The sequence below is a fragment of the Zeus faber genome, assembly GCF_960531495.2.
Source record: "Zeus faber genome assembly, chromosome: 12".
NCBI lineage: Eukaryota > Metazoa > Chordata > Actinopteri > Zeiformes > Zeidae > Zeus > Zeus faber.
The window spans coordinates 32,788,334-32,852,142 of NC_137196.1; the positions used below are offsets into that span (position 1 = coordinate 32,788,334).

At 45.8% G+C, this 63,809-nt stretch overlaps 2 protein-coding genes across 4 annotated transcripts; both read left to right on the top strand.

The window, feature by feature from the left end:
- Positions 1 to 18,276: 18,276 nt before the first annotated feature.
- On the top strand, positions 18,277 to 35,696 carry ttc19 (tetratricopeptide repeat domain 19). Of its 3 annotated transcripts, none has more exons than XM_080010803.1 (11): positions 18,277 to 18,338; positions 18,510 to 18,637; positions 18,765 to 18,853; positions 19,221 to 19,331; positions 19,409 to 19,447; positions 19,981 to 20,037; positions 21,572 to 21,633; positions 21,985 to 22,079; positions 31,633 to 31,787; positions 33,934 to 34,096; positions 34,328 to 35,696. In XM_080010803.1, the coding sequence occupies exons 1-11, from the start codon at positions 18,298 to 18,300 to the stop codon at positions 34,465 to 34,467; spliced, it is 1,080 nt and encodes a 359-aa protein (XP_079866929.1). In that variant the 5' UTR covers positions 18,277 to 18,297; the 3' UTR covers positions 34,468 to 35,696. The 3 variants fall into 3 exon arrangements, with proteins under 3 accessions (XP_079866929.1, XP_079866928.1, XP_079866930.1); XM_080010802.1 differs by having other exon boundaries at positions 34,333 to 35,696; XM_080010804.1 differs by lacking the exon at positions 21,572 to 21,633 and having other exon boundaries at positions 19,981 to 20,047; positions 21,990 to 22,079; positions 34,333 to 35,696.
- A 3,185-nt stretch (positions 35,697 to 38,881) lies between these two features.
- Positions 38,882 to 52,782, top strand: riok1 (RIO kinase 1 (yeast)). Its single transcript, XM_080010670.1, has 17 exons — positions 38,882 to 39,029; positions 39,183 to 39,375; positions 39,586 to 39,667; positions 40,027 to 40,096; positions 43,319 to 43,361; positions 44,031 to 44,123; positions 45,091 to 45,203; positions 45,427 to 45,507; positions 46,319 to 46,405; positions 46,478 to 46,615; positions 46,949 to 47,052; positions 47,296 to 47,402; positions 48,963 to 49,028; positions 49,462 to 49,569; positions 49,663 to 49,716; positions 49,801 to 49,929; positions 52,472 to 52,782. The coding sequence occupies exons 1-17, from the start codon at positions 38,977 to 38,979 to the stop codon at positions 52,574 to 52,576; spliced, it is 1,626 nt and encodes a 541-aa protein (XP_079866796.1). The 5' UTR covers positions 38,882 to 38,976; the 3' UTR covers positions 52,577 to 52,782.
- Positions 52,783 to 63,809: the final 11,027 nt, after the last annotated feature.

The following is a 63,809-nucleotide window of genomic DNA, read 5'->3' on the forward strand; positions in this document are numbered from 1 at the left end:
CCCTCCTTTGGGCCTGCCGGACCTGCGTCTCGATTCCCCAGCGGACCGGAGCCAAGATGCAGGAGCTCTGGAGAATGGGCTCGGGGAGTTCAACCAGCTCAGGAGGGTCAAACTGTCTGGAGAGAGCATCGGGCTTGAGGTTCTTGGACCCGGGACGATACGACAGGATGAAGTTGAACCGATTGAAGAGCAAGGCCCATCGGGCTTGACGGGAGTTGAGGCGTTTGGCCTCCTGAATGTATGTCAGGTTCTTGTGGTCGGTCCAGACGACAAATGGGTGTTGGGCCCCCTCCAGCCAGTGCCGCCACTCCTCCAACGCCAGTTTGACTGCCAGTAGCTCCCGGTTCCCTATGTCATAGTTCCGTTCCGCTGGGGTGAGGCGACGGGAGAAGAAAGCACATGGATGGAGCTTCCTGTCGTGAGTCCTTTGGGACAAAACGGCCCCCACTCCCACATCGGAAGCATCCACCTCCACCACGAAGGGTAGGGTAGGCTCTGGGGTGGCCAGGACAGGGGCAGCGGTGAACCGCATCTTGAGAGCCCTGAACGCCCCCTCAGCCTCCGCAGTCCAGGCGAAGCGGGCTGTGGATGTCCTAGTGAGGGCGGTGAGGGGAGCTGCCACCGTGCTAAAACCCCGAATGAATCGCCTGTAAAAATTGGCAAACCCGAGGAAGCGCTGCACCTGTTTGACCGAGGTGGGTGGTGGCCAGTCCCGGACGGCCTCGGTCTTGGCAGGATCCATCTGGACGTGACCCTCGGTGATGACGAACCCCAGGAACTGAACGGTGGTGGCGTGGAACTCACTCTTCTCCAGCTTCACATAGAGGCCATTGGCGAGCAGGCGGTGAAGGACCTGTCTCACATGCTGTATGTGTTCGGGAAGGGTCCTGGAGAAGATGAGGATGTCATCGATGTAGACGAACACGGAGCGATTGAGAAACTCACGGAGGACGTCGTTTACAAAGGCCTGGAAGACAGCGGGAGCATTGGCCAATCCAAAAGGCATGACCAGGTATTCATAATGGCCGGTAGGTGTGTTGAAGGCGGTCTTCCACTCATCCCCCTCGCGGACGCGGACGAGATTGTATGCGTTTCGAAGATCGAGTTTGGTGAAGATGGTGGCGCCTTGAAGTTGCTCGAAAGATGTGGACATGAGAGGAAGGGGGTAGCGATTCTTGACCGTGATCTTGTTCAGACCACGGTAATCAATGCAGGGACGCAGGCCGCCATCCTTCTTACCCACGAAGAAAAACCCTGCGCCCGCCGGGGAGGTAGAAGGGCGGATGAACCCTGAGGTGAGCGCCCCCCGGATGTACTCCTCCATGGCTGTAGTCTCAGGGGCAGAGAGAGAGAAGAGACGTCCTCGAGGAGGGCAGGTGCCAGGCAGAAGGTCGATGGCGCAGTCATAGGACCGATGGGGAGGAAGCGTGGTGGCCCGTCTCTTGCTGAAGACCTCCCTCAGATCGGCATACTCGTGGGGCACTCGTGAAAACTCGGGATGGATGGGACCTTGAATACGGACTGGAGCCAGGACACGGACAGGAACTCCGGAGTGGGCAGGGGCTTGGGAAGGGGCCCGAGCTTGGACACGGACTGGAGACTCGAGAGGGTGAGAAGACGGACTAGAACGAAGACAGGTGGTGTGGCAGGCAGGGCCCCATTCGGTGAGACACCCGGAGGCCCAGTCCAGATGTGGGTTGTGACGGGCTAGCCATGGGTAGCCCAGGACCAGTGGAAACTCAGGGGAGTGGATGAGGTGGAGCTGGATTACCTCTGAATGTTTTCCCTCCAGTGACAGCCAAAGGGGGGCGGTCCGATGGCACACGCTACCGGACCCCAGTGGTCTTCCATCCAGGGCTGTCACCGTGAGAGGATGCTCTAGAGGTGCCAGAGGGAGCTTTAGGGCCTTTGCTAGCCCTACACCCAGGAAGCTTCCTGCAGCGCCGGAATCCACCATAGCTTGGAGGGAGTGATGTTGATCTCCCCAGGCGAGGGAGGCAGCCAGCAGGACCCTGGTTGCCTCGAGCTCGGGAGAGAAGGTTGGCCTCGTCGCAGTTCTCCCTACCCTGGACGAGAGTTGGCTTTTCCCGAGAGCTCAGGGCAGGAAGAACGGAAATGCCCCGGGATCCCACAGTACAGGCAGCAGCGCTCTCTCCTACTTGCATCGGCTCCTCCCTTGATGCTGGAGGCGAGCTCGGGATAGCCAGGAGATGCTCGGGAGGTCTCGTCCCCAGAGCCGCTCTGCGCGCTGGTGTTGGTGAAGCGGGGAAATCGCGTTCCCTTTGTCTCTCCCGGAGGCGGTTGTCCACCCGAATCGCTGCATCGATGAGCGTGTCCAGGTCCTCCTGCGCCTCCAGGGATGCCAGCTCGTCCTTGACCCCCTCATTGAGGCCCCCCTGGAAGGCCGCGATGAGTGCCTCGCTGTTCCATCCAGACGCCACGGCGAGGGTGCGGAATGCGATGGCGTAGTCCGCCACGCTCTGTCCCCCCTGGCGGAGCCGGAGTAGCCGTGTCGACGCCTCCCTCCCACTGACTGAGTGGTCGAACACTCGGCGCATCTCCCCGGCAAAAGCCTGGTAGCTGGAGCAGGCCGGGGTTTGCCGATTCCAGATGGCTGTGGCCCAGGAGAGTGCTTTGCCGGTGAGTAGCGTGACCACGTATGCCACCTGTGAGCGCTGGGTGGGGAACTGTGACGGCTGGAGCTCGAAAGCCAGGGAGCATTGTGTCAGAAAGCCACGACAGCCCCCGGGGTTACCGTCGTACCTCTCTGGCGCCGGCAGTCGTGGTTCGCGGTGCTCTGGAGGACGCGGGTCCATGGGAGATAGCGCTGGCGCAGGGCCCATAGGTGGAGCCGGTGCCTGGCTCTGTTGGACGGCCTGGGCGAGCGACTGCAGGTTTTCCAGGACCTGTTGGAGAACCCGCTCGTGTCGGCCAATCGCAGCCCCCTGGTGCGTCAAGGCCACCCGCAGGCTTTCCACCTCTGGAGGCTGGCTCTCTGCTGGGTCCATGTTCTGGCTCAGTCTTGCTGTTAGGAGGTATGCTGAGTGAACCCAGGTGCAGAGAACAAGGCAGAGGCGAGGTGGCAAAAATAGAGGTTTTACTCAAAACAAGTACAAAACTGGGCAAAAACAAATAAGAAGTCTCGGGAGCTTGGGACAAGAGCGTTGTCATGAGGTTAGACAAACTCAAGACTGAGCGCCCGAGGACACAAACGACAGGGTCTAAATAGGGACGACCAAAAGAGACACAGGTGAAACATATCATCTAATGAGGCAGGGTAATCAGGAACAGAAATAGGTGAAGCAGAGCAACCTTGAAAAGGCAGTACTGGCGGCATCTAGTGGCTGATGCTGGTAGGACCCGGGCGAACCCTGACAGAGGGAGGGAGGAGGGAGGAGGAGGGAGGAGGAGGGAGGGAGGAGGGAGTGTGAGCGATAGCAGCGATAAATTGCAGAAGCAGAACAACTTGAGCATAAAATTAGATTTTACAAATGTGTTGTTACCTGACAGTGATCTGACGCTGGAGATAACACAACATTCCGGCTCCTGCTAATCGCATCAAATAAATAAGAACGCCTCGCGCCTCCTCACGCTGCCTTGCGCCTCCTCGCGCCGCCTCGCGCCTTCTCAAGCCTCCTCCCGCCTCCTCGCGCCTCCTCACGCCTCCTCGCGCCTCCTCGGGCTGCCTCGCCCCGCCTCGTGCCGCTTCACGCCTCCTCACGCCTCCTTAAGCCGCCTGGCCCAACTCGTGCCGCCCCGCCTAGTGCCTCGCGCCAGCCACCTGCCAACCGAGAAAACCCCAGTGTTCAATATGTGCTGTTGGCAATAAAGTCAAAAAGTTAAAATTGTTGGGTGTTGGGGTACGAGTCCTTCAGGCAAGTCGAATTGATTTCTACTCTTGTCTAACGACCTTGATCGACCTCTCCAAGACCTCTACTGACCTCTAATGACCTCTCCCAACCTTTACCAACCTCTACCGTGGTCAACCGACCTCTTCCCCACTTCTCTTGACCTCTATTGATCTCTACTATGTTCTACCGACGACTGTGGTCTACCGACCTCTACAGACCTCTACCGAACTCTCACAACTTCTACCAAACTGTACTGACCTCTCCCGACCTCATCTGACCTCTACTGTGGTCTACGGACCTCTCCCGACCACTACTGACCTCTACTGTGGTCTTCTGACCTCTCCCGACTTCTACTGACCTCTACTGTGGTCTACTGAGCTCTACCAACCTCTTCTGACCTCTATCCAACTCTTCCGAACTCTACTGACCTCTACTGTGGTCTACTGACCTCTACCAACCTCAACCGACCAATCAACCGATCAACCTCCATGGACTTTTATTCTGGGCTAACGACCTCTACAACCTCTATCAAGCTCTGCCAACCTCTAACTGACCTCTCCTGACCTCAACGACCTATAATGACCTCTATTAACCTCTACCGACTTCTACTGTTGTCCTACAACCTCTACAACATCTAACGACCTTAAACGACCCCTACCAACGTTTACCATTGTCTACAGACCTCTCCCAACCTCTACCAACCTCTACTGATTTCTACTCTGGTCTGACGACCTCGACAACCTCTCCCAGACCTCTACCGACCTCTACTGACCTCTTCCAACCTCTACTGACCTCTACTGTGGTCTACCGACCTCTTCCCCACTTCTCATGACCTCAACTGACCTCTACTGTGTTCTACTGTCAACTGTAGTCTACTGACCTCTACCGACCTCTCACAACTTCTACCAAACTGTACTGACCTCTCTCGACCTCATCTGACCTCTACTGTGGTCTACTGACCTCCCCGACCTTTACTGACCTCTGCTGTGGTCTACTGACCTCTCCCGACCTCTACTGACCTTTACTGTGGTCTACTGAGCTCTACCAGCCTCTTCTGACCTCTATCCAACTCTCCCGACCGCTACTGACCTCTTCTGTGGTCTACTGACCTCTATCGACCTCAATCGACCAATCAACCGATTAACCTCCATGGACATTTATTGTGGGCTAATGACCTCTACCAACCTCTATCGAGCTCTGCCAACATCTAACTGATCTCTCCTGACCTCAACCAACCTCTACTGACCTCTATCAACCTCTACCGACTTCTACTGTTGTCTACCCACCTCTACAACATCTACCAACCTTAAACGACCCCTACTGATCTCTATCATTGTCTACCGACCTCTCCCAACCTCTACCAACCTCTACTGATTCATACTCTCGTCTAACAACCTATACCGACCTCTCCACATCTACCGACCTCCACCGACCTCTACAGACCTCTTCGTAATCCTACTGTGATCTACAGACCTCTACGACATCTCCCGACCTCTAACCTCTATCGTGGTCTACCCACCTCTGCCGAAATATACCAACCTCTCCAACCTCTATTACAATCTACCAACATCCACTGACATAGTACCGACATCCACTGACATAGTAGACTATGTTCTACTGACCGACTGTAGTCTACCAACTTCTCAGGACTTCTACCAAACTGTACTGATCCCTCCTCACCTCTACTGACCTCTACTGTGGTCCACCGATCTCTACTCACCTCATTCGACCACTACTGACCTCTACCAACCTCTATCAACCTCTAGTGACTTATCTAGTGCTAGTGACCTAATGTGGTTTACTGATGTCTATCAGCCTCTCCTGCCCTTTACGGAACTCTAATGCCTCCGACCAACCTCTACTATGTTCTTCTGACCTTTACCCACCTTTCCCGACCTCTACTGTGGACTACCCACCCTTCCTATCCACCAACCTTTTCTGACCTCTACCCATCTCTCGACCTCTACTGACCTCTACTGTGGTCTACTGAACTCCTCCGACCTCTCCAAACCTCTACCGAACTCTACGACCTCTTCCAAATTCTACTGTGATCTTCCGACCTCTACGACATCTCCCGACCTCTAACCTCTACTGTGGTCTACCGAATTCTCCTGACCTCTACAGACCTTTACCCACTTCTCCACACCTGTACCTGAATAGAAGTCGGTACATGTCTGAAGAGGCAGGTAGAGGTAGGTAGACCACAGTAGAGGTGGGTAGATGTCAGGAGAGTTAGGTAGTGGTCGGTAGATCACAGTAGAGGTCGGTAGAGATTAGTACAACATAGTAGAGGTCGGTAGAGGTCAGTAGAGGATGGGAGAATGGGGTTGAGCTCGGTAGCCCACACTTGAGGTTTGTAGAGAAGTTGGTAGAGTTCAGGAGAGCAAAATAGAGTTTGGTAGAGGTGAGTAGACGTCAGAAGATGTCCAGAGAGGTCGGTAGAACACAGTAGAGGTCGAAAGAGGTCGTAGAAGGGTGTAGGATGGGAGGAGGAAATTAGAGGAGGTCCAGAGAGGTCAGTAGACCCCAGTATGTCTGTAGAACATAGTAGAGGTGGGGATAGGTAGGTAGAGTTCAGGAGATGGTGTAGACCACATTAGAGGTCTGGAGAGGCCAGTAGAGCTTGATAGATGTTGCTAGAGGTCGTTAGACCTGAGTAGAAGTCAGTAGATGTTGGTAGAGGTCAGGAGAGGTAGGTAGAGGTCGGTATACCACAGTAGAGGTTGATAGAGGTCGGGAGAGGTGGGTAGAGGTCAAAAGGGGTTTGTAGAGGTCATTAGACCACAGGAGAGGTTGGTAGAGGTTAGTAGGGATCTGGAGAATGGGGTCGAGGTAGGTAGCCCACACTAGAGGTTTATCTGAGGTCGCGAGAGGTCAGTAGACCACAGTAGAGGTCTCAGTAGAGGTAGACGTCAGTCGAGCTCAATAGAGGTTGGTAGAGGTTGTGAAAGGTCTGTACAGGTTGGTGACCACAGTCGATGCCAGAAGAGGTTGGTAGATATCAGTAGAGGTTGGTAGACCCCAGTAGAGGTCAAGAGAGGTCGGTAGGCGTTGGTAGATGTCAGTAGACTTGGAAGACCACAGTAGAGTTCAGTAGGGGTCATTAGAGGTCGGGAGAGGTTGGTAGACCACAGTAGATGTCGAGAGAGGTCGGTAGGTGTTAGTAGCGGTTGGTAGAGGTCGGTAGACAACAGTAGAGGCTGGTAGAGACCTCACACTATTCACATTCACATGCCACTTTAATTCACATGCCACTTTAAATGCACATATCTGTATATACATAGGCATATTACTTCAACCTATTCCATTTTATTTCAATTTATTTTTATTGTATTTTATTCTATATATTTTTTATCTTATTCTATAAGTATTCCACTTACTGTATTACGTTTTAGGAGTCAGTTAGTCGGTCTATTAGAAAGGAATTTTCTACTTTTTATTTTATTTTATTTTTTTATTTTTTCCTAGGACATATTGTGTGTTATCACCGGGTGCGTTGCATTACATTTCCCTGCATATATGTATGGAAGTATGTATATGTATGTGACAAATAAAAATCTTGAATCTTGAATCTAGACCATCGGTAGAAGGAGAGGTTAGTCGATGTTGAGAGAGGTCAGGTCAATAGAGGTCAGTGAGGTCATTTGAGGCCGGTAGACCACAGTAGAGGCCAGTAGACCACAGGTAGAGGTAGAGTTGGAGAGGTCGGTAGGGGTCATGTATGTATATATGTGTACGTGTATGTATATACAGTATGTGTATGGGTATATGCATGTGTATATATGTAAATGTATGTACAGTATATGTATGTTTATGTATGCATGTGTATTTATATGTACAGTATGTATATATATGTATGTATATGTATGTATGTGTGTATATACACAATATGAATGTGTATATATTTATATGTGTGTGTGAGAGGTTAATACATGCCAGGCTTGGTGATTTAATATTTTCACTAAAAACATATTTTGAATGGATCCAAAAATGGATCCAGGTACCAGTGTGATGTCAGCCACACGTCAGCGTCACAAAATCTGCACAGCAACGTTTTAAATACGCTGCCATTTGAATCAATGTGGAACGTCCCACCAAGCAGACGCAAGACTCACCATGCGTGCAAGGGAATGGGCTTTATTGTGATAATGAAGTTTATATTGAAATGTTTTTCTGTGATCATGAAGTTGTATTCAAATGTTTTATTGTGAAAATTAAGTTATATTCAAATGTTTTACTGGGATGATGAAGTTATATTCAACTGTTTTATTGTGATAATGAAGTTATATTCAAATGTTTTACTGTAATAATGAAGTTTATATTCAAATGTTTTACTGTGATCATGAAGTTGTATTCAACATCTTTATTGTGATCTCTAGGTCGTCCTCAGACGAGCCTTCCATCGTTGTTTCCAGTCATCCTGGTTCTCCATACATCTGGCCAGCTCGTTGGTGCTTTGTGCTCCCGCATCATTCTTGAGTACAGCCACATATGTTAAAGTGGGACGTCCTCGTGACCGGTGCCCATGTGTTGGCTCCCACAGTACCAGTTTGCTGGCTGGCAGCTCCTGGTGTCTTTGGCAGTGTCCTGCTAGTCTCATTCTCCTTACGGCAATCTTCTCGCCCACCCTTGGTATTCCCTCGTACAGAATTCTGATGGTTACATGTGTACTCTTGCTGATGTTAAGCACTACACGCAACATCCTGGTGTAGCGCCCGTCCAGGGACTTCTCTAGGGTTGGCTTCAGGGACCAGCATTCACTGCCATAGAGGAGAACGGAGTCTACTGTCGCATAGAAGAAGCTGAGTTTGATTTGGCGGGGGAGGTATTGTGATAATGAAGTTATATTAAGTTGTTTTTCTGTAAAATTGAAGTTATATTAAAGGGTTTGATTGTGATAATGAATAAATATTTAAATGGTTTACTGTGATAATGAAGTTAAACTAAAATGTTTTACAGTGATAATGAAGATTATATTCAAATGTTTTATTTGATAATGAAGTTTATATCAAATGGTTTTATTGTGATAATGAAGTTTATATTCAACATGTGCTCTTACAAGAGCATTTAAGTAGGCGGGAGCATTCCCAGCAATCACTCTGTAGGCCAGCGTAAGAGACTTGAACTTGATGCGGGCGGCTACAGGTAACCAGTGGAGCTCGATGAGCAGCGGAGTGACATGTGCCCTCTTTGGCTGGTTGAACACCAGTCGCGCCGCCGCATATATATTCAAGTGGTTTTATTGTGATAATGAAGTTTTATTAAAAGGTTTTTGTGATACTGAAGTTTATATTTAAAGGTTTTATTATGCTAATGGCGTTGTATTCATAGGTTTTTATTTTGATATTGAAGTTATTTTCAAATTATTTTATTTTGATAATAAAGTTAAATTAACTTTTTTTCTTTGTGAAAATGGAGTTTATATTTAAAGGTTTTATTGTGATAAGGAAGTTTATATTCAAATGTTGTATTGTGATAAGGAAGTTTATATTCAAATGTTTTTATTCTCATAATGAAGTTATATTAAAAAATTTGTACTGTGATAATAAAGTTTATATTCAAATGTTTTATTGTGATAATGAAATTTATATTCAAATGGTTTATTGTGATAATGGAGTTATATTCACGTGTTTTTATTGTGATAGTGAAGTTATATTCAAATATTTTTATTGTGATAATGAAGTTCATATTCAAATGGTTTATTGTGATCATGAGTGTGGTGGAGCAAGGGGGCGGGGCCAAGCGGCCTCTGCAGAAAGGCAGTGCAGGCTCCCATCCCGAGGACGCTCAGCTGCTGGGGGTGATCCCAAACACAGGAAGTGATAATTGTGTGTGTCCCGGCAGTGGGGACCGGTGTGCAGGCGAGTCAGCCTGACAGGCAAAGATCGTACACAGACAGCGGGTGATCAGGGAAGCTGGGATCCACGGATCCACCGGGATTATTTATATATATTGGCCTGTGAGCCTTGAATTTCCATTTCGGCCCACGAGCAACAGTGATTTAAAGGACTTGTTAATAAACACTGTTTCACCTCCGCCTGCCTCCTCTTCCTCATTTCCTGGCACTGAGCCAGAACATACCTTCACAATGAGGTTATATTCAATTGTTTTATTGTGATAAGGGAGTTTATATTCAAATAAAACAATTGTTTCCAGTTGTTACCTTGTTCTGTCTTTTCTGTTTTTTCAGTTGACATGTAAATAAAGCAGCTGCGGCTTTCTGCTGCAGAATAAGTTGTGTTTATTTGCACAAACACTACAATAGAATATATACAGGATATTATAGTTGTGCTGCAGGGCAGAAACCCCTCATCGCAAAGACTGATGCACATAAGGAGTTCAGTGGTACTGGTCTACAGGAATTGGAACTCAGTGATCTGGTCAGATGAGTCATCCTTCACCGTGTTCTCCACCAGGAGGCGAGTGCATGTGTGGCGTACACCCAGAAAACAGTCCTGGCGTGAGGGGGTTCACTAGTCCCTTGCGAGGTAAGAGTGACTGCAGAGCAATACAAAGTTGTTCTGAGTGATGACGCATGTCTGTCTTGAGGGGCGTGGCCTCTGCCCCATCCACAGGCCACCAGGTATCACTGGATGGTTTGATGAGGATGACATGTCAACCATATACTTTGGCCTTGGCCGTCACCACATCTTCACCTAGTCGAACCTTTGGGAGGTATAGGGACCATCGTTCTCCATCACCATCATCAAAACACCAAATAAAGGAGTATTCTTTGGAAGAACGTGTTTATCACCAGGTCCAGACACAATGAGCAACACCTCACTAAGACACATTTTGTTGGTGTCACCCGTCTGTATTCATGCTACAGCTGTAAGCATATTTACTATACCATTACCAGCATATTACAAGTACCACCATTGTTATTATTACTACACACTGTTAATATGTGATATCTGTACTTGACTTTATTTTTTATTTATTTTTTTATTTGCACTGCTCTGTCAACTTCTGCTGTTGTAACACCTGAATTACCCCTACGGGCATTAATTTATTCTTATCTAATCTTATTTTATGGTAAAATGGCAGCCAGTTTGATATTGTGACATGTGTGCAGGAGACTGTTTGAGGTGGTGCTCCTCCCCGTGGGGCCGACTGCAGTCCACGCTGGGAATGAGGATGACCTACTGCAGCAAGTGTGGGAAGGGGTTCTACAAAGCCTTACACATGGAGGTCCACCAGCAGGTCCACCAAGGGTTAAAGCCCAACCAGTGCTGGAAGTGTGGGAAGATCTACCTAACACTCCCCAGCATGGTGGTCCACCTGCAGATCCACAGCAGGAAGGAGCCGTACCGCTGCTTCTACTGAGACAAGACCTTTGTCCTGAAGAGGAACTGGAAGATACACCACTGCATCCAACCCTTTAAGTGCTGGTTCTGCAGCAGGGGGACCTCACTGAGTACCTCCGCTCCCACAAGGATGAGAAGCGGTACCACTACAAAGTGTGTGACAAGATGTTTGTCTCCTACCAAGGCTTAAATTTCCATCAGAAGTCTGACCAAAAAATGGCATGTGGCATTGTGGTGAAGTGCATTGCACTGCTGACTCACAACAAGAAGGTCCTGAGTTCGATTCCCACCTAGGGCACTGTTGGCACCGCGCTCCGGCGGGTTGTCTATCAAATAGGAGCGTAGCGCTCCAGTCAACTTCTGCACATTTTAGTGATTTTATCATAATGAGGATTAAATTCCAACGAGACACGAGGAACTGTTGCGTCCTCTGCCTGACAGAAACATGGTTGAACCCACTGGTGCCGGATGAAGCCATCCGTCCAGCCGAGTCCTTCTCCATGTTCCGCCGCGACAGATCGGGGAAATCTAAAGCTGGAGGCGTCTGCCTAATGGTAAACAACCACTGCTGTAACCCCAACAACACCACGTCTCTCTCCCGCTCCTGCTCGCCGAACCTGGAACAGCTGACCATCTTATGCCGTCCATTTTATCTCCCCCGGGAATTCAGCACGGTCATAATTACAGCCGTTTATATTCCAATGCAAGCGGACACCGACACAGCACTGTCGGACCTGTATGATGTGTTGTGCGGATTTCAAAACATACATCCTGACGCGGCTGTGGTGGGCTGCCTTCGGGAAATCAGATCACGCCACAGTTTTGCTGGTTCCCGTTTACAGGCCTCTGATCACGCGAGAATGGGTGGTGACAAGGGAAGTGTTGCGGTGGACGGACCAATCAGAGGCTGCGCTTCAGGACGCTCTGACTGACGTAGACTGGGACATGTTCCAATCAAGTTCAAGTGACGTCAGCGAGTTTATGGACGTGGCGGTGAGCTTTGTCACTATGGTAGCAGATAGCATCGTTCCCACGGTGAAACCGTGGGTTGATAAATCCATCCGCTGTGCTCTGAATGCTCGCAGAGCCGCTTACAACGACGGTCTTGTATCGGGAAATATGGACAATTACAAAGAAGTGAAGGACACTAAACATGCATACAGGGAGACTGTGGAGCTACAGATGGAGCAACGGCACACCAGACGCTTGTGGCAGGGGCTGCGGACAATAACAAACTACAAGAGCAGCTCCTCCCTAGCCACGAGTGTGGACCCCTCCCTAGCCAACGAACTGAACTCCTTTTATGCGCGGTTTGATTCTGGCAACAGCACCACTAGCTTGCCGGCTAAATGGAGTTACACCGCTGGGGATGAGCGCGCACTCTCAGTGTCCGTGCAGGAGGTCAGGAAGGCTCTGAGGCAGGTGAACACCAGGAAAGCTGCGGGCCCAGATGGCATATCTGGGCGAGTACTGAAAACCTGTGCTAACCAGCTAGCTCTGGTGTTCACTACAATATTCAACATTTCCCTTGCTGAATCAGTGGTCCCGTCCTGCTTCAAGAGGTCCACCATCGTTCCTGTCCCGAAGATGGCCTCTCCTGACTGCCTGAATGACTACCGTCCGGTGGCCCTCACCTCGGTGGTCATGAAGTGTTTCGAGAGGCTGATTCAGTATTATATCTGCGCCTCCCTCCCCCGCACCTTGGACCCATTGCAGTTCGCGTACCGGCAGAACAGATCCACGGATGAAGCGATCTCCCAGGTACTGCACACCACGCTCACACACCTAGATGGCTGGAAGGGGGCCTATGTGAGATTGCTGTTCATCGATTACAGTTCAGCTTTCAACACCATAGTCCCCACCAGACTGGCTGTCAAGCTGAAGAAGCTCGGACTAATTACTCCGCTGTGTGCCTGGATCCTGGACTTCCTCACAGCCCAGCCCCAGCTGGTTAGGGTGGGGAAGCACATGTCCAGCTTCCTCACCCTGAATACAGGATCCCTCCAGGGTTGCGTCCTCAGACCCCTACTGTACTCCCTGTACACACATGACTGTGTGGCCAGGTCAAGCTCCAACACCCTCATCAAGTTTGCTGACGACAACATTGTCGTGGGCCTGATCACTGACTGCGATGAGAAGGCCTACCGCGAGGAGGTGGCTGACCTGTCACTCTGGTGCCAGGACAACAGCCTCCAACTGAACGTCAGCAAAACTAAGGAGCTGATTGTGGACTTTAGGCGAGAATTACAACCGCAGGATGCACACGCCCTTGGTGATTAATGGGACTTCTGTTGACAGGGTGAGCAGCTTGAAGTACCTGGGAGTCCACATCACAAAGGACTTAACATGGTCTATACAAACAGACACTCTGGTGAGAAGCGTCTTTACCACCTCAGGCAGATGAGGAAATTCCGGGTCTCGGTGAGGATCCTCAAGTCCTTCTACTGTGGAGCGGTGGAGAGCATCCTGATGGGCAACATCACTGCCTGGTTTGGGAACTGTACTGCTCAGGACAGGTGGGCCCTGCAGAGGGTGGTGTGTTCAGCTGAACGTACCACTGGAACTACCCTCCCCTCCCTGCAGGACTTATACACCAGGAGTTGTAGTAGCAGAGCCCACGGGATCATGAAGGATCCTCACCACCCCAACAACGGACTGTTCCAGCTGCTGCAGTCAGGCAAGCGCCTCCGCAGTCACACAGCGAGAACAGAGAGACTGAGACTGAGTTTTTTTCCGCAAGCCATAAGAACTGTCAATGCTGACCTCCCCAGGGGTCCTCACTGAGCCACACACAGAAGCTCCACTACCTCACTGTACTGTATGTAGAATACTGTACCGCAAACTGTGTCACTGTTCTGGGTTGTTCGGTGTTACCGTATTGCTGCCGTACTGTTGTATACTGTGCTGTATTATCCCACAAACACTACCTCACTTTATTCACATGCCACTTTCAAAGTTTAAAGTTCAAAGTTCAAAGTTCAAAGTGTACTTTATTGTCAATCGTACAATGCAACGCGTAATTACACAGAGGATCAACATTGCGTTTCCACATACTCCAAATGTGCAAGTAATATTTGTAACACACAACATCTAACATGAAAGTGCAAAAAGACAACAACAATAGACACAACAACACAACAAGACTAAGGTTAGTCTTAATATACTCAAGAAGTCAAATGAGGTATGTAATTAAGGTAATAAGGTGCAGTACAAAGCTAGCAGCAAGAGGATACATATGTATACCAAGGGGATACATATGTCTTGTAAAAATGTGAATATTGTGCAGTCAGTTGGTCTTTGTGGGTGTCATGTTCATGTCGTGTTTGGTGAGTTTAGTAGTCTGATGGCCTTTGGAAAAAAGCTGTTCCTGAATCTGGTGGTATTGCACCGCATGCTGCGGTACCGCTTGCCAGAAGGTAGGAGGGTGAACAGTTTGTGTGCTGGGTGGGTGTGGTCCTTGATGATATTAGTGGCTCTCTTGCGGCAGTGAGACGGGTACAGCTCCTGGATGGATGGTTGTGCTGTTTTGGTGATCTTCTCTGTCCTCACCACTCTTTGTAGGGCTTTGTGGTCAGCAGCAGAGCAGCTGCCATACCAGACTGAGAGGCTGCTGGTAAGAATGCTCTCAATAGCACCCCTGTAGAAGGTGGTGAGGGCAGAAGGGGGGAGGTCAGCTCTCCTCATCCGGCGAAGGAAGTAGAGGCGTTGCTGTGCCTTCTTTACTAGGGAGGTGGTGTTGATTGACCATGTCAGGTCGTCTCTGATGTGCACCCCCAGGAACTTGGTGCTCTTCACAGACTCCACTGCACTGCCATTGATGGTGAGTGGGATGTGTGGTGTGTGTTTCTTTCTGAAGTCCACAGTTATTTCTTTTGTCTTGTTTGCATTGAGATGTAGATTATTGTTGTCACACCAGTTGATGAGTTGATGTACCTCCTCTCTGTAGGCTGAGTCGTTGTCATCACTGATGAGGCCCACAACTGTTGTGTCATCTGCAAACTTAATGAAGTGGTTCGAGTTGTATCTGGCACAACAGTCATGCGTCGCCAGTGTGAACAGCAGAGGGGACAACACACATCCTTGGGGGACTCCAGTGTTCACAGTGATGGTCTCTGAGGAGTTTTTGCCAACTCTTACCATCTGTGGTCTGTCAGTAAGGAAGTCCAGTAGCCAGTTGCAGAGTGGGGTGCTGATGTGTTGGGGGATGACTGTGGTGAAGGCGGAACTGAAGTCAATGAACAGTATCCGCACGTAACTGTTTTTGTTTTCCAGACGAGCCAGGCATAGGTGGAGTGCTGTTGCTATGGCATCATCAGTGGAGCGATTGGGACGGTATCCAAAGTGGAATGGATCAAGTGTAGTGGGGAGACTGAATGAATGTGGCCTTGACCAATCTTTCAAGGCACTTCATCATGATGGGCGTGAGTGCTATGGGACGGTAGTCGTTCAGTGTTGAGGCTGGGGATTTCTTGGGTAGCGGTATGATGGTGGTGGCTTTGAAGCATGCTGGTATGATGGCTTGGCTCAGAGAGGTGTTGTAGATATCCGTGAGAACATCTGTAAGTTGGTCAGCACAGTCTCTGAGCACACGCCCCGGTATGTTGTCAGGACCTGCAGCTTTTCTGGGGTTCACCCTGAGTAGGGTCTTCCGCACATCAGCAGGGTCCAGGTGAAGTGTTACGTTGTCCAGGCAGGTCCGGGCTTTTGTTGGTGTGGTGGTGTTGTTTTCCTCAAACCGGCTGAAGAATGTGTTAAGTGTGTTGAGGAAGTCTGTGTTGTCTTCGCACGGTGTGGGTGTTGGCCTGTAACCGGTGACTGACTGGATGCCTTGCCACAGGCGACTGGGGTCTTTTGTGTCTGTGAAGTGTGATTGGATTTTCTATCCATAGGCACGCTTGGCTGTTCTCACGCCCCGGTTCAAGTTGGACCTAGCAGCTCTGAGGGCGTCCTTGTCCTTGTATTTTATTTTATTCTTTATATTTTTACTTTTTTCTATAAGTATTCGACTTACTGTATTATGTTTTAGGAATCAGTTAGTTGGTCTGGTAGAATTTTTCCTAGGACATATTGTGTGTAATCACCGGGAGCATTGCATTACATTTCACTGCATATATGTATGAAAGTATGTATATGTATGTGACGAATAAACCTCCTGAATCTTGAATCTTGAATCTATAGCCTTTCTGTGTGGAGTTTGCATGTTCTCCCTGTGCTCACATGGGGTTTCCTCCACCTACCATCAGTAAGGACCCCCACCAAAAACATGCACAACATCATCGTCTGACCAGCGATGGACACTCGGTACCAGGTCCCCGGGCGCGTCGACCAATGCTGCCCACTGCTCCTGGCTGCCCCCCCAGAGGAGGGACAAGCCAGGATGGGTTGAATGCAGAGGCCTCATTTCACCGGCCACCATCCAAACCGTGTGTGTGTATGCATGTGTTGTAGTGTGGTGTGTTGCGTGACAGTTAAAGATTCTTCTTAAAAAAATATAAAACCGCTGTCTTGCTCAAATTGCAGCAAATTTGCGTACTCCCAGAGCCTGAAGCTCCACCAGGTCACTCATTCAGATCAAAGGTCCCACGAATGTCTGGTGTTCCGAAAGGGATTCAAACTGCTGGGCGGGAGTACCAGGAAGAAGAGTGACTGTATGGGGAAATTAATCCAACTCCAGCTCGAGAGCCAACATCTTGCTCGAGGGCATTGACAAGAGTGTGAATCTGATGTGCGCGTCTTTTGGGAAATGAGGAAAACTCAACCTTGGAGAACATGTTAACAGCACACACAAAGGCCTGAGATGTCTTCAAACCCACAACCTCTTTGCACATAATAGTAGCTGTAGCTGGCAGGTCAGGTTGGGGGAACCGGCTAGGGGAACCAGCTCGGGTAACTGTCTTGGGTAACTGGCTGGGCAACCGGCCGGGGGAAACGGTTGGGGGAACTGGTAGGTCCAACTGGGGACACAGGCTGGGAGAACTGATACATCTGGCTGGGGAAACCGGCTGGGAAAAACAGCTGGGATACCAGGATGGGGGAACTGGCAGGTCTGACTTGGGGGAACCGCCTGCAGGAAACGACTGGGGTGTCTGGGTGGTGGACCCGACGGGTCCGGCTGGGAAAACCGGCAGGTCGGGGGAATGTACAAAAGTAAATATCCACTGTGAAAGTAACAAAGTACAAGTCGTTTGATACCATACTTCAGACTTCATTGAGATTATTTAATGACAAGTGAATCTAAAAATCCAATTATGAGTACATTAGTAAGTGGAATTAAGTTTCCATCGATGTAAACACTAGTCATTAATCTAGTATTAGGACATGTATTAGAACTAGAACTAGTTCTAGTATTAGTACTAGCTCTAGTCTAAGACTCAGAACTAGCGCTAATACTTAGCGCTAATACTAGTATTAGTATTTTAACTAGCACGAGTTCTAGTATTTTTTCTAGTACTATTTCTAATAAGAGTACTAGTTCTAGTGTTTGTATCAGAACCAGCACCAATACTAGTATTAGTATTAGTTCTGGTATTAGTATAAGCACTAGTTCTAGTATTAGTTTGAGTTCTAGTATTATAACTAGCACTAGTATTAGAACTAGTTCTAGTATTAGTTCTAGTATTTTTATTAGCACTAGTACTAGTATTAGTTTTAGTATTAGTACTTGTTCTTGTATTAGTGCTAGTTCAAGTATTTGTATTAGCACTAGTACTAGTATTAGTACTTGTTCTAGTATTAGTACTAGTTCTAGTATTATGTGAGAATAAGTACTAGTATTAGTATGAGTTCTCGCATTAGTATTAGATCTATTTATTTTATAAGTAATAGTTATATTATTAGTTCCAGTAGTATTTTAAATCCCAGAACACTTTGCATTCTCCCCATGATGCAATGGCATCAAGTGGAATTAAAATTATATTAGTAGTTATGCATTGGGATTCAAATTAATATTTTGTTCTGGGAAAAAAACGAGACAAGATAAAGTTAACATTGAAATGAATATACTTTAAATTTTAAATAAATTACAATAAGCAGAAAGTCCATGTGCACCGTGTTTCAGTTTAAAATAACGAGTATAAAACCTTTACTTTGGAGAGGGCGCCGACGTCACATCCCGTCATTTCCCGGAAGCAGCGATCAAGATGGCGCTGCGCACAGCGGCTTGGCGTCTGTTTACTGAGAGGTTAAACACTGTTCAATTAAAATGTTAAACTGTTTTATTAAAAGGTTAAACTGTTTTGTTAAAATGTTGCATTGTTTTGTTAAAAGGTTTTGTGAAAACGTTGAACTGTTTTATTAATAGGTTTTTATTACATGATTTAAGTTTCAATAAAAGCTTTGTTTCTCCTGGCAGGGCGGTGTTGGCCACTCTGAGGTTATCTGGACGAACCTTCAGTTTTATTCCGAAAAGTCCCGAAAAGCACGGGAGAAGTGGGAGAAGTGGGAGCTGCGTGTGGAGCAGGGCAGCATGGGGCGCCGCAGGTGTGTGTAACAGTGTTAGTGTGTAACAGCAAGCTGAGCTCGCTGAGCTTCATCACCGTTCCAGTGCCAGTCCCTCGTCGTGTGCGGTAACCATGGTAACTATGGTAACCCTCTGTTTGCATCCCAGCGTTCTCCTTGTTCTTCGCCGAGGAGGACCCGCGCGACGACGAGCAGAAGAAGGAGGACGAGGTCGTTCTGCTGCTCAAGAAAGCAAAGGTACGACCTGCAGGGCGAGCCCGAGCTGAGGCTTCCAGACCTGTTTACACAATGCATTCTCCTAAATTCATCATTTTGACGGAATGAAATGATTCCTGTGAGACAAGTCAGAGCTGAACCGACTCCTCTGAATCAAACAAAGAGTCCATGTTGTCACACGGGGAGTGGAGGTATTTTCATTCTTTGGTTCTTCACTTGATTTCCACCTTCTGAAGAGTGTTGATCTGAGTTTATTAACCTGAGTTTTACCATTTACATTACATTTAGCAGACGCTTTTATCCAAACGAGTTCAATGAATAAACCTGTTGTTTTGAGCTCTTTCCATGTGTTTGCATTTTCTCTTTCCTCTGGTGTGTGTGTGTGCAGCTCAGTATGTTTCGGGGTCAGCTTCACACTGCTTCAGCTCTGCTCCACCAGGCAGCAGCTCTGAGTCACCATAGCAACAACACCCAGGCTTTGATCTACACCTACTGTCTGGTACTGTAACACATAGCTACACACACAGCAACACACACAGCAACACACACTGTAACGCTGTAACTCTCTGTCTCCAGATGGGGAACCTGGCCTACGTCCAAGGTCGACTGGACAGTGTGAGTCTGACGCTTCAGTGGTGCTTCATCCTGAGGAAGGGGAGGGTGGCTCCTCCTCATTATCCTCCCCCTCCCCCTCCTTTTCCTCTTCATCCTCCTCCTCTTCCTCATCCTCCTCTTCATCCTCCTCCTCATCCTCCTCCTCCTGCTCCTCATCCTCCTCCTCTTCAGCCTCCTCCTCCTCATCCTCCCCCTCCCCCTCTTCATCCTCCTCCTCCTCCTCTTCATCCTCCTCCTCTTCCTCATCCTCCTCTTCATCCTCCTACTCCTGCTCCTCATCCTCCTCCTCTTCAGCCTCCTCCTCCTCCTCCTCATCCTCATCCTCCCCCTCCTTCTCTTCATCCTCCTCCTCTTCCTCATCCTCCTTCATTCTCCTCCTCCTGCTCCTCATCCTCCTCCTCTTCAGCCTCCTCCTCCTCCTCCTCATCTTCATCCTCCCCCTCCTTCTCTTCATCCTCCTCCTCCTCTTCATCCTCCTCCTCTTCATGCTCCTCTTCATCCTCCTCCTCCTCATCTTCTGCTTCTTCTTTCAGGCTGAGAAACTCTTCAAAGCTGCGCTCAGCTACATGCTGTCTGGAGGCACGCCAGAGGTGTGTTACAGTGTGTTGGAATGTGTGTGTGTGTGTGTGTGTGTGTGTGTGTGTGTAACAGTGTGTCTTAATGAGTGTGTGTTACAGTGTTAGTGTGTGTGTTTCAGTGTGTGTTAATGTGTGTGTTACAGTGTTACAGTGTGTCGGAATGTGTGTGTGTGTGTGTGTGTGTTACAGTGTGTCTGAATGTGAGTGTGTCGGAATGTGTGTCTTAATGTGTGTGTGTGTGTGTGTGTGTGTGTGTGTTTCAGTGTGTGTTAATGTGTGTGTGTTACAGTGTGTCGGAATGTGTGTGTGTGTGTTACAGTGTCTGAATGTGTGTGTGTATGTTAAAGTGTGTCGGAATGTGTCTTAATGTGTGTGTGTGTGTGTGTGTTACAGTTTTAGTGTGTGTGTGTGTTACAGTTTGTGTGTGTGTGTTACAGTGTTACTGTGTGTGTGTGTGTGTGTAACAGTGTGTCTTAATGTGTGTCTGAATGTGTGTGTTACAGTGTGTCTGAATGTGTGTGTGTTACAGTGTGTGTGTTATAGTGTGTCTGAATGTGTGTGTTACAGTGTGTCTGAATGTGTGTGTGTGTATGTTACAGTGTGTCTGAATGTGTGTCTTAATGTGTGTGTTAGTGTGTTTCAGTGAGTGTTAATGTGCATTGTGTTTGTGTGCGTGATACAGTGTGTCTGAATGTGTGTGTGTGTTACAGTGTGTCTATGTGTGTGTGTTACTGTGTGTCTGAATGTGTGTGTTACAGTGTGTCTGAATGTGTGTGTTACAGTGTGTCTGTGTGTGTGTTACAGCGTGTCTGAATGTGTGTGTGTGTGTGGGTTCCAGTGTTAGTGTGTTAGTGTAAGTGTGTTACAGTGTTAGTGTGTGTCTTAGAGTGTTTGTGCGTTACTGTGTTAGTGTGTGTGTTAGTGTGTTACAGTGTTAGTGTGTGTAACAGTGTTAGTGTGTGTGTAACCGTGTTGGTGTGTGTGTAACCGTGTTGGTGTGTGTATAACAGTGTTAGTGCGTGTGTAACAGTGTTAGTGTGTGTGTAACAGTGTTAGTGCGTGTGTAACAGTGTTAGTGTGTGTGTAACAGTGTTAGTGTGTGTGTTACAGTGTTAGTGTGTGTGTTACAGTGTTAGTGTGTGTGTTACAGTGTTAGTGTGTGTTACAATGTTACTGTGTGTGTAACAGTGTTAGTGTGTGTGTTACAGTGTTAGTGTGTGTGTAACAGTGTTAGTGTGTGTGTTACAGTGTTAGTGTGTAACAGTTTGTTTGTGTGTTACAGTGTTAGTGTGTAAGTTACAGTGTTAGTGTGTGTGTAACAGTGTTTGTGTGTGTTACAGTTTTAGTGTGTGTTACAGTTTTAGTGTGTGTGTGTGTGTGTGTGTGTTACCGTGTTAGTGTGTGTGTTACAGTGTTAGTGTGTGTGTGTTACAGTGTTAGTGTGTGTGTTACAGTGTTAGTGTGTGTGTGTGTGTAACAGTGTTAGTGTGTGTGTCACAGTGTTAGTGTGTGTGTCACAGTGTTAGTGTGTGTTTCATCTCTGAAGGACGATAACGCCGTCATTGAAATTTCCCTGAAACTTGCCACCATCTATGCTGGACAGAACAGGTACACAGTGTTGATATTATTAGTAGAATTAGTAATATAGTATATAGTATATCATTATAACCTCACCAGTACTCTTCTATTCAAAAATTATTCATGTAGTTATTATATTTTTGTTATTTTAATATTCATGTAGTTATTATATTAAGTATATAAGTCAGTGTATAATAAGTTATTGTTTTATTCATGTAGTTATTATATTAAGTATATAAGTCAGTATATAATAAGTTATTATATTATTGATGTCGTTATTCTATTTTTGTTATTTTAATATTCATGAAGTTATTACATTAAGTATATGTAAGTAAGTATATGTATATGTTATGTTAGTATATGTTGTGTAATGGGTTGCAGGGCAGACTTGGCAGAACATGGATATCGGTTCTGCACAGAGTCCCTAGTGGCCAAACTGGAGAAGTACAGCACTGCCCCAGCAGAGGAACAGTCAGGTAGATACTTGCCTAGCAGCTGCTGACTGCACCTCCTGACTGTACCTACTGACTCCTTACTGACTGCACCTACTTACTGTACCTACTGACTGTACATACTACTGACTACTTACTGACTGCACCTACTGACTGTACATACTTACTGCATCTACTGACTATACATACTGACTATTTACTGACTGTACCTACCGACTGTATATACTAATTCCTTACTGACTGCACCTCCTGACTGTACCTATTGTACCTGTACCTATTCACGGCTGATGTTTGAGTCCAATCCACGCTACTGACATTAATGACTGTCATTCTGCTTTACAAATTCCTGTAATTATAAACCATAGACCCAAATCAAGTAACTTCCCTGTATCATACAGGAATCGAAACAATTTACTACCGGTTCGGACTCCAACTATCAGTCCCCCGCAAAGCCATACACTAACTAATAAGTCATTTTTAGTTGATAAGATTATAAGTACCATAACCTGGATTTCTCTACTGACTGAGACCTGGCTGGACAGAAATGGCACCGTCGCACTCATTGAGACAGCACCTCATTGAGACAGCACCTCATTTCAAAACTAAAAACATAGAAAAACAAAAAGCCCCCTGGAGAAATGAAGCGGTTATTAGGCAGCTTCAGAGAGAGTGCCGCCAGGCAGACCGAAAATGGAAAAAGACAAAACTTCAGGTTCATCATGAAATTTACAAGGATAGACTCAGTCAATACAATCTAGAAATTAAACAGGCCAGACAGTCTTTAGTCTCTAAAATCATTCATGAAAAATCAACAATAGTAAAGTGCTCTTCTCCACTGTTGATCAACTTATTAATCCACCATCTACAACCCTGTCAGAGATGCGCTCCACTGAAAAGTGCGAGGAGTTCGCTACATTCTTCAGTAAAATGATATCTATTCGACAGAATATTAGTGCCTCAATATCCAGAAATGAACCTACCTTCAGTTCTCCAGTAATATGACTGCTGCCATGTCTCACTTCGTCCCCTTAGACATAAAAAGACTGGATAATATTGTTGGTCATCTCGGGTCCTCCACCTGCTGCTTGGACCCTCTCCCTACGACATTTTTTTTTTTTTAAACAGTTTTTAACTTCCTGGCACATGAGGTATTAGACTTTATAAACGACTTTCTTCAATCAGGTATATTTCCTGCAGCATTTAAAACAGCTGTCATTAAAGCACTCCCGAAGAAGAGCAATCTCCATCCAACAGTTATTGCCAACTACAGGTTCATTTCCAACCTGCCGTTCCTCAGCAAAATACTTGAAATACAAAATACTTAAACTGTTTACCTTCACCTTAACAACTATCTCACATCACACAGACTTTTGGACACCTATCAATATGGCTTTCGACCTCACCATAGCACAGAAACAGCACTTATTAAAGTTCTGAATAATCTGCATATAAACACTGATGCTAAAAAAACGATCTGTTGTTCTGCTGCAGGATCTCAGCGCTGCCTTTGATACTGTTGACCATCACATTTTATTAGAGAGATTACAAAAATGGGTCGGCCTATCTGGCCCAGTTCTAAACTTTGTGTCCATTGGAGATTTTGTCTCAAACAAAGTGGATATTATATGTGGAGTGCCCCAAGGTTCGATTCTGGGCCCATTATTGTTTAACCTCTATAGGCTCCCACTTGAACATATTATAAAGAAACACTAAATAAATGACCATAATTATGCAGCTGATTGACAACTGTACATATCTCTATCTCCTGATGACCTAAAGTTCAAAGTTCAAAGTTTGCTTTATTGTCAATCATACCATGCAACATGTAATTACACAGAGGATCAAAATTGCGTTTCCCCATACTCCAAATGTGCAAGTAATATTTGTAACACACAACATATAACATGAAACCTACTCCCCATACACTCCCTCACTCAGTGTATTAATGATATTAATGCATGGATGTCACAGAACTTTTTACAACTGAACAAAGACCAAACAGAAATACTAATCTTTGGTGCAAAAGCTCAAAGACAGAAAATTGCAGCTCATCTCAGTTCTCTGTCCCAGGAGAGCAAGAATGAAGCCAGAAATCTGGGTGTAATCATAGACGCCAATCTAAATTTTAAGAGCCATATCAATCACATCACAAAATTTGCCTTCTACAATCTAAAAAACATTTAAAAATGAAGAGGCTTCCTGTCAAAAGCGGACTCTGAAAAATGAATCCATGCATTCATAAGGAGTGGATTGGACTACTTTAATGGCCTATTCAACAGCCTCCCGAAATCAGCTGTGCAGCGGCTATAGTTAATCCAAAATGCAGCTGCACACGTTCTCACTGGGACTAAAAAGTTTGAACACATCACACCTGTTCTTAGATGTCTACATTGGCTCCCTGTCAAAACTAGAATTGATTTTAAGATACTGCTTCTTGTATATAGAGCTCTAAATGGCCTTGCACCTCAGTATATAAAATAAATGCTCATTATACAGGAAGCAGCAAGAAGTATCAGGTCCACAGGCAGTGGTCTTTTAACTATCTCGTACCAGCTCTAAAGCAGGAGAGGCTGCCTTCTATATCTATGCCCCAAGTAAATGGAACGCCCTACCGAGGACCTGAGCGAGCCCCCCACACTGAACACTTTAAAAAGCAGCTTAAAATGTTCTCTGTGTGTGTGTGTCTGTGTCTGTGTGTGTGTCTGTGTGTGTGTGTGTGTGTGCTGTGATATGTTTATTCTGCACTGACTGTTCTTATCATTTCACAGACATTTTATATATTTTCTTTGATTGTATTTCTTTATAAAGCACATTGTGTTGCCCTGCCATGAGATGTGCTTTATAGTGACTTGACTATTGACTGCACCTACAAACTGTACCTACTGACTGTACCTGCAAACTGTACTTCTTTACTGTACCTATTGACTGCACCGACTGACTACTAACTGACTGCACCTAATGACTGTACTTATTGACTGCACCTACTGACTGTACTTCTTGACTGCACCTACTGACTGTACTTCTTGACTGCACCTACTGACTGTACTTACCGACTGCACCTACTGACTGTACTTACTGACTAATCCGACTAACTGTACTTACCGACTGTACCTACTGACTGGATCGACTGACTGCACCTACTGACTGTACTTATTGATTGCACGGACTAACTGTACTTATTGGCTGTACTTACAGACTGCACCACTGACTGTATTTATTGACTACACCTACTGACTGACCCTACAGACTCTTCTTACTGATTCCTAAAACGTAATGCAGTAAGTCGAATGCTATAGAATAAAATCAAAATATATAGAATAAAATAAAATAGAATAGATAAAGGGAATAGGATTATTTATATGGGATAGACTTATGTATATGGGATAGGCTAATTATGTATATACAGATATGTGCCTTAAAGTGGCATGTGAATAAAGTGAGGTAGTGTTTGTGAGATGTAGCACAGTATACAACAGTGCGGCGCAGAAATACGGTAACACCAAAAAACCCAGAACAGTGACACAGTATGCGGTACAGTATGCTACATACAGTACAGTGAGGTAGTGGGGCCTATGTGTGTGGCTCAGTGAGGACCCCTGGTGAGGTCAGCATTGACAGTTCTTATGGCTTGCGGGAAAAAACTCTGTCTCAGTCTCTCTGTTCTCGCTGTGTGACTGCGGAGGCGCTTGCCTGACCGCAGCAGCTGGAACAGTCCAATGTTGGGGTGGTGAGGATCCTTCATGATCCTGCAGCTCTGCAACTATACCTCCTGGTGTATAAATCCTGCAGGGAGGGGAGGGTAGTTCCAGTGGTACGTTCAGCTGAACGCACCACCCTCTGCAGGGCCCGCCTGTCCTGAGCAGTACAGTTCCCACCCAGGCAGTGATGTTGCCTGTCAGGATGTTATCCACTGCTCCACAGTAGAAGGACTTGAGGATCCTCACCGAGACCCGGAATTTCCTCAGCTGCCTGAGGTGATAAAGACGCTGCCTCGCCTTTCTCACCAGTGTCTGGAGGTAAAGTCCATGTTAAGTCGTCTGTGATGTGGACTCCCAGGAACTTGAAGCTGCTCACCCTGTCGACAGAAGTTCCATTAATCACCAAGGGCGCGTGCCACAATCAGCTCCTTAGTTTTGCTGACGTTTAGGTGGAGTCTGTTGTCCTGGCACCAGAGTGACAGGTCAGCCACGTCCTCACGGTAGGCCTTCTCATCGCCGTCGGGGATCAGGCCCACGACAACGGTGTTGTCAGCAAACTTGATGATGGTGTTGGAGCTGGACCTGGCCACACAGTCATGTGTGTACAAGGAGTACAGTAGGGGGCTGAGGACGCAGCCCTGGGGGGATCCTGTGTTTAGAGTGAGGGAGCTGGACATGTGCTTCCCCACCCTAACCACCTGGGGCCTGGCTGAGAGGAAGTCCAGGGTCCAGGCACACAGCGGAGTGTTCAGTCCTCGCTCCTGCAGCTTGACAGCCAGTCTGGTGGGGACTGTGGTATTGAAAGCTGAACTATAATCGATGAACAGCAATCTCACATAGGCCCCCTTCCGGCCATCCAGGTGCGTAAGCATGGTGTGCAATATCTGGGAGACCGCGTCATCCGTGGATCTGTTCTGCTGATACGCGAACTGCAACGGGTCCAAGGTGCGGGGGAGGGAGGCGCAGATGTAATCCTTAATCAGCCTCTCGAAACACTTCATGACCACCGAGGTGAGGGCCACCGGACGGTAGTCGTTCAGGCAGGTTGGAGAGGCGATCTTCGGGACAGGAACGACGGTGGACCTCTTGAAACAGGACGGGACCACTGATTCAGCCAGGGAGATGTTGAATATTGTAGTGAACACCGGGGCTAGCTGGTTAGCACAGGTCTTCAGTACTTGCCCAGATATGCCATCTGGGCCCGCAGCTTTCCTGGTGTTCACCCGCATCAGAGCCCTCCTGACGTCATGCTCCGACACTGAGAGTGCGCGCTCACCCCAGCGGTGTAACTCCAATTAGCCGACGAGCTAGCGGTGCTGTTGCCAGACTCGAACCGCGCATAAAAGGAGTTCTGTTCGTTGGCTAGGGAGGCGTCCACACTCGTGGCTGTGGATGAGCTGCTCTTGTAGTTTATTATATTCAGCAGCCCCTGACACAAGCGTCTGGTGTCCCGTTGCTCCATCTGTAGCTCCACAGTCTCTCTGTACGTCCGTTTAGCGTCCTTCACCGCCCTCCGCAGATTGTATGACGCCGCTTTGTAATTGTCCATATTTCCAGATACAAGACCGTCGTTGTAAGTGACCGTGCGAGCATTCAGAGCGCAGCGGATGGATTTATCCACCCACGGCTTCTGGTTTGGAAATATCCGATCTTTCACTGTGGGAACGATGCTGTCCACTCCCGTAGCCACGAAGGTCACCGCTACGTCCGTAAACTCGCTGACGTCACTTGAACTTGATTGGAACATGTCCCAGTCTACGTCAGTCAGAGCGTCCTGAAGCGCAGCCTCTGATTGGTCCATCCACCGCAACACTTCCCTTGTCACCACCCATTCTCGCACGATCAGAGGCCTGTAAACGGGAACCAGCGAAATCGTGGCGTGATCTGATTTCCCGAAGGCAGCCCACCACAGCCGCGTCAGGATGTATGTTTTGAAATCCGCACAACACATCATACAGGTCAGACAGTGCTGTGTTGGTGTCCGCTTGCGTTGGAATATAAACGGCTGTAATAATGACCGTGCTGAATTCCCGGGGGAGATAAAATGGACGGCATAAGAAGGTCAGCTGTTCCAGGTTCGGCGAGCAGGAGCAGGAGAGGGACTTGGTGTTGTTTGGGGGGCACCAGCCGTTGTTTACCATGAGGCAAACGCCTCCACCTTTGGATTTCCCCGACTCCCCCGATCTGTTGCCGCGGAACACGGCGAAGGACTCGGCTGGACGAATGGCTTCAAGCGCACCAGTGGGTTCAGCCATGTCTCTGTCGGGCAGAGGACGCAACTGTTCCTCGTGTCCCATTGGAATTCAATCCGAGCTCGAAGTTCATCCATCTTGTTCTCCGGAGACCGAATGTTGGCAACAAGGATGCTTGGCAGAGGTGGAAAGTAAGGTTGCGTCCTCATTCTGACCCGAATGCCGCCTCGTTTACCACGATGCTTTCTCCGTGGGCCCCCTCGTGGAACAGTAGCTCCATTTTTGTTGTTGTTGTGGAGGAGGAAGAAGAAGAAGAAGAATGTTCGCGTGTAGAATTTCAGTCGGCCACTCTAGTTCCACGGATAAAAAGTCCCAAAGTTCTTCTTTTAGGGAACTTCCCTAAAAGAAGAACTTTGGGACTTTTTATCCGTATCTGTAACGGATAAAAAGGAACTGGATCTCCGAACTGGATCTGTAACTGTATCCACGAGTGCATCGCGGCCATAAGAGATAACTGCCAATGCTTTTTTGGCGGACATTATGATGAAAAAACTGAAAAAAATACTAAAATGTGCAAAGTCGACCGGAGCGCAGGCGACCGCAAGAGGCGGCGCCACTATCGCCAAGACTACTGATTGTACTTACTGACTGTACTTACTGACTATACCTGCCAACTGTACTTCTTGACTGCACCTACTGACTGTACCTATTGACTGTACCTACTGACTACTGACTGACTGCACCGGCTGAATGTACTTACCGGCTGTACCTACTGACTATACCGACTGACTGCAGGGACTGGCTGTACTTATTGACTGTACGTACTGTCTTTACTTATTGACTACACCTATTGACTGTACCTACTGACTGCACCTGCTGACTACTTATTGACTGTACTTACTGACTGCGCCACAGACTGTACTTATTGACTCTATCTACTGACTGTACTTATTGACTGCACCTACTGACTGTACTTACTGGCTATACTGACTATACTTATTGACGGCACCTGCTGACTGTACTTATTGGCTGCACCTACTGACTGTACTTATTTACTGCACCTACTGACTGTACTAACTGACCGCACCTACTGACTGTACTTACCGACTGTACCTACTGACTATACTGACTGACTGCACCTACTGACTGTACTTACAGTGGGGCAAAAAAGTATTTAGTCAGCCACCAATTGTGCAGGTTATCCCACTTAAAAAGATGAGAGAGGCCTGTTATTTTCATCATAGGTTCACCTCAACTATGAGAGACAAAATGAGAAAAAAAATCCAGAAAATCACATTGTCTGATTTCTAAAGAATTTATTTGCAAATTATGGTGGAAAATAAGTATTTGGTCAATAACAAAAGTTCATCTCAATACTTTGTTATATACCCTTTGTTTGCAATGACAGAGGTCAAACGTTTTCTGTAAGTCTTCACAAGGTTTTCACACTCTGTTGCTGGTATTTTGGCCCATTCCTCCATGCAGATCTCCTCTAGAGCAGAAACAGAAACAGTCTTTAATCGTCACACGACACTCCACAACACATGCTTGCACACACACACACATGCACATGCTTGATGGTGGCCGGTGAAATGGCTCCTCTGCTTTTGACCCATCCTGGCTTGTCCTTCCTCCGGGGGCACAGCCAGGAGCAGTGGGTCCTTACTGACGTGAGGTGGAGGAAACCCCATGTGAACACGGGGAGAACATGCAAACTCCACACAGAAAGGCTCCTGTTTTTTTGGAAGATAACCCGCCGGAGCACGGTGCCAACAGCGCCCCAGGCGGGAATCGAACCCAGGACCTTCTTGCTGTGAGGCAGCAGTGCAATGCACTGCGCCACCGCGCCACGATGTGGTGTTTTGGGGCTGATGCTGGGTAACACGGACTTTCAACTCCCTCCAAAGATTTTCTATGGGGTTGAGATCTGGAGACTAGCTGGGCCACTCCAGGACCTTGAAATGCTTCTTACGAAGCCACTCTTTCGTTGCCCGGGCGATGTGTTTGGGATCATTGTCATGCTGAAAGACCCAGCCACGTTTCATCTTCAATGCCCTTGCTGATGGAAGGTTTTCACTCAAAATCTCACGATACATGGCCCCATTCATTCTTTCCTTTACACGGATCAGTCGTCCTGGTCCCTTTGCAGAAAAACAGCCCCAAAGCATGATGTTTCCACCCCCATGCTTCACAGTAGGTATGGTGTTCTTTGGATGCAACTCAGCTTTCTTTCTCCTCCAAACACGACAAGTTGAGTTTTTACCAAAAAGTTCTATTTTGGTTTCATCTGACCATATGACGTTCTCCCAATCCTCTTCTGGATCATCCAAATGCTCTCTAGCAAACTTCAGACGGGCCTGGACATGTACTGCTTAAGCAGGGGGACACGTCTGGCACTGCAGGATTTGACTCCCTGGTGGCGTAGTGTGTTACTGATGGTAGCCTTTGTTACTTTGGTCCCAGCTGTCTGCAGGTCATTCGCTAGGTTCCCCCCGTGTGGTTCTGGGATGTTTGTTCACCGTTCTTGTGATCATTTTGACCCCACGGGGTGAGATCTTGCGTGGAGCCCCAGATGGAGGGAGATTATCAGTGGTCTTGTATGTCTTCCATTTTCTAATAATTGCTCCCACAGTTGATTTCTTCACAACAAGCTGCTTACCTATTGCAGATTCAGTCTTCCCAGCCTGGTGCAGGTCTACAATTTTGTTTCTGGTGTCCTTTGACAGCTTTTTGGTCTTGGCCATAGTGGAGTTTGGAGTGTGACTGTTTGAGGTTGTGGACAGGTGTCTTTCATACTGATAACGAGTTCAAACAGGTGCCATTAATACAGGTAACGAGTGGAGGACAGAGGAGCCTCTTAAAGAAAAAGTTACAGGTCTGTGAAAGCCAGAAATCTTGCTTGTTTGTATGTGACCAAATACTTATTTTACCGAGGAATTTACCAATTAATTCATTAAAAATCCTACAATGTGATTTCCTGGATTCTTTCCCCCCCATTCTGTCCCTCATAGTCGAAGTGAACCTATGATGAAAATGACAGGCCTCTCTCATCTTTTTAAGTGGGAGAACTTGCACAATTGGTGGCTGACTAAATACTTTTTTGCCCCACTGTATGACTGTTCCGACTGACTGTACTTATTTACTGCACCTACAGATTTTACTTACTGACAGCACCTACTAACTGCTTATTGACTGCACCTACTGACTGTACTTATTGACTGAACCTACTGACTGCACCTACTGACTGTACTTATTGACTGCACCTACTGACTGTACTTAGTGACTGTACTTATTCACTGTACCTACTGACTGAACTTACTGACTGTACCTACAGATTGTACTTACTGACTGCACTTACAGACTGCACCTACTGACTGCACCTACTGACTGTACCCACTAACTGCACCTACTGACTGTACTTCCTGACTGCACCTACTGACTGTACTTATTGACTGCACCTACTGACTGGACTTACTGACTGTACTAACTGACTGTGCTTATTGACTGCACCGACTGACTGCACCTACTGACTACTTACTGACTGCACCTACTGACTACTTAATTACTGCACCGGCTAACCGTACCTACTGACTATACTTATTGACTATACTGACTGTACCTACTGACTGTACTTATTGACTGCACCTACTGACCTATCCTGTCGGTTGCCATGGTGATGTCCTCCAGAGGAGCAGAGGAAGGAGTCTCGGCTGCTCCTGGGTCTGTGTTTGGACTCCAGGGCCCGGTACCGAGCCTCCACCCAGAGGCTCAGACAGGCGGAGCATGACTACAAGGAGGCCCTACGGATCTGCAGGGAGGAGCAGGGCGAAAGCCACCCGCAGGTACCCAGTACCAAGTACATAGGAGGACCCAGTATTTAGTACCCAGTACCAAGTACATAGGAGGACCCAGTATACAGTACCCAGTACCAAGTACATAGGAGGACCCAGTACACTGTACCCAGTACACAGGAGGACCGGGTACACTGGAGGGCCCTGTACACAGTACCCAGTACCTAGTACACAGGACCCTGTGTCCTGTATTCTCCAAAACAGGGGTGGGCAAAGGCCCACGGTGTTGTTTAATCCGGCCCGTGAGGCATTTACATTCACAACAATCCTTTAATATATTTAAATTTGTTGATTTTATTTCACTGTTATTTTCCTGTAATACTTAATGGTAGCACCAGATGGCGCCGGACCTTCTCTGATGTCAAGTCACTCTTCACTTTACCTCATCGTCACGTATGCATCACCCATAAGAAAATGAGCGGACAAAAAAGCACAAAATTGACAGCGAGTGTCAGGTTTTCAAGAAAGATTGGATTGAAAAATATTTTGGATATATTGCCTAATTTTTGGAGTTAATGGGGAGAGACGATGATTTTCTCGAGCTGAAAGATGCGCACTGGCTTTGTGATTTGGCGTTGGCTGTGGACGTACTGGCACATGAATGAGCTGAACGTGAAGCTACAAGGGAAAGATCAGTTTGTTTACCACATGTATTCAAAGGTGAAAGCCTTCAAGGTCAAATTGACTGTTCTCTAAACAAATGACAAACAAATCATTTGCTCATTTCCCCACATTAGCACTGAAACAAGCCCCAAAAGCCAGCAAATACAGTCAATGAAACAAGCCCCCAACATGCCAGCAAATACAGTCAATCACTGGACGACTTGTGCGGAGAATTCTGCCGTAGATTCTGTGATTTATAAATGTTTGAAAAGGTAGTTAAGCTGGTGTCATGTTCCTGTCACTGATGATGAGGCAGCACCACAGGAATCACAGCTGGAGCTGATTGATCTCCAGTCTGACTCCGTCCTAATGGAGAAGCTCAACTCTGTCAAATTGGAGACGATTTATGCTTCAACTGAACCAGACAAAGTTTTCAAACATCCCACAGTTGGCACAGAGGATGCTGGTGTTATTTGGCTCTACCATAGAGTATGAACAGAGGATGCTGCTGTTATCTGGCTCTACCTACACCTAGTTTGATGAACATAAACAAAACACTCCACAGAGCCCAGTTTACTGATCAACACCTGGAAAAAAAAATGGCACCAGATTTTGATGCGCTGGCAAAATAGAATGACCACCAACACTAGCAACACCAGCAACAGTAATTTAAAAATTGGGATAAGAGGAAATGGATTTCCCTTTTATTTTAAACTTTATTTTTGCTCATTTTTCATCTCATCTACTAATGGTCAGGCCAGCCGGTCAGTTTTAAAAACAAAATGTGGCCCTCGAGCCAATAAGTTTGCCCGCCCCTGCTCTACAACAGTAGCTAGTATGCAGTACAGAGTTCCGAGTACACAGTACACAGTACCCTGGACCCAGCACCTAAGCCCTGGTCAGTCCCTGGGATGTGGAGGCCTCAGACATCCTGGTTCTGGTACTGAGGGTTCATCCTTCCATCCAACCAATAGAGGGCTCATTCCCTGACTGCTGCATCAGTAGTCCTCCACCCACCGCTGCACCAGTAGTCCTCCACCCACCACTGTGTCACTAGTCCTCCACCCACCGCTGCGCTGGTTGTCCTCCACCCACTGCTTTGCCATTAGTCCTCCACCCACCGCTGCGCCAGTAGTCCTCCACTCACTTCTGCGTCAGTAGTCCTCCACTCACCACTGCACCAGTATTCCTCCACCCACTGCTGCGTCAGTAGTCCTCCACACACCACTGTGCCAGTTGTCCTCCACCCACTGCTACGTCAGTTGTCCTCCACCCAATGTTGCGCCAGTAGTCCTCCACCCACCGCTGTGTCAGTAGTCCTCCATCCACCGTTGCGCCAGTAGTCCTCCACCCACCGCTGTGTCAGTAGTCCTCCACCCACCGCTGTGTCAGTAGTCCTCCACCCACCGCTGAGTCAGTAGTCCTCCACCCAATACTGCTGTTCTTTGCAGCTTGAGAATAAAGATGAGAAAGAAAACCTTGTTCCCTCCATTTGCCCTCGTCCTCCTTCTGATCCTTCCATCTCTCTTGTCAGACGCTGGTGTTGATGAGTGACCTGGCCACCATCTTGGATCTACAGGGCCGCCATGCTGAGGCCCTGCCGCTGGTAGAGACAGCAGTGACGCTGGGTCGGCAGGTGGAGCACCCAGACCTCCATGTGCTTCTGGGGAACCTGGCAGGAATCCTGCTGCACCATGGTAACAGCACTGTGCGAAGAGCATTGTGGGAGGGGCAAATGAGCTGTGTGGGTGGAGCTAATGAACTGTATGAGTGGGGCTAATGAGCTGTGGGCGGGGTTCATTCGCTGTGTGGGTGGGGATAATGAGCTGTATGGGTGGTGCTAATGAGCTATGTGCGGGGGGGTTAATGTGATGTGTGGGCGGGGGTAATGAGCTGTGTGGGTGGGGATAATGAGCTTTGTGCTCCAGGGAAGGTGGAGGCGTCGCTGCATCTCTACAGAGAAGCTCTGAAGGCAGCGCAGGCGGCAGGAGATGGAGAGTGTGTGGAACAGATCCAGGACGGACTGAGAGAGGTGGAGAAGAGAAAAGAGAGAACCAACCAACAGTGAGACAGGTGGAGCAACACACAGATGGATGAGTCCATCCTTATCATTTGCCTGGTGACCCGTGGACCCACATGGCAGATGTAATATAAAAATAAAATAACTTATTTTGAAAATCAGAAGTGCAAAGTATGGATAAGTTCCTAGAGGCATAAAAGTAGTTTGAGTGAGCTACTGACCCTTGAAATGGTGGATCATTAAACATATGATGGAACTTTTATTTTCAAAATGAAATGCTGAGGTAGGTTTAAAAACTTTTGTCAGATGAACTCATTCATCTTTAACTGTTTGAAAAGTGAATTTAAAATGTATTGCAGTCCAAGAGTTGTTGTACTTTGAAAATCTGGTTGTGTCATTTGTAGACGTCCGTAACGACCGCCGTGCATGAAGCAGTGCATTATGGGTAAACCAGCAGCTGCTCTCCCTCCTGAGTGTTGGACAGTATCGATTGAATATCTGAATATCAAACTAACTTTACCATGGTCTGTGCATCCCACCGTCCCAATATCAGACAGACTTTACCACAGATTCAAGATTCAAGAGGTTTGTCACATACAGGGCTGCTTGAAAGTATGTGAACCCCTTGAGCAGTTTAGATGTTCCTGTTGTTTTACCATGATTTTGTTTTATCATCACCAGTTTTTATGTATGAAATGTCAGATGTTTATCAATTGCATGTACTTGTTTAGTGTGACTTAAGTAGCCCAAAAACTACATGGAATTAGTGTATATGCAGAAGTAAGTGAACCCCCAGCTGCATTGGTTAAGTCAAGCAGGTAACAGACTCAGGTCAAACACATTTGGGTGCTAAATGAATCCTCTAAGCAGACCAATGAAATGAGACATCCTTGGGAAAGGGTTTGGCCTGCCCTAATTAAAAGAGAGAGGAAACCAACCAGACCACTGTGGTCCCATACAAATCAACAATGCCGAGAGGAAAGGAGACATCCGAGGACATGAAGAAGAGGGTAGTGACAGCCCATCGGTCTGGGAAGGGCTATAAGACCATCTCCAAAAGATTGCAGCTCCATCCATCCACTGTGAGACAAATCATTTACAAATGGAAGGCCTTTGCGAGAGACTGGTTAGTGGTTACAGAAGACGTTTGGTTGAAGTAATGGCTGCGAAAGGAGGAGCCACAAGCTACTAATAAAAGGCTTCACATACTTTTGCACATGTTCAATTTTCAGTTTTTGTGAAGTTAACCACTTTTGTTGAATTACATAATGAAAATATCTGTGTGTCCATTATTTGGAAGGTGTGCTTTACAAATTGGGAATTGAATGTATGTTTAATAAGGTTATTTTAATGTTTTTTATAAAAACTGACCATGTCTGGAAAGTTCAAACTTTCAAGCAACACTGTACATATACATATATGCAGGAGATTATGTACAATAGTTACTAAACTGAACATAACTAACCTAATTCCTACCTAGCAACTAACTGATTCCTAAAATGTAATACAGTTAGTGAATAGAATAATATAAATAAAATAAGACTCAAAAAGATAATACAAAGTGGTGGTACAAAATAGAAGGGAATAGAGTTATGTATACGGGATAGACTTTGTATTTACAGATATGTGCAGTAAAGTGCATGTGAATATACGGTGATATACAATACACAACAGACCTACACAGCAATACAGTAACACCCAAAGAACAGCAGTACAGTATGCAGTAACCCAGTATAGTGAAACAGCGTGCAGTACGGTACACAGTAACATTACATTACATTACATTTAGTCATTGATCAGACGCTTTTATCCAAAGCGACTTACAATTGTTTAAACACCGACGGATGCAGCCATCAGGAGCAATGAGGGGTTAAGTGTCTTGCTCAAGGACACTACAGCATGCTAGCAGGAGGAGCCTGGGATCGAACCAGCAACCTTTAGATCACTAGACCACCAGCTCTACCGCCTGAGCTACCATCCCCGCATCCCCGCATCCCCGCAGTAACCCAGAACAGTGATGCAGTACAGTACTCAGTAACCCAGAACAGTGATACAGTATGCATCATACAGTATACATCATACAGTACAGTGCTACATCTTACAGTACAGTACTGCATCATATAGTACAGTATACAGTACAGTAAATATCATGCAGTACAGTATACATCATGATGGTGTTGGAGCTGGACCTGGCCACACAGTCATGTGTGTACAGGGAGTACAGTAGGAGGCCGAGGACGCAGCCCTGGGGGGGATCCTGTGGTCAGGCTGAGGGAGCTGGACATTTGCCTCCCCACCCAAACCACCTGGGACCTGGCTGAGGAAGTCCAGGGTCCAGGCACACAACGGAGTGTTCAGTCCTCGCTCCTGCAGCTTGACAGCCAGTCTGGTGGGGACTGTGGTATTGAAAGCTGAACTATAGTCTATGAACAACATCTCACATAGGCCCCCTTCCGGCCATCCAGGTGTGTGAGCGTGGTGTGCAGTACCTGGGAGACCGCGTCATCCGTGGATCTGTTCTGCCGGTACGCGAACTGCAACGGGTCCAAGGTGCGGGGGAGGGAGGCGCAGATGTAATCCTTAATCAGCCTCTCCAAACACTTCATGGCCACCGAGGTGAGGGCCACCGGACGGTAGTCATTCAGGCAGGTTGGAGAGGCCATCTTCGGGACAGGAACGACGGTGGACCTCTTGAAGCAGGACGGGACCACTGACTCGGCCAGGGAGGCGTTGAATACCATAGTGAGCACAGGTCGTCAGTACTCGCCCAGAGGAGGGCTCTGATGCGGGTGAACGCCAGGAAAGCCGCGGCCCAGACGGCATAAGACTGACTTCGCCATAGTCTGAATATGAGACTAACTTCAACCAGGTCTCTGACAGTAGCCGTTTCTCAATGCCAAGTACGCAAAGTCCGGACTGGGCAGTACAGACTCCCGGGGACAGGAGGACGCAGGACGGTCATTCTGCCAAATGCATTGTGGGATACTTGTCTGTCCCAAGTCCACACAAGTCACCACCCATGCATCCTCCATCAAATGGGCGGAGCAAGTCCACATCCTGGTATTTGGACTGGACTTGGCTTGATGCGTACTTTGAATTGGAGCAGTACTTGGGCTGCGACTGATGACGTTACATTTTGTCATTGATCAGACGCTTTTATCCAAAGCGACTTACAACTGTTCAAACACTGACGGACGCAGCCATCAGGAGCAGTTAGGAGTTAAGTGTCTTGCTCAAGGACACTACAGCATGCTAGCAGGAGGAGCCTGGGATCCAACCAGCAACCTTTGGATTACTAGATGACCAGCTCTACCTCCTGAGCTACCGCCCCAATGACGTTTCACAAGTACACAAGTACAGACAAGAACACAAATACAGACAACAACGCAGATTGGGAAAGAGCCAGTGTCGTTTTGTTGATTTGACTGCGTCGGGAGCAGAACGTTCATCTGGCTCCTCCCCCTTTGAGCCTCTACGGCCTCCGTACTCACAGTGGAACCCGGAAGTGCTTTACTGGAGACGTGACCAACTTGCTGAATGAAAGTGAGTGGAGGCCAAAACAGAAGGATACACCGAGCACACAGAGTTCACAGAGTACATAGAGTACAGAGCGTACATAGAGTACACAGAGTAAATAGAGTACAGAGCGTACATAGAGTACAGAGAGTACATAAAGTACACAGAGTAAATTGTACAGAGTAGTGTTATTTTGTTTGTTCATTTATCAACATTTATCTAGATGGTCAGTATTTGTGCTGGGGGTAAGGATAAACAGTATTTCTGATGTACTGGGACTGGAGTTGCAGGTTTAGTGTTAGAATCAGGGTTAGGGTTGGTTAGGATCAGCGTTAGGTCAGGGTTATTACGGTTTGGGTTGGTTCGGGTAAGCGTTAGGGTTGGGGTCGATTACGTGAAAACCGAACGTTGCTTTGTGACACAAGTTTGACATTAAACAAACAAGGACATTGTGACATCATGTTCGGGAAATTCCGGAGAACAACGTGCGCACCCTTAACCTAACCATGACCCACAATATACACACACACACACACACACACACACACACACACACACACACACACACACACACACACACACACACACACACACACACACACACACACACACACACACACACACACACACACACACACACACACACACACCCTAACCCTAAACCCTAACCCTAACACACGCTGGCACTTATGGACTAAATACATTTAAAATGATGTATTTTTTATATCAAGCATATAAAATATCAATTATTACTTTTCCTATCAAAAGTATCAATGATTGTATTTATTATCGGCGGTACTTTTCCATGAGCTTAGTTAGAATACAAACAACGTCTTTTTTTTTTGTCGTTATTTTGTTTATTTTCTGTCCGCCCAGTAGGTGGCGGGTTGAAACGGGAGGTGGAGGAGAAGTAGAAGTAGAAGAAGAAGAAGAAGAAGGAGAAGGAGGCGGACCCGGAAGTGTTTCCACACGTGCTCCGCTTGTTATTGTGGTTTGGATCCGACGTGAGGTTAAAGAACTTGATCCAACATCTGATGACTGATGATCATGTCTGACACTCAGGTCTTCATCGGACAGTTCGACGACGCGGAAGAGTAAGAAAATAATGTATTCTATGTATTAAGTATTATCTATGTATTATCTCTTTATGTTACTCATAAATATTCTATAATCGGCGTAATAACTATCATCTTATTAATATAATGTGATGATATTAATATAATTTTATCATGTGTTGTTTGGTTCAGTTCTTCTCCAGCTGCTCTGTTGGAGACCCAGCTGAACCACGTGACACTGGAGCCTTCACCACAGCATGACGATGATAATGAGGACGACGACGAGGAGGATGATGATGATGATCATGATGATGCAGAGTGGGCATGGCAGCGCTCAGGATCAGACCTGACTAAGCAGCTCAGCAGGACACGCCTCAACCCCCAGGTACCAGCTCCATGCTCCTCACTGCGTTCCACATGGGTTGGTCCCTTCTCCGGCGTGGTTATGGATCTCAGTCACTTAGGGAAGTGGATTCTCAACCAACTGAGATGCCAAGGCCCTTGACGCCATCCTCCAGGCTCTTGTGATCCCGGTTGTTGGGGTCTCTGGGTCTGGGATGGGGTCCACGTGGTCTGACTCTGTCTCGTGTTTCAGGTGCAGCCATCCAGCAGGACTCTGAAGGCGTCCACGCCGGTGGACAAAGCTCTCAGGAAGTTTGAAAACAAGATCAACCTGGGTGAAGATCCTTCCATTAGAAAACACTTCAACCATATTTGACATTTAAACCATATTATTATATTTGAGCTCAGGAGGTAGAGCAAGTCGTCCAGTAAGCAGAAGGTTGCTGGCTCGATCCCAGGCTCCTCCAGGTAGTGTGCTGAAGTGTCCTTGAGCAAGACACTTAACCCCCTAGCTGCTCCTAGGAACGTCAGATACTAGGATGGTAAATGCTGAGTAATTGCAAATTTCCCTGTTGTGGGACTGATAAGGGTACATAAATAAAAATAAATAAAATGTAACCATTTTCAGCGTATATTTCAGCTTTATGTATTTAAACCATATACATTGAATTTAATGTATATATATTTTTTTCAGATAAACTGGATTTTGCAGACTCAGTGATCAACAAAGTGACCAACACTCTGAAACAGAGAGAGAACCATATGTGAGTACTACACTAATACTCATGTGAATTTCATTTTGCCTTTACTTAGTTCTCAGGGATACATTGGGGGATGAACCCCCATGTTCAATGATGCTGAGATCACACTTTGCAGATAAAAACAAATAAATAACAATGAGAACAAAAACAATGAGATTTGGAGGCACATTTCTAAAATGTCCCATTGGTATCAAGGAATCAATATTCAATTTGAACAAGGACGATAGTTCAGAGCTGAACCAAGGACTGGACCTATCTTTAGTTCTTTGCTTTTTAAAGGAGGGAGTTTTGTTAACCACAGAGTTGAAGGTGCCTATAAAATGATCTGGTGCTAGATGAACGTCCGGGATTTCTAATGTATTTGAAATATCACTGAAAAAGATCATGTAAGAAGGACTGCTTATTAAAATCGACTGGCGGTTGAACCTTCTTTAGTGGCGTATCCTCATGCAGGCTGTGGGCAGTGCTCAATTATTCAGGTCAAAGACACCAGAATCAACACTTGTATCACTCCTATTGGATAAGATCAGATCCATTCAAGTTGACTTGACATGAGGCCTGGAAGGGTTAGTCATCATTTGGGTTACGTTGAGATGACCACACACCTCTCTCCAATAGTCGGACACATTGGTCAACCAACTGAAATTACAATACATACATAATTACAATACATACACATGTTCAAGAAACCAGTTTGAGATGATTTGAGCTTTGTGACATGGTGCATTATCCTGCTGGAAGTAGCATCACAAGATGGGTGCACTGTGCTCATAAAGGGAAGGACATGCTCAGCAACAATACTCAATACTCAGGTCCGCTGTGGTGTTTAAACCATGCTCAGTTGGTACTAAGGGGCCCAAAGTGTGCCAAGAAAATACCCCCCACACCATTACACCACCACCAGCACCTTGATACAAGGCAGGATGGATCCATGATGTTGTTTACGCCAAATTCTGACCCAACCATCTGACTGTGGCAGTTGAAATGGAGACTCATCAGACCAGGCAACGTTTTTACAATCTTCTATCGTCCATTTTTGGTGCCTGTGCCAATTGTAGCCTAAGTTTCCTGTTGTGAGCTGACGAGCGGCACCCGGTGTGGTCTTCTGCTGCTGTAGCCCATCTGCTTCATGGTTCCACGTTCAGAGATGGTACCATGGGGATGGTAGCTCAGGCGGTAGAGCTGGTGGTCTAGTGATCTAAAGGTTGCTGGTTCGATCCCAGGCTCCTCCTGCTATCATGCTGTAGTGTCCTTGAGCAAGACACTTAACCCCTAATTCCTCCTGATGGCTGCGTCCGTCGGTGTTTGAATGATTGTAAGTCGCTTTGGTTAAAAGCGTCTGCTAAATGAGTAAATGTAAATGTAATGTAAATGTAAATTCTGCAAACCCTGGTTGTAACCAGTGGTTATTTGAGTGACTGTTTCCTTTCTGTCGTCTGGAACCAGTCTGCCCGTTCTCCTCTGACCTCTGACCTCAACGAGGCATTTTCGTCCACACGACTGCCGCTCACTGGATATTTTTTCTTTTTTGGACCATTCTCTGTAAACCCTGGAGATGGTTGTGCGTGAAAATCCCAGTAGGTCAGCAGTTTCTGAAATACTCAGACCAGCCCGTCTGGCACCAACAACCATGCCACGTTCAAAGTCACTTAAATCCCCTCTCTTCCCCGTTCTGATGCTGGGTTTGAACTTCAGCAAGTCATCCTCACTATGTCTACATGCCTCCATGCAATGAGCTGCTGCCATGTGATTGGCTCATTAGCTATTTGTGTTAACAGGCAATTGAACAGGTGTACCTAAAAAAAAAGTGACGTGTGTGTGTGTGTGTGTGTGCGTGTGCGTGTGTGTGCGCGCGTGCGCGGGTCACAGGCCGGGCAAGAGGACTGGCGACCCTTGCCTGTACCTAGCCTCGAATGGACACTAGTCCCGAGTTGGTGTCGGCTAATCCCACACCCTCGCATCGCATATGTATGTACAGTGGGGCAAAAAAGTATTTAGTCAGCCACCAATTGTGCAAGTTCTCCCACTTAAAAAGACGAGAGAGGCCTGTTATTTTCATCATAGGTTCACCTCAACTATGAGAGACAAAATAAGAAAAAAAAAATCCAGAAAATCACATTGTTAGATTTTTAAATAATTTATTTGCAAATTATGGTGGAAAATAAGTATTTGGTCAATAACAAAAGTTCATCTCAATACTTTGTTTTATACCCTTTTTTTGCAATGACAGAGGTCAAACATTTTCTGTAAGTCTTCACAAGGTTTTCACACACTGTTGCTGATATTTTGGCCCATTCCTCCATGCAGATCTCCTCTAGAGCAGTGATGTTTTGGGGCTGTCGCTGGGCAACACGGACTTTCAACTCCCTCCAAAGATTTTCTATGGGGTTTAGAGCTGGAGACTGGCTAGGCCACTCCAGGACCTTGAAATGCTTCTTACGAAGCCACTCCTTCGTTGCCCGGGCGGTGTGTTTGGGATTATTATCATGCTGAAAGACCCGGCCACGTTTCATCTTCAATGCCCTTGCTGATGGAAGGAGGTTTTTACTCAAAATCTCACGATACATGGCCCCATTCATTCTTTCCTTTACACGGATCAGTCGTCCTGGTCCCTTTGTAGAAAAACAGCCCCAAAGCATGATGTTTCCACCCCCATGCTTCACAGTAGGTATGGTGTTCTTTGGATGCAACTCAGCTTTCTTTCTCCTCCAAACACGACAAGTTGAGTTTTTACCAAAAAGTTCTATTTTGGTTTTATCTGACCATATGACACTCTACAATTTTGTTTCTGGTGTCCTTTGACAGCTCTTTGGTCTTGGCCATAGTGGAGTTTGGAGTGTGACTGTTTGAGGTTGTGGACAGGTGTCTTTTATACTGATAACCAGTTCAAACAGGTGCCATTAATACAGGTAAGGAGTGGAGGACAGAGGAGCCTCTTAAAGAAAAAGTTACAGGTCTGTGAAAGCCAGAAATCTTGCTTGTTTGTAGGTGACCAAATACTTATTTTACCGAGGAATTTACCAATTAATTCATTAAAAATCCTACAATGTGATTTCCTGGATTCTTTCCCCCCATTCTGTCCCTCATAGTTGAAGTGTAGCTATGATGAAAATTACAGGCCTCTCTCATCTTTTTAAGTGGGAGAACTTGCACAATTGGTGGCTGACTAAATACTTTTTTGCCCCACTGTATATGTATATGTGTTGCTGTGATCTCCGTTCTCAGGTGTCGTGTGAAGGACAAGTCAGATCGAGCCACGGTGGAGCAGGTGAGTCAGTCTCCTCCTCTTCCTCTAGGTGGAGGAGGTGAGTCAGTCTCTTCCTCTTAGTGGAGGAGGTGACACTGTCTCTTCCTCTTAGTGGAGGAGGTGAGTCAGTCTCCTCTTCCTTTAGTTGGAGGAGGTCAGTCAGTCTCTTCCTCTAGGTGGAGGAGGTGACACTGTCTCTTCCTCTTAGTGGAGGAGGTGAGTCAGTCTCCTCTTCCTTTAGTTGGAGGAGGTCAGTCAGTCTCCTCCTTTTCCTCTTAGTCGAGGAGGTGAGTCAGTCTCCTCTTCTTCCTCTAGGTGGAGGGGGCACCATCACTCCAGAAGCTGCAAATCTCTTTTCAGTCCGTCACTGAAATAGAAACTCTGCTGTTTTCCTCTTCATGGAGATTTACTCAGCATATATATTTTTTTCTCTCAAATATTTTTAAAACATTTTCACAAAAATAAAATTTGACAAAAAAAACAACCGGCAGACCCTGTGGAATACTGCAAGCGGTGACTACCCCCTGAGGGTGAGACGGCTGCTCTAAGTGCTTCCTTCACCTTCAACGGCTTCTTCTTTTTATCTTGTGAGAACAGAGGCCCCCCTTCATGCACGGCGCCTAGTGATGCTCCTCAGGTGGGGGTCCCTCTGGGCCCTCCTTGCTCTGACACGCTGTGCTGCCTCTGCAGGTCCTGGACCCGCGAACCCGAATGATCCTGTTCAAGATGTTGAACCGAGGAACCGTCCAAGAGATCCACGGCTGCATCAGCACCGGCAAGGAGGCAAGAACACACTAATGCACACTGTACACACACGTACGCACACACACACACACACACACACACACACTGTCACACACTCATGCACACTGTAATCACTGATACACAGACACTAATGTACACAGACACATGCACACTGTACACACTGATACACACACACACACACACACACACACACACACACACACACAGTCATGCACACTGTACACACTGATACACACTGTACACACACTAATGCACACTGTATATACACACACACACACACATTCTTCTGCCCTCACCACGTGAAGTCGTACGTGGCTATACAGCGAGCTAAACGCTCTTCCAATAAGTACCCGGAGACGTGATCTCACTTTGGTATCTTTAATGAAAGTGGTGTTAAACTGTGGAGCAATACAGAAATATGCAGATAAACGACCATTCTCTATGCAGGTGGAGATAACAATACGTTGTCATTGTATATGTATGAACTCACATTGTGCTTTCTCTTTTTTATTACATTTCACTGCATATATGTATGAAAGTATGTAAATGTATGTGACGAATAAACCTCTTGAATCTTGAATCATCACAGTGCTCTGATGTCATACTATCATCACAGTGCTCTGATGTTGCAACCCAGACTGGGGGAGGGGCTTCTGGGGGCGGAACAGACACACTAATGCGCACGCACACACACACACACACACACACACACACATTAATGCACACTGTACACACACACTGACACACACACGCACATTAATGCACACTATATACACTGACACACACTCATGCACACTGTACACACTGATACACAGACACTAATGTACACTGTACACACTGATACACACACACACACACACACACACACACACTTATACACACTGTACACACTTATGCACACTGTACACACTGATACACACACAGACTTATGCACACTGTACACACTGATACACACACCCCCCCTAACACTTGGTGCTGTCCTCAGGCCAACGTGTACCACGCCTCCACCTCCTCTGGACTGAGCAGAGCAGTCAAGATCTATAAGACATCCATCCTGACCTTCAAGGACCGGGACAAGTACGTCAGTGGGGAGTTCAGGTGAGGGACCAGGACTGGAACCAGAACCAGACCAGAACCAGACCAGAACCAGAACCAAGCTCAAGCTCCTCAGAACTTCACCTAGATCTGGACCCTGGGTCTGATACTGAGCTTATCAGAACCAGGCCCAGTGTCCAGGCTGGACTCTGGGCCTGGTTCCTTAGAGGATCCAGTTGGATCCTGGTGGTAGAAGACTAACCGCCGTGCCCCCCCCCCCCTCCAGGTTCCGTCATGGCTACTGCAAAGGAAACCCCCGCAAGATGGTGCAGACGTGGGCGGAGAAGGAGATGAGGAACCTGATCAGGTGAGAAAACACCATGAGGTCCGGTGTCACAGTCCTGGGGGAAGACTCTTAACACCCCCCTCCCACTGCACCAAAAATAAGCTAACATCTGGCATTTGTCATGAGTGGGGAAAGGTTCCACCTGGGTTTAATTCCTGGTACAAATGACCCTGCAGTACTCAAGGGTATTTACCGGCTCCGGTGGAAACAGACACCCTGCTGATGTTCATCCCTTTAGCTGATGTTCATCCCTTTAGCTGATGTGCATCCCTTTAGCTGATGTTTATCCATTTAGCGGCACCATGTGATGCAGGTTGAAGTTCCGGACGTTGGCGTGTAAATAGACATGAATACCTGTGTCATTCCCTCTTTTAATATCCCGCTTAGAATTTTAAATCAAAAATCGTAATGACTTTTTTCCCACAACGGGGACCGTGAAATGTTAAGTGTGGGGACCACAGAGTAGAACCCCCACACTCCCTGTCGGGCTGGAAGCCACCCTAGCGGCCCCCCCTTGCCGGGCTCCAAACTGGAGGAGCGTCTCTGCTCCCCCCCCTGCTGCCGAAGGATCAGACCTGACCTCCATGCTGCTTGCATTGTTTTTTTCCCCCAATCACAACCAGGAACCATGACACGCCCCTTTTACGGCATGTTTGTGATGTCAGAAGCGATGCACCAGAAAAAGAAAGTCATACTGGCAATAGGGTTAGGGTTAGGGTTTAGAAAGTTGACAACCACATATTTTTAGCGGGTTTACCCGCGTTGAAAAATTCTGTCTGTGTACCTGCTGATTTTGGTGTAAGACGGGTGGAACACTCTTGTCCTGGTCAAGGCTGCAGGCGGCCCAGATCCCCTGTCCAGAACCTGTGATGCTCCGGAGCCATGTGCTGCTCATGGGCTTCGTCGGAAAAAACAACACGTAAGGATGCTCTGATCAATAACCAGGTGAGGTCAGGGGTTCCAGGTTGGCTCACCTTGCCTTGTGTTCCAGCCCGGCCCCCCTCCTGAAGAACGCTGTCCTGTCGGAGTCCCGGGCCCGGCAGCTCTACCTGGATCTGGTCAAGAACATGAGGACTATGTTCCAGGAGGCGCGGCTAGTCCACGCCGACCTCAGCGAGTACAACCTGCTGTAGGTATCCTCGAGTAGTGCTGTAGTAACAGTTGACACCAGGAAAGTGTCCTGTCCGTGTGGTCTTGGCGTCAGGTCTCATTGTGTCCTGCTCTGTGCGGTAAACACTGCAACATCCATATGCAACCATGTGACAATGTTACACTAGAAAGACTGTAGTAACAGGTAGTAGTCTTACTACAGCGCTACTGCATTGTAGTGTTACAACCGCCATGCCCCCCCAGGTTCCGTCATGGCTACCTGGAGTGGCATGGCGGTTGTAAGTGCTCTAGAAACTCTAAAGTAATGCTGTAGTAACAGTGTAGTAATGCTGTAGTAAATGATCTCCTGTAGGTACCATGAGGGCGAGGCCGTCATCATCGACGTATCTCAGTCGGTGGAGCATGACCACCCCCACGCGCTGGAGTTCCTCAGGAAGGACTGCAGCAATATCAGCGGTACGTCCCGATCACAGGTCGCTACAGCAACCCTGATCAATAATACAATTAATGTTGTGTTTGTAGATGTTCGTGAAGTAAACATGGAGTTGGAACTAAATATTAATGAAGTTTAGTGTGTTGCATCGTGTTAAGGTTTTGCTACAGAGTGCTGTTAAAGTTTTGCTGCAGTGTGTTAATAAAGTTTTGCTGCAGCGTGCTTATAAAGTTTAGCTGCAGCGTGCTAATAAAGTTTTGCTGCAGGCTTCTTCCTGCGACGGGGTGTGGCCGTGATGAGTGTCAGAGAACTGTTTGACTTCATCACCGATCCTTCCATCACGCGCAGCAACATCCAGCAGTACCTGCACAAAGTACAGTACTAATACCACAACGTCATGAGTAGAAATACCTCTAAAGTACAAGCTGTTAAACTTTGTACAGTGGGGCAAAAAAGTATTTAGTCAGCCACCAATTGTGCAAGTTCTCCCACTTAAAAAGATGAGAGAGGCCTGTTATTTTCATCATAGGTTCACCTCGAATATGAGAGACAAAATGAGAAAAAAAAAGTCCAGAAAATCACATTGTCTGATTTTTAAAGAATTTATTTGCAAATTATGGTGGAAAATAAGTATTTGGTCAATAACAAAAGTTCATCTCAATACTTTGCTATATACCCTTTGTTTGCAATGACAGAGGTCAAACGTTTTCTGTAAGTCTTCACAAGGTTTTCACACACTGTTGCTGGTATTTTGGCCCATTCCTCCATGCAAATCTCCTCTAGAGCAGTGACGTTTTGGGGCTGTCGCTGGGCAACACGGACTTTCACTCCCTCCAAAGATTTTCTATGGGGTTGAGATCTGAAGACTGGCTAGGCCACTCCAGGACCTTGAAATGCTTCTTACGAAGCCTCTCCTTCGTTGCCCGGGCGGTGTGTTTGGGATCATTGTCATGCTGAAAGACCCAGCCACGTTTCATCTTTAATGCCCTTGCTGATGGAAGGAGATTTTCACTCTAAATCTCACGATACATGGCCCCATTCATTCTTTCCTTTACACGGATCAGTCGTCCTGGTCCCTTTGCAGAAAAACAGCCCCAAAGCATGATGTCTCCACCCCCATGCTTCACAGTAGGTATGGTGTTCTTTGGATGCAACTCAGCTTTCTTTCTCCTCCAAACACGACAAGTTGAGTTTTTACCAAAAAGTTCTATTTTGGTTTCATCTGACCATATGACATTCTCCCAATCCTCTTCTGGATCATCCAAATGCTCTCTAGCAAACTTCAGACGGGCCTGGACATGTACTGCTTAAGCAGGGGGACACGTCTGGCACTGATGTTAGCCTTTGTTACTTTGGTCCCAGCTCTCTGCAAGTCATTCACTCGGTCCCGTGTGGTTCTGGGATGTTTGCTCACTGTTCTTGTGATCATTTTGACCCCACGGGGTGAGCTCTTGCATGGAGCCCCAGATCGAGGGAGATTATCAGTGGTCTTGTATGTCTTCCATTTTCTAATAATTGCTCCCAGAGTTGATTTCTTTACAACAATCTGCTTACCTCTGCCTTCCTCTTAAAGAAAAAGTTACAGGTCTGTGAAAGCCAGAAATCTTGCTTGTTTGTAGGTGACCAAATACTTATTTTACCGAGGAATTTACCAATTAATTCATTAAAAATCCTACAACGTGATTTCCTGGATTCTTTGGTCAGAGAATTGGGAGAACTTGCACAATTGGTGGCTGACTAAATACTTTTTTGCCCCACTGTATATCCTGGATGATAAACCCTTGATATCCAAATAAGTATATCCTCAGGGGTTGGAGAAAAGTCATGAAGTACTTTGAGGTACTCTGAGAAGTCATGAAGTACTTTGAGGTACTCTTGAGACATCATGATGTACTTTGAGGTACTCTGAGTACCTGATGTGTTTCCGCTCCAGGCGATGGGCGTCACCGCCCAGAGAACAGCTGAGGAAGGCAGCCACCAGGACGCAGTGGATCAGGAGGTAAGAACACCAAGAACGCTAACAACACCACCAACGACACCACCAAGAACGTTAATAACACCACCACCAACACCAACAACAATACTACCACCACCAACGACACCACCAAGAAAACCAACACCACCAACAACACTGCTTTCAAGGAGGAGGAGGAGAAGGCATGCTGGTGACGTAGACGCAAGAGATGCCCCCGTCACCTGCATCATCTGCCAACACATGTGTGTGATGGTGGATGAGCCTGTTGTTCATGATGTTCATGATCTCCATGTTTTTCATGTTCTCCATGTTCATGTTCTCCACGTTCTCCATGGTCTCCATGTTCATGTTCTCCATGGTCTCCATGTTCATGTTCTTCATGGTCTCCATGGTCTCCATGTTCTTCATGTTCTCCATGTTCATGTTCATGTTCTCCATGTTCTTCTGGCTGTGGCAGGTGTTTAAGAAGGCCTTCATCCCCAGGACGCTCACTGACGTCAGCCACTACGAGCGCGATGTGGATGCAATGAAGGAGGGTTCTGCTGCCAACACCCAGAACGACAATGTAGGAGAAGTTCCCTCCAGCGCTCAATGACGTGCTTAGGGTCCTCCTCAGGTCCTGTACCATAACGTGCTAACGTGCTTACGTCCTCTTCAGGTCCTGTACCAGACACTGAGCGGCCTCAGGAAGGACCTGAGCGGAGTGCAGAAGGTTTGGAGCTCACACTCATTCATCGACTGCTCAGCTGCTCGATGTTCGACGCTAAAACGTTGTTCTGGGTCCGTCCTGCTAAAGGTTCCTGCGCTGCTAGAGGGAAGTGAGGAGGAGGAGGAGGAGGAGGAGGAGGAGGAGGAGGAGGAAGAAGAGGTGGAGAAGGAGGAGAAGAAGAACCAGGAGAACAGAGAAGAGCAGGTGGACAAGAAGGTTTGTAGCTTAAATCCTCTTTCCTGTTGTTGTGTTTTGGATGGTTGGAACCAGAGCAGCACAACTGAGGACGTATTGGAGTATTTTTCAAGTATTTTGTTGGAATGTGATGTAATGCCTCCCACTCTGAACTAGATTTGAAGAAATACTTTCTGTGAGAACCATGAAGCGGAACTCTATACAACAGAAAGTGACGGAACTTGGCTCAGCTTGGATCCCCAGTGGATCTGTGTGGAAATGATTCCATTTAAGAACGGTTTCAATAGGCCTTTCTCAATCTGCGTTCTTGTCTGTACTTGTGTTCTTGTGTGTACTTGTGTTCTTGTCTGTACTTGTGTTCTTGTGTGTACTTGTGAAACGTCATCAGTCGCAGTACCAAGTACTGTTCCAATTCAAAATCTGCATCAAGCCAAGTCCAGTCCAAATGCCCGGATGTGGACTTGCTCCGCCCATTTTATGGAGGACGCATCGGTGGTGACTTGTGTGGACTTGGGACAGACAAGTATCCCACAATGCATTTGGCACCAAGCGGTGGTAATGGCAATGGCAAGAGGAGTCTGTACTCCCGAGTCAAACTTGCCAAGTCTGAACTACCAAGTCCGCAAGTCTGGAGAAACGACCAATGTTTTCCTTAGAATCCAAGCTGCACTCATTGTCAAGCAGCCGGCCACGCCCACCTCACCTGACATTGCCCCGCATCTGAAGGTGACGACGTCACGGACAGAGCGAACGCTGCAGTGTTTTCATTCTCCATTAAGATCTGCGGCTTGAATGAAAGGGAAGCAGGAGGAGCACAGGATGTTTCCATCTTACATTCATGTTTCCTTCGCTCGTTTTGGTGGGCGTGGCCTGTGACCACGTCTACCAGCGTCACCGTCTCAGGCCGTTCATCTCCAACCAGGAGCTGTCATGGTTTGGAAAAATGGCGCATCCGATCCAAACGGTGGAGCTCGACTACAACGATGAGAACCTGAAACATGTCGACGTTCTAGAGTCAGGTGGTGATATTGTTAAAAACGCCTCCACCCTCGGCGTGTCTTTTAAAATAAGGGACGGAGAAGGCACCACATGGTGTCTGTTAGTTCAGGAAGTCTGAAGTGTGGCAGCATCGGGCACAAGCACTTGGCTTTCCCCACCGGCTGCACTGGAGGGTGGAGCCAGGGAGGGAGTGACAGGGAGAGGGAGAATGGGTGGAGGAGGTTCCTTCTCTGGAGGCAGAGTGTAAGACAGGTTGAAATGATCATACTGATTTAATAAAGGTATTATTTAAAAGATTGAATAAAGCCTGGAGCCTCAGGGGACGACGTTGCTGACTGCAGACCTGTCTGTGCTGACTGCAGACCTGTCTGTGCTGACTGCAGACCTGTCTGTGTGCTGACTAAAGGGGTTGAACTGAAGAGGTTTCCAGGCTGTGACCCCGATGGAGACCGGCCAGTAGACACCTTTCTTACGTCTTTCAGCTCAACAGCAAAACCTTTGGATTCGCATGCATAGATTTTTATCACCAATTTATTTTACTTGCAGTAAAACATTTTTGGATTGCAATGTGGATCGTTTTACTCTCAAACCTGTTCTGTTTGATTGTATAACAAAGACACAAAAGTAACTCGATAGTCACGCTCGTCTCCGTTCATTTCTAACTTTACCATCTCCTTGTACATAATAATAAACACAGTCCTTTACATCCTAAATATCAGGGAAACACAAGCTGCTTTCACACATGCACTCCAGGCAATGTCCAGACAATGTCCAGAGTTTCCCTTTCACACATGCAGCAACACAAGCAGAGATGGTCGATGTCAGACGCCTTAACGCCGCCTGGAAATAGTTTGGTTGAGACGAGGGGCGGAGCCTGGGTGAAGCTTGCAGGAGGCAGGACGTTACGCCATGACGCTGTAGAGGTTTACAACACACCCAAGACGGTGGACGAGTCTACAGCCTTTTCTTTTTTTATGTTGGTACTCCATGTATTTTTGGAAAGGAAGATGAAGGGAACCAGAAAGGAGGAGGAAGCAGCTACGCTCCACGCACCAAGGTAAATAACTGAAGCATGATGGAGACATCTTCAACACGCGACACCCCACCCGCTGTGAATGATCCTGACAATCGCCTGCTCTGGTCACACAGACTTTGTAGCAGGGAGCTTCTGGGTAACGTCATGTCCACTCCAAATGATTTGGACATCGACGTTCACACGAACAGCTCCAAACGGAAACTGCTTTAGTGACTGAGCTGCACCTGTGACGGCCCAACCCAGATGGAGGAAATTAACTCACTGTATTTTTGTCTTTTCTGCTGTAAAAACTTTTCAAATAATTTTTCAAACCATCTTCTCCAGAAGTTGCTATTTAAGATGGAATCACTTCCTGCTTAGATCAGAGATGATTCCATTGAACAACATCACAGCTGATCTTAATGAGGTGGAGCAGCCCCACCTGCTGCTGCTCAGGAGATATACTTTGTTTGACAATGTTTATTTTGCAGTGTCAGGAAGTAACTGAACTTTGGGATTAAAACACTAAAAGTCGCTGTTTTCCCCTAGGAACAAAAGAAAAAGAGCAAAGAAGAACAGAGAGAAAAGAGGAAGAACAAAGTGCCCAAACATGTGAAGAAAAGAAAAGAGAAAACAGCCAAAACCAAGAAATAAAGAAACCACTCAAGAGAGTGTGTGTGTGTTTGTGTGCGTGTGTGTGCGCCAAGCACAGGAACTGAGGCAAATCTAAAGATCTGAAAGAAACGAGGACGAAACGGCTTTGGCTACAAATCATATTCATCGATGTTTACAAATTTATATGCTCATTTTGTTTTCATGTATTTAAAAGCTTTAATATGCAAAATAAATTGTAAAAGACACTGAATAGCGGTTTCACTTTCATCAAGCTGGATTCATGGATGTTACATTTAAAAAGTTGTCCCAGATCAGTGCAGGAGTCCAGGACATTCAGAGCCATGATCTTCAGTCCAAGTCATTTTTGGATAGATATGCACCGTCCATCCTTCTAAGTTGAGTTCATTTTGGATTTACAGTGACTTTCAGGTACTTGGTACGTAAAACGTGAATATTGTAATATTGGTTATTTTTGGAAAATAACTCAGATGTGGACTTTCTACAGGACATCATAGGGTAAGAAACACTTAAAAATTGGACCAATTGTCTTGTTTGGGATTTTAGTTTTTCTTAAATGGCATCCTCAAGCTAAAAGTTGTCGGAGATGAGGTTTGATGGGAGTTTGCTTCCTTTGAATTCCCTGAACTGAACCGATATGAGTTGGGTGTGGCTTTAGCAATAGAGCTGAATACATTGTATTGAAGTCACACTCAACCTGATGCACTAAGTGGGACTGACCCTTTGTCCGTCCAGCGACTTATTTACCAGAATTAACAGGTTATTCCATAATGCTGTGTTATGAGTGAAATTATACGTTTTTTTTAGAAGCGCTTTGCAAATGAGCCTGTGCCAGTGTCGATCTCGTCTGGCAGAGAGAGATCTGTGATCTGCCAACTCCCTCTGAGCCTGGTCGCTGCTTGAGACTCCTCCAACAGGGCCCTACTAATGGTCACGCAAGGGGACCGGGCCTCTCAGCTGTGGAACAGGGGGAAACTTTGTATCCTTTTAAATCTCTTCTTAACACTCACTTTGAGCGTATGGCTTCTTTTTAACTGTTGGTGTTTGTTGTACTATTTATGTCGAGTTCATTTGTTTTATGTCATGTCTTTGGATTTTGAATTCCTTTTAATATTGTTTTTTTATTGTAAAGCACCTTGTAACTTATTTTTGAATATAATAATGTACAGTTATTATTAGTAATAAAAAAGCTAAACATGTCTCATATGAATGAACGGGAATGGGTAAAATTTAAGGTCAAACAAAAAGCTATTGGCACAGGTAAAACATGTCACTTGTGAGAAAACAGAAACAAAAGGACTTGATTGATGAAATAGATTGGATGAGATGTAGACGGTGGTTGTACATTACATTGAGCAGACGCTTTTATCCAAAGCCACTTACAATTATTCAAACACCGACGGACGCAGCCATCAGGAGCAATTAGGGGTTAAGTGTCTTGCTCAAGGACACTACAGCATGCTAGCAGGAGGAGCCTGGGATCCAACCAGCAACCTTTAGATCACTAGACCACCAGCTCTACCTCCTGAGCTACCATCCCTACCATCCCATCCAGTTGTAGCTGGATGTTGGTTGTAGCTGGTCGATGGTTGTAGCTGGCCTGTTGTTGAGCCGGATGCTAACCCTATGGATGCTAACCCTAACCCTGACAAAGAGAATGAGAAGAAACCGAACAAGCTTCATGGAATAGGAAACCAGAAAATGATTTTTGTGACTCCATGAATGAAAGTATAAAGAATCTGAATCTGAATGTGACTTTCTGTTTGAAAACATCAAATAAGTGAATGAGGAAGATGAAAATTGACTTGATGATGCTAAAAACTGATGAAAAGTGGTAAATCACCAGGAATTGATGGTTTCAAATGTATTTTGGGAATTATTCTATAAAACATTTCAGAATTTTCAGAAGTGTCTCTCCTACTATGAAAACATCTTTAATACCCTGACAAAGACATGATGCTGCTACTGGAGACCAATAACTCTTCTGTGCAACCAGTATAAATTACTTTTTGTCATAGTAACTACCAACCATCTCAGGATGGTTTGAGGAAATATTGTAGAGGAATATCAATCAGCGTTTTTAGGAATTTTAGGAAACATCAAATTAACCATAGCTTATATAAATGGCCCCAATGACCCACATTTCTTTCACAGTATATTTTCAAAACTCTTAGAATTCTCTGTGCAGGGTCTCCTTGCGCTCTCTGGCACCGGGTTATGCTCCTGGTGTTGGGTGTGGCTGGTGCTCCACAGGCTTCCGGCTTCTCTGGGGGCCGGGGGTCTTCTGTGCCTGCAGGGCGGGGTGCTTGCAGCTTTCCTGCGCTCGTGGTATGCCTATACGGCTGCAGGACTCAGGGGCGGCTTCGGGGCCTTTTTTCTGCTGCTTGCTTGCATATGCTTAATGCACATATCTGTATATACACAATTGCATAATACATAATTGCCTATTCCATATAAATACGCATATTTTATTTTATTTTATTGTATTTTATTCTATATATTTTTATTTGATTCTATAAGTATTCAACTTACTGTATTACGTTTTAGTTAGTTTGTCTATTAGAAAGAAATTTTTCTCTAGGACATTTTGTGTGTTATCACCGGGTGCGTTGCATTACATTTCACTGCATATATGTATGAAAGTATGTATGTAAGATATAACACAGACCTTATACTCCAGAGCCAATTGGAATAAGTCCCAATGTTTATGTTTTTCCATGTACATGTTGATTGTTTCTATGTTTTTTCTTTTTTCATATTGTTGTCTGTTTCTATGTTTCTATTTTTCCATGTATGTGTTGTTTGTTTCTATGTTTATGTTTTTCCATGTACATGTTTGTTTCTGTTTGTTTATTCATGTACATGTTTATTACTATGTTTGTTTTTCCATGTACATGTTTGTTTCTATGTTTGTTTTTCCATGTACATGTTATTTGTTTCTATGTTTGTTTTTCCATGTACATGTTATTTGTTTCTATGTTTATGTTTGTCCATGTACATGTTGTTGTTTGTTTTTATGTTTGTCCATGTACATGTTGTTGTTTGTTTCGATGTTTGTTTTTCCATGGACATGTTTGTTTCTATGTTTATGTTTTTCCATGTGTGTTGTTGTTGTTTGTTCCTATGTTTGTTTTTCCATGTACATGTTATTTGTTTCTATGTTTATGTTTGTCCATGTACATGTTGTTGTTTGTTTTTATGTTTGTTTTGCCATGTACATGTTGTTTGTTTTTATGTCTTTTTTTCCATATACATGTTTGTTTCGATGTTTGTTTTTCCATGGACATGTTTGTTTCTATGTTTATGTTTTTCCATGTGTGTTGTTGTTGTTTGTTCCTATGTTTGTTTTTCCATGTACATGTTTGTTTCTATGTTTGTTTTTCCATGTACATGTTGTTTGTTTCTATGTCCATGTTTTTCCATGTACATGTTTGTTTCTGTTTGTTTTTCCATGCACATGTTTGTTTCTATGTTTGTTTTTCCATGTACATGTTGTTGGTTTCTATGTTTGTTTGTCCATGTACATGTTGTTTGTCTGTTTGTTTTCCATGTACGTGTTGTTTGTCTCTCTGTATATGTTTTTCCATGTACGTGTTGTTTGTTTCTACATATGTTCATGTTTTTCCATGTACATGTTTCCATGTTCATGTTTTTCCATGTACGTGTTGTTGTTTGTTCCTATGTTTGTTTTTCCATATACATGTTTCTATGTTTGTTTTTCCATGTACATGTTTGTTTCTAGGTTTGTTTTCTATGTACATGTTGTTGTTTGTTTCTATGTTAATGTTTTTCCATGTACATGTTTGTTTCTGTTTGTTTTTCCATGTACATGTTGTTTATTACTATGTTTGTTTTTCCATCTACATGTTTGTTTCTATGTTTGTTTTTCCATGTACATGTTGTTGGTTTCTATGTTTGTTTGTCCATGTACATGTTGTTTGTCTGTTTGTTTTCCATGTACGTGTTGTTTGTCTCTCTGTATATGTTTTTCCATGTACGTGTTGTTTGTTTCTACATATGTTCATGTTTTTCCATGTACATGTTTCCATGTTCATGTTTTTCCATGTACGTGTTGTTGTTTGTTCCTATGTTTGTTTTTCCATATACATGTTTCTATGTTTGTTTTTCCATGTACATGTTTGTTTCTAGGTTTGTTTTCTATGTACATGTTGTTGTTTGTTTCTATGTTAATGTTTTTCCATGTACATGTTTGTTTCTGTTTGTTTTTCCATGTACATGTTGTTTATTACTATGTTTGTTTTTCCATCTACATGTTTGTTTCTATGTTTGTTTTTCCATGTACATGTTGTTGGTTTCTATGTTTGTTTGTCCATTTACATGTTGTTTGTCTGTTTGTTTTCCATGTACGTGTTGTTTGTCTCTCTGTATATGTTTTTCCATGTACGTGTTGTTTGTTTCTACATATGTTCATGTTTTTCCATGTACATGTTTCTATGTTTATGTTTTTCCATGTACATGTTGTTTGTTTCTATGTTTGTTTTTCCATGTACGTTTATTTCTATGTTTATGTTTTTCCATGTACGTGTTGTTGTTTGTTTCTATGTTTGTTTTTCCATGTTCTTGTTGTTTGGTTCTGTGTTTGTTTCTATGTTTGTTTTTCCATGTACGTTTATTTCTATGTTTATGTTTTTCCATGTACGTGTTGTTGTTTGTTTCTATGTTAATGTTTTTCCATGTACATGTTGTTTGTTTCTGTTTGTTTTTCCATGTACATGTTTATTACTATGTTTGTTTTTCCATCTACATGTTTGTTTCTATGTTTGTCTTTCCATCTACATGTTTGTTTCTATGTTTGTTTTTCCATGTACATGTTGTTGGTTTCTATGTTTGTTTGTCCATTTACATGTTGTTTGTCTGTTTGTTTTCCATGTACGTGTTGTTTGTCTCTCTGTATATGTTTTTCCATGTACGTGTTGTTTGTCTCTCTGTATATGTTTTTCCATGTACGTGTTGTTTGTTTCTACATATGTTCATGTTTTTCCATGTACATGTTTCTATGTTTATGTTTTTCCATGTACATGTTTGTTTCTATGTTTGTTTTTCCATGTACGTTTATTTCTATGTTTATGTTTTTCCATGTACGTGTTGTTTTTTGTTTCTATGTTTGTTTTTCCATGTTCTTGTTGCTAGGTTCTATGCTTGTTTTTCCATGTACATGTTGTTTGGTTCTGTGTTTGTTTCTATGTTTGTTTTTCTATGAACATGTTTGGTTCTGTGTTAATTTGTCTCACCCGTGGTGATTCTCCCTCTTGGGGTAGAAATGATGATTAGTACATGTTTTTTGTTTCTATGTTTGTTTTTCCATGTACATGTTTGTTTCTATGTTGATGTTTTTCCATGTACATGTTGTTAGGTTCTATGTTTGTTTTTCCATGTACATGTTTGTTTCTATGTTTGTTTTTCCAAGTACATGTTGTTTGTTTTTATGTTTATGTTTTTCCATGTATGTGTTGTTTGTTTCTATGTTTGTTTTTCCAAGTACATGTTTGTTTCTATGTTTGTTTTTCCATGTACATGTTGTTTATTACTATGTTTGTTTTTCCATGTACATGTTGTTTATTACTATGTCTGTTTTTCCATCTACATGTTTGTTTCTATGTTTATGTTTTTCCATGTATATGTTTGTTTCAATGTTTGTTTCTCCATGTACGTGTTGTTGTTTGTTTCTGTGTTCATGTTTTTCCTTGTACATGTCATTTGTTTCTATGTTTGTTTTTCCATGTACATGTTGTTGGTTTCTATGTTTGTTTGTCCACGTACATGTTGTTTGTCTGTTTGTTTTTCCATGTACGTGTTGTTTGTTTCTCTGTATATGTTTTTCCATGTACGTGTTGTTTGTTTCTACATATGTTCATGTTTTTCCATGTACATGTTTGTTTCTATGTTTGTTTTTCCATGTACATGTTGTTTGGTTCTATGTTTGTTTTTCCATGTACGTGTTGTTGTTTGTTTCTATGTTTGTTTTTCCATGGACATGTTTGGTTCTGTGTTAATTTGTCTCACCCGTGGTGATTCTCCCTCTTGGAGTAATAATGATGATTAGTTGTTGAAAGACTAAAACATGGTAAGATGGTTCTCCGAAGAGGGGGTTGGTGGTGGTTGCGTATAATAAAAAGCTGTTCTCTGGTCGTCCACAGGACAATTATTGCAGCAGTTGTTGATGATTAAAGAATGAATAAAGAGTTTCATTGCAGGTTGACAAGTTGAACTCCACTTGAAGACTAACTCTGTCCTAGATGCAATGGAACAAATGCTCTGTGCTGTATGGCCAGCATGCTGGCAGCACAAGGGGGAAATAAAGTTAAGTTAAAGACATGTTAGACTGGATATGATTATTATTCATGTAATCAGTCTGTTTTCATAGTTATTTTATTTATAGACTGTTTCAACCATTCATTGAACTTGTATGTTAACAACACCCAGAAAGGCTGCTTTTGCAGGGGTTATAATATCTCTCTCTGCGATGACAGACAAGGTTTCCCAGTTTCACAAACTCTTTCCATTATGTATGAAATGCCAGCTTACTTCATCATCGAATGAAATGAAATAGAATTATTGATTATGAATACCGAATGAGTCAATTTGCAGTCAAATTTTTAAAAGGCAAATGTAGAAGTAGAGCAGTGCTGGACATCATTCAATCTTCTCAGTTTCAATTAAATAAAGATTAGAATTGTCACCTCTTCATTCCTGTGTTGGTCCATTCCTGTTAAAACAATTAAAATGCACATGTAGAATAATGTCTAAAGACAGAAATAAAAGAAACAAACAGAAGAAAAACATCATTTATACATTTCAACTCATTCATTGAAAAGTTTGATTTAAATAGATATAATGCAATAGAAATAGAGATAATGCGTGGCATTAAGCCATTCCACATGTGAATATATATGTGTGTGGGTATATATATATATATACATACATACATACATACATACATACACACACACACACTACTCGCAAAAAGTTAGGGATATTTGGCTTTCGGGTGAAATTTATGGAAAATGTAAAAAGTTCACGCTACAGTGATATATCATGAAAGTAGAGCAGTTAAGTAGAAGCATGCAATGGTGATTTCCTCATCTCAAACAATTTATTGAAACAAAAGCCAACAACAGTGGTGGATTTACCACAACAACAAATGTCAATGTTTCAATAACTTGTCATGTGACCTTGAGCATCAATTACAGCTTGACAAGGACGTCTCATGCTGTTCACAAGTCGACTTATTGTCTGTTGAGGCCTGGCTCCCCACTCTTCTTGAAGGGGGCCCTCAGGTCATTGAGGTTCTGGGGCACAGAGTTACTCAGCTGATCCCATAGGTTTTCTATGGGATTCAGGTCTGGAGAAAGTGCAGGCCACTCCATTTGAGGTGCCCCAGTCTCCAGCAGCCGTTCCCTAATGATGCCTCCTCCATGAGCTGGAGCATTGTCGTCCATGAAGGTGAAATTAGGCCTGTGTTGGTCATGCAGGGGCACAATGACTGGATGAATGATGTCATTCAGGTAGTATGGGCTTGTCACTGTACCATTCACAAAGCGTAGGACAGTTCTGTATTGACTAGACACACCTGCCCACACTGTAACACTACCACCACCAAAGGCTCTCCTTGACGTCTCCAACATCGTTGGCGGCCATCATTTCTGCTCAAGGTGAATGGACTTTCATTAGAGAACAGCACTGAGGCCCCTGGCCCATGCAAGACGACAATGCCTGTGCCTGGTGATGTGGTCAGGTGCCCTTGCAGGTTGTCTAGCACGCAGACCACGCTGATGTCAATGGTTTCGAATGGTCTGACGTGACACTTGGTGCCTCTCACCTCCCTTAAATGTGCCTGGAGTTGAGTGGCATTCATCATCTGGTTCCGCAGGGCACTGTTCACAATGAAGCACTCATCAGTGTGGGATGTGGCCAAAGGACGTCCACTTCTATGCCTTTCTGTGACTCTTCCAGTCTCTGTATCTCTTTTGCAACCTGCTGATGACACTCTGAGACACTCTAAGCTCAGTGGCCACTTCCCTCTGAGAACATCCTGTTTGAAGCCTCCCAAGGCGAGGTGCTGTTGATCAATTGTTAGGTGTCATCTTGGTCTCATGATGTCAAAATGGGAACAGCATGATGAAGAGGACTGTTTAAATACCAATTCCATGGATCAAACAACTGTTGTGAATTTTGCCGTTCAGCTCCTTGTTAGAGAACAGCAAGTTGTGCAAAAAGTACTGAAACATTGAACAGTTGGACATGTGCATTCAAAAGTTGAGAGGTCAAATTAAGTTCACCTGTAAAGGTTATAGTGCATTTATGGTTCATCCTGAAATTTCACCCAAAAGCCGAATATCCCTAACTTTTTGTGAGTAGTGTGTGTGTGTGTGTATATATATATATATATATATATATATATATATATATATATATATATATTCAAGATTCAAGATTCAAGATATATATATATATATATATATATATATACATATACATATATATATACACACACACACACACACATATAAATAGTCTAGTCCGTCCGGTTGGATGCCACAGAAGAACTGCTGTAGCACAAAGTGGTGAAAAAGTGAATGGTGCTATGATAGAAAGGTGTAGAACACACAGTGCATGGCAGCTTGCTGCGTATGGGAGCTCACAGTGTCCATGCTGACCCCCGTCAGCCCCTGAAAGCACCTACAATGGACACGTGAGCGTCACAACTGGACCATGGAGCAATGGAAGACGGTGGTGGTCTGATGAATCACCTTTTCTTTTACATCATGTCGATGGGCGGGGTTAGGGTCCGATCCCATGGAGAATCTATGGGATGTGCTGGAACAACAAGCTCCATCCATGTGGGCCCCACCTCGTGGCCCCCATGGAGAAGTAGCGACTGTGCGTAATAGGGACCCTTCCTCTGTGACTCTCTTACCTCACCGCCTAATTAAGGGATTGTTCTAACCAAACCTCCGCACTGACCCCCGGTGAGACCCCGGTGCTTCATCCCGGGCCGCTTCATCCGGTGAACTGTACGGGGCGTGTGCTGCTGGCAGAGCCCGGAACGCCTGTAGTCCGGACGGAGCCTCTTTCAGAACTCTGCTCTGTTTGTATTTTAACCTTCTTTTAATTAATTAATTAATTGTGTTTAGTGAATAATACAGAAGGAACTTCTGTATTATTCACTAAACACAATCAATAAAAAAAAATAAAAAAATCACATACTAAATCACAATCACAATATTGGTCCAAAAAAAAAAAACAGTTCGATAATTTTCCCAAATGGTTCAGGATTCAGGTGTGTTGGATTCAACCCTGAATCCAACACACCTGTTGAACAGCCTTTCTGCATAAACAGACATTCCGGATGGACACTTCCCTGTGGTCACCTGACGTCATAACGTCGACTTGCTAACAAGATGGCAGCGTTCAGCATCTTGATTTGAACCAAAGCAACAGGAAAGACTGAGCTGCAGATGTTTTGATCAGAGGAAGATCCGACTGTTTATGACTATGGTTGTCAGTGTACAACCCAACCCCACGTTACCGGCATCAGCGTCCACAATTAAGGGCTGCTGGGCATCAGGATAGGCCAGCACAGGGGCCTCAACCGGGTAACTCTGGAGTCGGGTGAAGGCCGCGTCGCAGATTTTATCCCAGCAGAAGGGGTGGGTGGCCCTTGTCCGTGAGGTGGTTAAGTGGGCTGGCTATGGTGGCAAAGTCCCTCACAAAACGGCGGTAGTAGGAGGCCAGGCCAGGCCAGGCCCAGGAAGCTTCGCAGCTCACTGACAGTAATTGGTGTTGGCCAATCTTGGACCGCAACCACTTTTGCCAGATCGGTGGCAACCCCCTGCACGCTGACCACATCCCCCAGAAACATTGTCTCTCTCCGGAACAGATGGCAATTTTTCGGGTTTAGCCTCAACCTGGCCTGTCGAATGGTAGCAAACAAACCTCCCGCAGGTTGGCCAAGGCCCCCTCGAAGCTGTTGGTGTGTACCGGCAGGTCGCCAGGTACACCACACAGGGATCGCGGGAAACGGCTGCCGGCACCCTCTCCATTAACCTCTCGAATGTGGCTGGCGCATTACAGAGTTGAAATGGCATGACTCGGAACTGCCACAGCCCTTTCCTGATGGTGAACGCTGCCTTTAGCCGGGCCTCCACCGCCACCAACACCTGCCAGTAGCCGCTGCGCAAATCCAGGGAGCTGAACCAGCTGGAACCTGTGATGTAATTGAGGGCACCGTCGATGCGGGGTAGTGGGTAGGAGTCCTTGGTGGTTACAGCAATCAGATGCCCGTAGTCCACGCAAAACGTCCAGCTGTCATCCTTCTTTCTGACCAAAATGGCTGGCGCTGCCCACGGGCTAACTTAAGGCTCGATCACTCCCGCAACAGCCATCTCCCGGATCTTCCGCTACGCAATGCTTGGCCAGGGCCAGACGCTGGGGCCGCAGCCGGCTGGGTGGGGACGAGTCAGTGTCAATGGCTTGCTGGACAAACCCTGTCTGCATCCAGTCCTCATCCTTGGTGTCGAGCAGGTCCTTTAGCTTCTGACGCTGTAGGTCTACGTTCTCACAGCTCCTGGACAGGTCTTAGTAAATGGAAGGGAGGTAGGCGTGTAGGGGACCCCCCGGCTGTTGGCGGCGACATAGAGGGCACCTTGGTGGCTGGCGGGGGTGTAGAGGACCCTCTGGTGGCTGGTGCGGCTCGGGCAGCAGCTGTCTGCCGGTGGTCCTCCTTGGGCCTGGGTGAAGCACTGTGGTCTCTGAGCTGATGGCGAGCGTGGCCCGGGACAGTTTGACCTGGAGGCCTGAACAGGTCAGCAGGTCAGACCATTGATGTCCTGGATGTCGGCTAACCAGAACTCATACACCATCCCCTGGTTGAAAATTCGCACTGGTTTTGTGCCCTTCATACCGGCTTTTTCCCCCGTCACTGTCCTTATCTGGACAGCAGCAGGGGCCTGCTCCACCTCCTCTAGTTACCGGGATGCAGTGAGGTGCACATGCTGGCGTAGGCGTCCCGGTAACAGCCCCCGCAGGAAGGCGTGCAGGGCGAGGTCCTCAGTCTGCTGCACTGATCTGTGGGTAGCCACGTTGAGCCTGGAGTCGCACATATGCTACAAGGGTGCCCAGGCTCTCTCCTTCCTGCCAATAGCAGCTAGCCAGCTGCTCCTTGCTTTCGTCCGAAAACAGGCACTGCTCGAAATGTCTATCCAGCGCTGTGACCGGGGCTTGAAATTTCCAC

Bases quoted from the DNA above. Each gene is read 5' to 3' on its own strand.
- ttc19 (XM_080010802.1), top strand. From the start codon at position 18,298: ATGGCGCTGCGCACAGCGGCTTGGCGTCTGTTTACTGAGAG. The intron at 18,339-18,509 runs GTTAAACACTGT...TTCTCCTGGCAG, and splicing joins TGGCGTCTGTTTACTGAGAG to GGCGGTGTTGGCCACTCTGA. The intron at 19,332-19,408 runs GTACTGTAACAC...CTCTGTCTCCAG, and splicing joins TGATCTACACCTACTGTCTG to ATGGGGAACCTGGCCTACGT.
- riok1 (XM_080010670.1), top strand. From the start codon at position 38,977: ATGATCATGTCTGACACTCAGGTCTTCATCGGACAGTTCGACGACGCG. The intron at 47,403-48,962 runs GTACAGTACTAA...TTTCCGCTCCAG, and splicing joins TCCAGCAGTACCTGCACAAA to GCGATGGGCGTCACCGCCCA. The intron at 49,930-52,471 runs GTTTGTAGCTTA...GTTTTCCCCTAG, and splicing joins AAGAGCAGGTGGACAAGAAG to GAACAAAAGAAAAAGAGCAA.